The sequence below is a fragment of the Spinacia oleracea genome, chromosome 3 (assembly GCF_020520425.1).
Source record: "Spinacia oleracea cultivar Varoflay chromosome 3, BTI_SOV_V1, whole genome shotgun sequence".
Lineage (NCBI taxonomy): Eukaryota > Viridiplantae > Streptophyta > Magnoliopsida > Caryophyllales > Amaranthaceae > Spinacia > Spinacia oleracea.
This window is the reverse complement of record NC_079489.1, coordinates 134430483-134502571: the sequence shown is the minus strand read 5'-3', so window position 1 is coordinate 134502571 and position 72089 is coordinate 134430483. Positions and strand designations below refer to the sequence as shown.

General features: G+C 38.4%; 5 protein-coding genes across 6 annotated transcripts in view; 2 read left to right on the top strand and 3 right to left on the bottom strand.

Annotated features, from left to right (window-relative positions):
* The window catches only part of LOC130470097 (uncharacterized), a 4285-nt gene extending 147 nt beyond the window's left edge, over positions 1-4138 (top strand). The window contains exons 1-3 of the mRNA XM_056839678.1: positions 1-436; positions 508-1031; positions 4076-4138. The exon at positions 1-436 is cut by the window's left edge and continues 147 nt beyond it. Coding sequence (XP_056695656.1) covers positions 1-436; positions 508-1031; positions 4076-4138 — 1023 coding nt within the window. The remainder of the gene's footprint in view (positions 437-507; positions 1032-4075) is intronic.
* Positions 4139-25243: 21105 nt separating this feature from the next.
* LOC130470096 (uncharacterized) lies at positions 25244-37129 on the bottom strand. Its single transcript, XM_056839677.1, has 2 exons — positions 36472-37129; positions 25244-25680 (listed from the first exon to the last, which is right to left on the bottom strand). The coding sequence occupies exons 1-2, from the start codon at positions 37127-37129 to the stop codon at positions 25244-25246; spliced, it is 1095 nt and encodes a 364-aa protein (XP_056695655.1).
* A 20120-nt stretch (positions 37130-57249) lies between these two features.
* LOC110791051 (uncharacterized) lies at positions 57250-59858 on the top strand. Of its 2 annotated transcripts, XM_056840818.1 has the most exons (6): positions 57250-57458; positions 57554-57592; positions 58129-58377; positions 58476-58572; positions 58827-58935; positions 59626-59858. In XM_056840818.1, the coding sequence occupies exons 2-6, from the start codon at positions 57569-57571 to the stop codon at positions 59702-59704; spliced, it is 558 nt and encodes a 185-aa protein (XP_056696796.1). In that variant the 5' UTR covers positions 57250-57458; positions 57554-57568; the 3' UTR covers positions 59705-59858. The 2 variants fall into 2 exon arrangements, with proteins under 2 accessions (XP_056696796.1, XP_021851505.1); XM_021995813.2 differs by having other exon boundaries at positions 57258-57592.
* An 89-nt stretch (positions 59859-59947) lies between these two features.
* On the bottom strand, positions 59948-63907 carry LOC110791050 (ras-related protein RABH1e). The gene is made up of 6 exons (XM_021995811.2): positions 63627-63907; positions 62191-62261; positions 61863-61951; positions 61402-61513; positions 60825-60915; positions 59948-60514 (listed from the first exon to the last, which is right to left on the bottom strand). Exons 1-6 carry the CDS (start codon positions 63741-63743, stop codon positions 60371-60373), a joined length of 624 nt encoding a protein of 207 aa, XP_021851503.1. The 5' UTR covers positions 63744-63907; the 3' UTR covers positions 59948-60370.
* A 6603-nt stretch (positions 63908-70510) lies between these two features.
* LOC110791047 (uncharacterized protein At4g02000-like) lies at positions 70511-71260 on the bottom strand. Its single transcript, XM_021995809.2, has one exon. It carries the CDS (start codon positions 71258-71260, stop codon positions 70511-70513), a length of 750 nt encoding a protein of 249 aa, XP_021851501.2.
* Positions 71261-72089: the final 829 nt, after the last annotated feature.

Sequence of the window (72089 nt, the reverse complement as noted above, 5' to 3'; positions counted from 1 at the left end):
CAAGCGTCAAACAATGAAGCTGAATATGAAGCCTTGATATGTGGAATCCAAATGAGCAAAGCAGCTGGAGCAATAGAGGTCCTGATCCTATCTGACTCACAGCTAATTGTCAGTCAAGTAAGGGGAGAATATGAAGCCAAGGACGACGCCATGATAAATTACTTGGAAAAAGTCCGCCAAGAAGTACAGCAGCTGACTAGCTTTGAAATACAACGTGTACCACGGTCCGAAAACAGCAAGGCAGACGCCTTATCCAAGTTGGCCAGCTCAGCATCTTGCGACACACCACGTCATGTATTTTGGGAGGTAAAACAGACCAAGAGCATTGATATCTTGAGGATGGCCATCTCAGACCGGACGGCCACCTGGATGGACGATATAGTCAATTTCAAAATGAATGGGGTGCCCCCTGAGGATTACAAAAGAAATGTACCTGGTTCGAGATATGGAATGGGACTTTATACAAAAAATCTTTCTTACGGCCTCTTCTTCGCTGCGTAACCCCAGAGAAAGGGCATGAAGTACTGGAAGATCTCCATCAGGGATTATGCAGCTCTCACATAGGGGGGAGGGCCTTGGCAGAAAAAGCTCTAAGAACTGGATATTATTGGCCCACTCTCAAAGAAGACGCCCTTGACTTGGTTAAGCGGTGTGATAAATGTCAACGGTTTGCTCATCTAATTCAACGATCGGCTCAAAAGCTAACACCCAGCACCAGTCCTATACCATTTGCCAAATGGGGGATGGACCTATTAGGCCCTTATACGATGGCCCCAAGAGGACTGCGCTATATGATAGTTGCTGTCGACTATTTCACCAAATGGGTAGAAGCTGAAGCCATGAAAAACACCAAGGCACATGACGTGAGAGCCTTCATCTGGAAAAACATCATTACAAGATTCGGCGTGCCTCAGTCCATTGTCTTTGATAATGGGCCACAATTAAAGACACCCAAATTGGAAAGCTGGTTGGCTGATCACGGCGTCGCGGCATGTTTTGCATCAGTTGGCCGTCCTCAAGCAAACGGACAGGTAGAAGCATTCAACAAAATCATATCTGAAGGGATGAAAAAGAAGCTTGATGAAGCAAAAGGGTTGTGGGCCGACGAGTTACCCAAAATCTTATGGTCTATACGAACAACGGCAAAATATTTCACAGGAGAAACACCATTTTTATTAGCATATGGAGCTGAAGTCGTCCTACCAATTGAAATGTGTGAACCAACTCTGCGCGTCATGCTATTTGATGAAGAGGCCAATTGGGAAATGATGAAAGCGGCCTTGGATTTTGAAGGAAATAATGCCCTTGGTCCAAGTATGCATTCTATGTTAAGTCTAATAAGTGCGGTTCAGTATTAATTAACAAGTTAATAATTCAGTGAGATCAAGTGAGCTGAATGCCTAGCTAGAGGCCGCTTCAGTTCAAGTGGAATTAATGATATTAATCCACAGCTTACTCTTGACTGAACCCGTAGGTTCACACAAATAGTGTTAGGTTATGATACATATGACAATTCATAAATCATGCGGAAAAACCATAAAGCCAGGAAAACATATTATTTACACATAATCATTTAGCATAGTTTAGATGCATACTCTTTGTTGCGTCCCTTCCCTAGCTGCGCCCGAACCGAACAAGAACAAGTCTTTAGGACTCCAAGTGTCGTCCCTCCGTAGATGGTCCACAGCACGTGCGGATCCGCCTTAAGATTGACCAACTAGAATCGCCCTTAAGGTACTATTATTTTCGGCACTTTATAGGCAATTGTGTAATTGAATTTTGCTCTCAAAAACTCACTTTGAATACTTGAATGCTCGATGTAAATATGTGACCCTAGGCACCTATTTATAGAGTTATGGAAAAGGATTTGGAATCCTATTAGGATACTAATTTATTCAATTATAATCCTACTAGGACTCTAATTAAATAAACTAAATCTTTTAGGATTAGATTTAATCATATGACAAATCCCGGTAGCTTTAGGATTCGAGTAGCACACAAACACACACGCACGCACAGCAGCCCACGAGGGGCGCCAAGCGCGCGCGCGCAGCCCGCGAGCTCGCAGCCCACTGCCGCAAGCCCACACGCTGCCGCAGCCTTGGCGCGCGCTGGGCCTGCCTTGCGGTGGGCCTGACGCAGCCTTGGCTGGTGCGTTTGTGGCACGCTGGCTTGCTGGGCGATGGCCTGGCTTCGTGCTGGGCCTTCGTCCGGCAGGCCTCGTCCGATGCTTATTCGTACGATACGCTTCCGATTAAATTCCCGGTTCCGGAATTCATTTCCGATACGAACAATATTTAATATTTCCGATTCCGGAATTAATTTCCGTTTCGAACAAATATTTAATATTTCCGTTTCCGGAACTATTTTCCGATTCCGATAATATTTCCGATTCTGACAATATTTCCGATTCCGGCAATATTTCCATTTCCGATAATATTTTCCGATACGTACCATGTTTCCGTTTCCGGCAACATCTACGACTTGGATAATATTTATATTTCCGATACGATCCATATTTCCGTTTCCGGCAATATCATCGTTTCCGGAGTATTCATTTCTTGCCTGTGACGATCTCAGCTCCCACTGAAACCAAGATCCGTCGATTCCGAATATCCATAGATGGAGTATTTAATGTCATTAAATACTTGATCCGTTTACGTACTATTTGTGTGACCCTACGGGTTCAGTCAAGAGTAAGCTGTGGATTAATATCATTAATTCCACTTGAACTGAAGCGGCCTCTAGCTAGGCATTCAGCTCACTTGATCTCACTGAATTATTAACTTGTTAATTAATACTGAACCGCATTTATTAGACTTAACATTGAATGCATACTTGGACCAAGGGCATTATTTCCTTCAAATAGTACGTAAACGGATCAAGTATTTAATGGCATTAAATACTCTATCTATGGATATTCGGAATCGACGGATCTTGGTTTCAGTGGGAGCTGAGATCGTCACAAGCAAGAAATGAATACTCCGGAAACGATGATATTGCCGGAAACGGAAATATGGATCGCATCGGAAATATAAATATTATCCAAGTCGTAGATGTTGCCGGAAACGGAAACATGGTACGTATCGGAAAATATTATCGGAAATGGAAATATTGCCGGAATCGGAAATATTGCCGGAAACGGAAATATTGTCAGAATCGGAAATATTATCGGAATCGGAAAATAATTCCGGAAGCGGAAATATTAAATATTTGTTCGAAACGGAAATTAATTCCAGAATCGGAAATATTAAATATTGTTCGTATCGGAAATGAATTCCGAAAACCGGGAATTTTATCGGAAGCGTATCGTACGAATAAGCATCGGACGAGGCCTGCCGGACGAAGGCCCAGCACGAAGCCAGGCCATCGCCCAGCAAGCAATGGCGCGCCACAACACAGCCCAAGGCTGCGGCAGGCCTACCGCAAGGCAGGCCCAGCGCGCAGCTTAGGCCATGGCAGCCTCGTGGGCTGCGGTAGCTCGCATGGGCTTCGTGGGCGTGTGGGCTGTGCGCGGGCATGGCCTGCATGCTTGCGGGTCATGCTCGTGTGTGTGTTTGTGTCCATGCATAATTCCTAAAACTATTAGGATTTGATGTATGATTAAATTCCTATTCCTATTAGGATTATTTAATTAAATAGAGTCCTTGTAGGATTCTAAGTTTAATTAAATCGTATCCTACTAGGATTCCAGTTCCCTTTCCAAACCTCTATAAATAATGGCCTAGGGTCATAATTTATACGTACGATTGAAGTATTCAAAGGGTAAGTTTTTGAAATAAAGTTCAGCCACACTGTTGCACAATAATAACCGAAATTCCTAAGCACCTTAAGGGCGATTCTAGTTGGTCAATCTTGAGGCGGATCCGGACGTACTGTGGACTATCTACGGAGGGACGACACTTGGAGTCCTAAAGACTTGTTCTTGTTCGGTTCAGGCGCAGCTAGGGAAGGCACGCTACAAAGTGTATGCATCTATACTATGCTAAATGATTATGTGTAAATAATATGCTTTCCTGGCTTTATGGTTTTTCCACATGATTTATGTATTGTCATATGTATCATAACCTACCAGATTTCCTACCAGAAACCAGAGGGAACACGGCTCTACGCTAGCAACTATACAAACTCCGGATGACTAGAGAGTACAACAAAAAGGTCTCTAGAAGAATCTTGCCTTAAGTTCCAAATTTAAAAATTGAGTTAAAAGGTGCCATGCCAAAATATACACTTGCTTGGATATCCTTTACATCAATCTAGTAATAGTTTTCGCTCAGCGAGGTGTTACTTATTGGTCCTAAAGGGGCAAGGTACACAAATAATTGTGAGTACATGTTAGTTTTGGTGAAACTCAACGATATAAGTAAGGAGTCCTTTTATGTCGTGGCAAAATCGATAAGTTTACCTAATAAGTTCTTAGACGTACCTATCAACCAAGAATAGTTTCTAGACTATTAGCAAAAGGCTTTTGCTTACCTAAGATGTTTTAGGATTAAGTCGACAAACTGTGCTTAGTTCTTCAATGATTTTAGGGTCTTGGAATCATTTTATTCACACCTGCCGGAACACATAATTCGAATAAAATGCTAATGACTTGTTTAAATTGCATGATTGCTTTCATTTTCAAGTTATTATTCATGATAAATGTTTAGACTTTGCATGCTTCAATGTATGTTTTAATTATTGTTTATAATTAAATATCTTGCACTATAATAAATCCTTTTAGAAAGGTAACAGTAAATTTCCTCGATTGGTAGTGAATTCAAGAACGATTCACGGAAATGAGAGAAAATGAGCGATTTAAAATGTACGTTTCTTTTAGCGACTTTTATGGTTGTTTTCGAGTATCAAAGTCGAATGGCAAACTGATTGGTGCTTGTAAATTCAAAATACAATGTAGTTTTGAGATCATAAAGCATTGAGTTTAAACACTCAGCTTTACCAATGGTTAACAACCTAATATCTTTGTCCATTTAATTCTCGAATGAGTCTAGTCCCTAGACAGTCGAATAAGATTGATGCTTAGAGAACTTTAGAAGCTTCTGGTAAGATCATCTAGTTGAAACAGAATATTCAACATAATAAAATGGTAAGAACTCTGTTGGAATGACATCGGACATGTCTAACAAAGTATAAAAGTCAACACTATAGAATTCAATTCTTAAGACTATAAGAAAGGGTACAAGAAATAGGAAAACAAGGAACAAATGAAAGGAATTTACGATTTCGTTTCTACCTATAAGTTTATGTTTAAAGAGAAGTGACCTAGCAATCAAACTTCCTTGGTATCATATACCGCTTGAGGTTCTTACTTCGGTAATAACTCAAACAATGGAAGCTAGGCTACACTAATTACCTACAAGTGGGAAATGAAGCATGGCAATGCTACATTAGTTGTAGGGTCATCTAGTTTGTTTTAAGTCCTTTCAAAGGCTGGAACTTAATGGATATTTTGTTCCATAATCAGCATACCTAAATTTCTGTTTCAAACACAGAAAGACTCACATTCAGAAGAACAAAAACAATGTTTGTTTGTTTATTTGAGTGAAATGGTCATTTACGGGTTGAGTCAATATGCTTGATTAAAACAAACAACTCTTTAAAAATAAAAACTTTACTAGGTTCAAATCAAACCCTTGATTTGAGTTCCACTAATCTTTGGCATTGTTGCTTAGACAATATCAACAAGTTAACATTCAAAAGCTCTATTTTAATGGACTTTTGAAAGTTCATTGATTTCTAGATCAATTTAAGACGACTAGTCTTACTTGTTGAAAGTAACAAAAGATATGAACTATTGTTAGAACGCCTAGACAATAGAGTTCAAAGCTAAAGAAAGATTTTATGACTTTATTATTTCACATGGATTTGAGTGAATATAGGTTTATTGACTCAAATGTGATATAAGTTGAATCTGTTTGGGTAGTTCCAAGATTCAGAAGTATAAAATCCACTTGGCAAGAAATCATAAAGATCTAGGTTAGATCATGTTGATGATTACTTGAGACCAAATATGATCATCAATGGTTGTGTGTTGTAATTTCACAATCTAGGTCCATACGATATGGCATATCTTAGTTGGAATAATCGAAGTCAATTAGTACTTGATTCGATTAATGATGAATCATAAGGACTTTTCCTATAATTTCTAAAACAAAATGCTCAACTACCACCTAACTAAACCAAATTCGTCAAAGCTATTGAAAAGTAATTTCAGAATAACTTTTTATAAAATATATCTAGAGAGTTGCAAAACTCAGTGGGAGCTTAGTGTTTGTCATTCGACAAACTAAGGCCCAAGTATAGATATATGTTTCATTGTGATTTATTCAAATGAGACACAAGGGTATTGTTTCTACCACGAATTTTTGAGAACATAATGTTTGTTTGCTTGAAATAATGTCCTTTTGGAGATTCGTTTCCAAAATAACAAGTGGGAGAAAATAGACCTCGAAAGTTTTCGAGGCGAACAACAAACATAAACGGACATTCCGGAGGCTTTTCGAAGTGCTTCAGAAAATCCGAACTTATTCTTTAAGGACTTTAGAAGTAGCTTTAAAGAATAGACATCTCTTAGAAGACTTTACAAGTGCTTCAAGGAGAACAGAATATTCAAAGGACTTTCAAGTGGCTATTGATATTCTATTGTTTGATGTTCCATACCCAAGTAGGCATAGAGTTCAAGTCACTGAAACTATGCAATTCTTCTATTAGATAGTGAAGAAACCTACAACTTACAGTCAAACTATTATCATGAAGATTAATGAGTTTGTGACCTGTAAGAAAGCTATGACGAAACCCAGATTCCCTAAAATGGTTAGAGGCCATATATAGACTCAATGTTTTAAATGGATAGAGGCCATAAAACATACTCAATGTTTTGATGACAAAATTGAAATTTTGTTGATTTGCAAGAATAGTTTCACACCTATTGGTTGCAAGTTTGTTTTAAGGATAAAACCATCAAACATGGAATTGTGTTCACACACAAAGATAGATTAGTTGCTAAAGGTTACAAGAAAATTCATGGCATGGATTGTGTTGAAACCTCATGCATAATCGTAATGCTCTAGTCTATAATTCAAGCAATGATTGCATATTGGTACATATAGCAATTGGATGACAAAACGTATTCCTCAATCAAATGTTGGAATAAACTATGTACATGGTATGTCATAGGATTTGTGGATCCAAATAAATGCTTGAAAAAGAAAGCTAGCTTATAGAATCTAAGTACAGATTTAAGCAAGCAATTGGGAATTGGAATTGTATTTTAGTGAAGCTAATAAGTATTTTAGTTTCATAAAATGTACATGATTCTTATAGATATATAAGAATTTAGTGGGAGTACATAAAACTTATTTGGTCCTATGTGTATCACACATATCTCTCTATTGTGAAATAACATTCAAATGCTAATGACTTAGGTTTGAAATTATTCATCAATGATGGACCAAGGCGAAACTTAGTACATACTGGGTATTAAGATCTATTTACAAAGATCTTATGATATTGTTTAGTAATGGCATTTACTAAATCAAACACGAAAGACTCCATTGGAGATATTCGATCCATATGAATAAATCTAAGTAATGAATGTTTGAACTATGTATAAGCATCTAATGAGATTCTTCACCTATATTATATGTCAAAGAATTTAGTTGGATTCAGTATCTACTGTAACTGAATGAGCTAAAGTTACATGAATAGAATTCAATTAGGAATTATTCTGCAAAAGAATTTATCATGTATATGATATAATATGAGTTTTGCCAAAAAGGTATCGTATGACTTTAGGCATGACGAACATATACCAATCTCTATTGATCTAAGTGAAGATCAACTAGATTGAGATCAAGAATACTTATGGTACTTGAAAAGGTACATAGGAATAGTTCTTGATTCAAGGAAATAAAGATATGCTAAATAATTGATGCTACACGCATAAACACTGGCAAAGGATCAAGTAAGACCCTTTGGAGTTAACCATTGATAAGGACGAGCTATAGAGCATCGTGTTTTGAAATGGCAACATGGATTGGAGACCATGAGTTGTTGCGTGGGATATTAAAATATTAATTTCTATGTTCTAAGATACAGCTGGAAAGTATTCCACATATCTTTGAACTGCTTGGATAAGCAAATCCAAACAAAGCATCACTAGCAACCTATACAGTTGAAGTAAAAGTAATTATTGCCTAAGAAGCAATAAAATAGAGTTGTTTATATGAGTTCTTCATTGAACTTGGGAAGATCACATGTCTGTTGACTTAATGGTTCTTCATTGCAAAATGCGTAGAACCACTAATGTAGCAAGAAAGACTAGATCACAAAATAAACATACTCAAAAGTTCTTATCATCATATCTCGAAGAACGTTCGATGAAAAGGATGTTAAGATTGGCAAAGCGTGATAACTAAACCTATGCAACAAGTGAGAAGCAACACTCACGTTGTAGCACTGGAAATCAAGCATAGCTTTGAATTCCATGAACTGTTTTAAAGATGGGTTTGAGGCCCATGGTTGTAAAACAATGGGGTTGAACATTTATCATATATGAAATGTATTTTCATATTCCATTTAATCTTGGTTTAGTATTAAATGATGAGTCCCTTCAATTTGACAATATATTCAAGATAGACTGTCAGGACCAGTCCTGTGACTAAAAAATGTCTATCAAGTGAACTTGAATGTCAAAAGTTGAAAATGGTCCCTAGTCGGAGTTTTCTATAAAATTGGACGCATAGAAAACGTTAGACGACTAGAATGCAAGATGACTAGTAGTTCTGTTTCTTGAACTATGTGGACATGGCAATGTCATAATCATTTGCATAGATACTTACTTTGGGAAGACTAGTATCGGACAAGACCTATGAAACTTTACTGTAAGAGATGAAAATCTGTCATAAGTAAATTTCATTAAAATTATTAGACACTAAATCCTCAATACCTGAGTAATTTGAGATTACTTGTTTGAGAACTGGTTGCTTTGACGTTGACCAACCGTCGCACCGTAAAAGGAGGCTATAAAGGCAACGCTCAGGTAATCACCTATCAAACGAAGTCTAATCTCAAGATCGCAAGATTGGGATTGTCCTCCCATAAATCGGGATGAGATGCTTAAAAGTTGTACAAGGCCACTCGGAGAGCTAGAAACTGTGAAATGCATGGCCGTGCTCGGATGAATCATAGGCTATGATTATCTGTTTATTTGATCAGTTGAACTCTGAAACCGAGGAACACCTCTGGACATAATAAGGATGACAACTCTTACCTTATGTTCAAGAGCAAGCATCGAGTGACAAAGGAATTAGGAAATGCACACTTGTCCCTAAGGACAAGTGGGAGACTGAAGGAAATAATGCCCTTGGTCCAAGTATGCATTCTATGTTAAGTCTAATAAGTGCGGTTCAGTATTAATTAACAAGTTAATAATTCAGTGAGATCAAGTGAGCTGAATGCCTAGCTAGAGGCCGCTTCAGTTCAAGTGGAATTAATGATATTAATCCACAGCTTACTCTTGACTGAACCCGTAGGGTCACACAAATAGTACGTAAACGGATCAAGTATTTAATGGCATTAAAAACTCTATCTATGGATATTCGGAATCGACGGATCTTGGTTTCAGTGGGAGCTGAGATCGTCACAAGCAAGAAATGAATACTCCGGAAACGATGATATTGCCGGAAACGGAAATATGGATCGTATCGGAAATATAAATATTATCCAAGTCGTAGATGTTGCCGGAAACGGAAACATGGTACGTATCGGAAAATATTATCGGAAATGGAAATATTGCCGGAATCGGAAATATTGCCGGAAACGGAAATATTGTCAGAATCGGAAATATTATCGGAATCGGAAAATAATTCCGGAAACGGAAATATTAAATATTTGTTCGAAACGGAAATTAATTCCAGAATCGGAAATATTAAATATTGTTCGTATCGGAAATGAATTCCGAAAACCGGGAATTTTATCGGAAGCGTATCGTACGAATAAGCATCGGACGAGGCCTGCCGGACGAAGGCCCAGCACGAAGCCAGGCCATCGCCCAGCAAGAAATGGCGCGCCACAACACAGCCCAAGGCTGCGGCAGGCCTACCGCAAGGCAGGCCCAGCGCGCAGCTTAGGCCATGGCAGCCTCGTGGGCTGCGGTAGCTCGCATGGGCTTCGTGGGCGTGTGGGCTGTGCGCGGGCATGGCCTGCATGCTTGCGGGTCATGCTCGTGTGTGTGTTTGTGTCCATGCATAATTCCTAAAACTATTAGGATTTGATGTATGATTAAATTCCTATTCCTATTAGGATTATTTAATTAAATAGAGTCCTTGTAGGATTCTAAGTTTAATTAAATCGTATCCTACTAGAATTCCAGTTCCCTTTCCAAACCTCTATAAATAAGGGCCTAGGGTCATAATTTATACGTACGATTGAAGTATTCAAAGGGTAAGTTTTTGAAATAAAGTTCAGCCACACTCTTGCACAATAATAACCGAAATTCCTAAGCACCTTAAGGGGGATTCTAGTTGGTCAATCTTTAGGCGGATCCGGACGTACTGTGGACTATCTACGGAGGGACGACACTTGGAGTCCTAAAGACTTGTTCTTGTTTGGTTCGGGCGCAGCTAGGGAAGGCACGCTACAAAGTGTATGCATCTATACTATGCTAAATGATTATGTGTAAATAATATGCTTTCCTGGCTTTATGGTTTTTCCGCATGATTTATGTATTGTCATATGTATCATAACCTACCAGATTTCCTACCAGAAACCAGAGGGAACACGGCTCTACGCCAGCAACTATACAAACTCCGGATGACTAGAGAGTACAACAAAAAGGTCTCTAGAAGAATCTTAAAAGTTGGAGATTTTGTGCTAAGGAAGATGGAAGCCGTTGGACGTGCTAATGAACAAGGAAAACTCAACCCTACTTGGGAAGGTCCATACGAAATTTATGAAGAAGTTCGAGACGGGACTTACCGAATTCAAGATATGCAGGGGCGCCCAATTTTACGTACCTGGAATGCGGATAACCTGAAGAAATACTTTTTCTAAAAATTGACATCTATATTATCTTGATTAATGAATGAGAACTTTGTAAGAATGAAGACGTCCACATTATAGACGCATCATGTAGCACGGCATAATGAATTTTCAATGAAAAATTTCCCTGCAAGCCGGCCTTGCTGAGGAATCTTTACTTATGTCAAATACGTTATCCAATCCTTTAAAGGGCACAAATAATAACATTCTCTTAAAAATTAAAGACTAGTCGTTTAAAGGCCTAAGAAGTGGCCCAGATTAGCACCCTCACTAGGGTGATCACCTAGAACACAAGGGATACACATTTTTCAATAGCTATATGAAGTAGCTAAAGACCTGGGCAATAAGAACCAAGGCAAATAATCGCCGTACCTATTTAAGGGCATCGGCTATATATATGTTGAGCTAACCAATATCATAAATATTAAACAGAAACGGAAAATAAGATAAAACAATGAACAAAAACGTTCAAAAGACGCCTAGTCATTCCAATAAGTCAGTCATAATTACAAATTATGCACAAAGCGCCATCAAGCAAGGCGTCGCAAAAACAAGAAAAAACCAAAACATAAATCCCCTAGAATGCCTCATTCGTCATCGTCGTCGGGAACAAATTCAGGAGGAGGACGTCCTTCCTTCAAGGCTTTCTCCACCTCCACCTGATAATTGATGAACTTCTCGAACCAACTGAAGGGCCGCAAACTGCCAAACTCTGCATTCCAAGCAAGCTCAATGCCCCCTCGGATCGACCTTTCACCTAGCACGACAGACTGGCTACGCACCTCTTTGGACGTAGCCACTTCTTTATGAGCCGCCTCTAGTTGTGCCTCCAAGTCCTTGAACTTGGCGTCAAGACGAGAAAACTCAGCCTTTTTCTCCTTTATCTTCTCAGATAGATCCTCAATCTGAGAAAAGTTGATCAATATGTTCAAGACGCTGCTTATTTTCAGCACGTTGAGAAGCCAGGGACTTGGTCAGCGCGTCAATCTCCTCCCTCCTGTTGAGCCCAAGCTCCTCTAGTTCAGAAAAATGTTGATCGCCGCACTACATAGCAAGAAGGCGGTGTCTAGCCTCTTCATGCACCAGGGATGTGCGCCACTTCTTCAGCGAATCAAGCAGAATAAACATCTGCAAAATGGCAAGCGTAAATATCGAAACAAAAATGTCCTCCTAAAAATAAAAAAAATAAAAAAAAAACACAAGGACAATAAAACTTACATCCAGCACAGAGGACTGTATGGCAGCAAGCTGAGTCTTGGCCGCCTCGGGAAGAGTCTCAGCGTACTTCGGGGTAATAGCACTGCGCATTTGACTCATTATCTGTCTGCGGTCCTGAGAAGTAAACCGGCCTGAAGAAGGGATCTGATCTAACTCAGCATCAATGGCTTTCTGAGGGTCATGTATTTCTATTAGAAAAACAACAGCCTTAGAATCTCTGGGAGAAACTATAGAACTGCCAGACGAAGAACGGCAAGTGGTTACGATGTTGGAGTAAAACTTACCACCCAAATTCCTAGCCCTCTCCGCCACCTTCAGAGGAATTTTCTGGCAGACGTCTTCTGGTATTCCCTCAAGTGGATCAATCGCCGCCTTAGCTCTTTGGGAACTAGGAGAGGCAAACTCCCCAGCATTGGGAGTGTCTTGGGCAAACACCCTTTGACGCGCCGAGGACGCCTTCGACGCCTTCACAGTTGCTGACTTGAAGGAAGGTTTTCCTGTGTCACCAGCCTTACGCTTGGAGGGTAGTGTCGCGGTCGTGACGGATTTCCTCGAACCTTGGAAAGACCAAACCACGTCAGTTGCAAAAACTGAAGGAAATCACATACTCCGGAAGGCTTGAGCAATACCTTCTTTTCCTCCATGGGAGGGTTAGGTTGTTGAACGACCTGCTCCGGGACGGCCTGCTCAATGGCCTTCTAACGTTGCAAGGCCTGAAAGGTACTTGCATCAAGCACCTCTGCCAGCCAGGTCGGCATATCCACGCGGCCCTTGGCTGCATCATCCAGCTTCTCCATGGTCTCGTCTGAAAAGAAGAGGAAGACGTCAGGAAAACACAAAGCATTAAAGACAACGAAAAACCCAAGTTACAAAGCATTACCTCTCGGCATATACGGACACAAGCCCACAGCCGAGAGGAAGACAGGATCTTCCAACTGATCCAAATGAGGCAACCACCCCTCAGGTATATAAGTCGTCTTGGTTCCAACTGTGAGCGCCTTGGCCTTGAATAGGGACGAAACCCGTTTCCAGAGGGCGGCAGAAACCGGAGGAAAGGAACCACTTTTTCCAACAAAGTTGGGTTGAAGCGTCCATCGCCTCATCCTGCTACACATCTCCAAGTCAGTGGTTCTGATAACCACCCATTTCTTACGCCAGTGATGCCATTTGAACGCCTTGCCCATAACCGTCTTGTATGCTCCCTTATAAGTAAGGGCTAGCCAACCCTCGACAGCTCGAGGAACTTGGGACATTGAGGCTATCCTGAGAAATGCGGGGAAAGAAGGGGTAATACCCTCAAGTTCACATCGGGCAATGTATCCAAAGACACCGGCCCAGGAGTTGGGGGACATTTGGTTCAATCCTATGTTAAAACCTTCCAGCACCTCAACCACAAAAGGGTGGGGAGGAAACCTCATGCCTAGTTTTAAGAAGGAGCTGTACACGGCGAACTCCCCTTCTACCAAACCAAAGCTGGTACAATCTATGTCGGACGGCATGCAAAACTTGTATTCAGAACCCAAGTTCAAAGACGCCCCATAATCAGCTCCCTGGACAGTAAGATAATTCAGCCACGTCTGAAGAGGGAAGATGTCGCAAGGATGAAGGTGGCCTTCTTCACTCTTGGACGGGCCTGCTGGCGCACCCTCAGCACGCTCATTCGTGGGAGCGTCCTCCTCTATGTGGGAAGAAGATTCCCCCTCGAAACATGGTTCGTCCCCTATTTGCACCATAGTATCCTGCACAGGCTGAAAAATTGGCTCAAGACGAGGGGCATAGCTTGAAAAATGAAGACGTAGTTTTGACTAAGATCCCCATATCGTAGACAGGAGAAGAGAACAAAGAATAAACAAAATCAACAAACATGTTTTCTCGAAATAAATGTTACCTGATGGATTGAAGAGAAGACTTCCAAAAAAACTCGATGAAGAACTTCAAGAACAAGACTTTGAAGATTATGGTGGTGCTATAGTGTCTCTTGGTGGTTCTTGGACGCCGAAAATCGCCTTCTCTTGTGGCTCTCAAATGATTTTAGAAATGAGGGGGAAAATCACTCAAAGTTGTCACTTATTTATAGAGGGGTAAGAAATGATTTGTTAGGTTATGATTCATATGACAGTTCATAAATCATGCGGAAAAACCATAAAGCCAGGAAACATATTATTTACACATAATCATTTAGCATAGTTTAGATGCATACTCTTTGTTGCGTGCCTTCCCTAGCTGCGCCCGAACCGAACAAGAACAAGTCTTTAGGACTCCAAGTGTCGTCCCTCCGTAGATAGTCCACAGCACGTCCGGATCCGCCTTAAGATTGACCAACTAGAATCGCCCTTAAGGTTCTAATATTTTCGGTTAGGTAGGCAAGAATATTGGCTGATTTTTCTGCTTAAAAATCTTAGTTTTGAATACTTAAAACTTGTGTATAAATAATGACCCCTAGGCCTTTATTTATAGAGTTATGGAAAAGGAATCGTAATCCTAGTAGGATACGAATTAATTGAAATTAGAATCCTACATGAATTCTATTTAATTAATTTATCCAATTAGGAATAGGAATTTAATCATACACTAACTCTTGTGGATTTAGGAATCACGCATGAGCACAAACTCACACACACACGGCAGCCACAAGGGCTGCCCATGCGCGTGCGAGCAGCAGCCCACGCAGCGCGGCCCACGCATCCGTGGCCTTGGCGCGCGCTGGGCCTGCCTTGCGGTAGGCCTGGGCGCTGCCTTGGCTGGGCTTGTGGCGCGCGTGCTTGCTGGGCGATGGCCCGGCTTCGTGCTGGGCCTTCGTCCGGCAGGCCTCGTCCGATGCTAATTCGTACGATACGCTTCCGATTAAATTTCCAGTTCCGGAATTTATTTCCGATACGAACAATATTTAATATTTCCGATTCCGGAATTAATTTCCGTTTCGAACAAATATTTAATATTTCCGTTTCCGGAATTATTTTCCGATTCCGGTAATATTTCCGATTCTGACAATATTTCCGTTTCCGGCAATATTTCCGATTCTGGTAATATTTCCATTTCCAATAATATTTTCCGATACGTACCATGTTTCCGTTTCCGGCAACATCTACGACTTGGATAATATTCATATTTCCGATACGATCCATATTTCCGTTTCCGGCAATATCATCGTTTCCGGAGTATTCATTTCTTGCCTGTGACGATCTTAGCTCCCACTGAAACCAAGATCCGTCGGTTCCGAATATTCATAGATGGAGTATTTAATGTCATTAAATACTTGATCCGTTTACGTACTATTTGTGTGACCCTACGGGTTCAGTCAAGAGTAAGCTGTGGATTAATATCATTAATTCCACTTGAACTGAAGCGGCCTCTAGCTAGGCATTCAGCTCACTTGATCTCACTGAATTATTAACTTGTTAATTAATACTGAACCGCATTTATTAGACTTAACATAGAATGCATACTTGGACCAAGGGCATTATTTCCTTCAGTCTCCCACTTGTCCTTAGGGACAAGTGTGCATTTCCTAATTCCTTTGTCGCTCGATGCTTGCTCTTGAACATAAGGTAAGAGTTGTCATCCTTATTATTTCCAGAGGTGTTCCTCGGTTTCAGAGTTCAACTGATCAAATAAACAGATAATCATAGCCTATGATTCATCCGAGCACGGCCATGCATTTCACAGTTTCTAGCTCTCCGAGTGGCCTTGTACAACTTTTAAGCATCTCATCCCGATTTATGGGAGGACAATCCCAATCTTGCGATCTTGAGATTAGACTTCGTTTGATAGGTGATTACCTGAGCGTTGCCTTTATAGCCTCCTTTTACGGTGCGACGGTTGGTCAACGTCAAAGCAACCAGTTCTCAAACAAGTAATCTCAAATCACTCAGGTATTGAGGATTTAGTGTCTAATAATTTAATGAAATTTACTTATGACAGACTTTCATCTCTTACAGTAAAGTTTCATAGGTCTTGTCCGATACTAGTCTTCCCAAAGTAAGTATCTATGCAAATGATTATGACATTGCCATGTCCACATAGTTCAAGAAACAGAACTACTAGTCATCTTGCATTCTAGTCGTCTAACGTTTTCTATGCGTCCAATTTTATAGAAAACTCCGACTAGGGACCATTTTCAACTTTTGACATTCAAGTTCACTTGATAGACATTTCTTAGTCACAGGACTGGTCCTGACAGTCTATCTTGAATATATTGTCAAATTGAAGGGACTCATCATTTAATACTAAACCAAGATTAAATGGAATATGAAAATACATTTCATATATGATAAATGTTCAACCCCAATGTTTTATAAGCATGGGCCTCAAACCCATCTTCTAAAACAGTTCATGGAATTCAAAGCTATGCTTGATTTCCAGTGCTACAATGTGAGTGTTGCTTCTCACTTGTTGCATAGGTTTAGTTATCATGCTTTGCCAATCTTAATATCCTTTTCATCGAATGTTCTTCGAGATATGATGATAAGATCTTTTCGAGTTTGTTTATTATGTGATCTAGTCTTTCTTACTTCGATGGTGGTTTTACTCATTTTGCAATGAAGAACCATCAAGTTAGCAGACGTTTTTCTTGCTTCAAGAGTGGTTCTACGCATTTTTCAATGAAGAATCATCAAGCCAGCAGATAGGTGATCTACCCAAGTTCAGTGAAGAACTTTAAACAACCCTGTTTTATTGCTTCTTAGGCAATAATTACTTTTACTTCAACTTTATAGGTTGCTAGTGATGCTTTGTTTGGAATTACTTATCCAAGCAGTTCACAGATATGTGGAATACTCTCAACTATATCTTAGAACATAGAAATCATTATTTTAATTTCCCACGCAACAACTCATGGTCTCCAACCCATGTTGCCATTTCAAAACACGATGCTCTATAACTCGTCCTTGTCAATGGTTAACTCCAAAGGGGTCTTGCTTGATCCTTTGCCAGTGTTTCTGCGTGTAGCATCAATATTTAGCATATCTTTATTTCCTTGAATCAAGAACTATTCCTATGTACCTTTTCAAGTACCATAAGTATTCTTGATCTCAATCTAGTTGATCTTCACTTAGATCAATAGAGATTGGTATATGTTCGTCATGGCTAAAGTCATACGATACGTTTTTGGCGATCCTCATATTATATCATACATGATAAATTCTTTTGCAGAATAATTCCCAATTGAATTCTATTCATGTAACTTTAGCTTATTCAATTTCAGCAGATACTGAATCCAGCTAAATTCTTTGACATATAATATAGGTTAAGAATCTCATTTAGACTCTTTGATGTTTAACTTAGTAAATGCTTATACATAGTTCAAACATCCTTTACTTAGATTTATTCACATGGGTCGAATATCTCCAATGGAGACTTTCGTGTTTGATTTAGTAAATGCCATTACTTAATCCAAAACAATATCATAAGATTTTTGTAAATAGATCTTAATACCCAGTATGTACTAAGTTTCGCCATGGTCCATCATTGATGAATTATTTCAAATCTAAGTCATTAGCATTTGAATGTTATTTCACAATAGAGAGATATGTGTGTAATACACATAGGACCAATTAAGTTTTAAGTACTCCCACTAAACTTCTTATATATCTATAAGAATCATGTACATTTTATGAAACTAAAATACTTATTAGCTTCACTAAAATACATTTCTAATTCCCAATTGCTTGCTTAAATCTGTACTTAGATTTCATAAGCTAGCTTTCCTTTTCAAGCATTTATTTGGATCCACAAATCCTATGACATACCATGTACATAGTTTATTCCAACATTTGATTGAGGAATACGTTTTGTCATCCAATTGCCATATGTACCAATATGCAATCATTGCTTGAATTATAGACTTAAGCATTACGATTTTGCATGAGGTTTCAACACAATCCATGCCATGAATTTGCTTGTAACCTTTAGCAACTAATCTAGCTTTGTGTGTGAACACAATTCCATGTTTGATGGTTTTTATCCTTAAAACAAACTTGCAACCAATAGGTGTGAAACTATTCTTGCAAATCAACAAAATTTCAATTTTGTCATCAAAACATTGAGTATGTTTTATGGCCTCTAACCATTTAAAACATTTGAGTCTATATATGGCCTCTAACCATTTTAGGGAATCTAGGTTTCGTCATAGCTTTCTTACAAGTCATAAACTCATTAATCTACATGATAATAGTTTGACTGCAAGTTGTAGGTTTCTTCACTATCGAATAGAAGAATCTCATAGTTTCATTGACCAGAACTCTATGTTTCCTTACTATCTAATAGAAGAATCTCATAGTTCCAGTGACTTGAACTCTATGCCTACTTGGGTATAGAACATCAAACAATAGAATATCAATAGGCACTTTGAGAGTCCTTTGAATATTCTATTCTCCTTGAAGCACTTGTAAAGTCTTCTAAGAGATGTCTATTCTTTAAAAGCTACTTCTAAAGTCCTTTCAGAATAAGTTCGGATTTTCTGAAGCACTTCGAAAAGCCTCCGGAATGTCCGTTTATGTTTGTTGTTCGCCTCGAAAACTTTCGAGGTCTATTTTCTCCCACTTGTCATTTTGGAAACGAATCTCCAAAAGGACATTATTTCGAGCAAACAAACATTATGTTCTCAAAAATTCGTGGTAGAAACAATACCCTTGTGCCTCATTTGAATAAATCATAATGAAACATATATCTATACTTGGGCCTTAGTTTGTCGAAATGACAAACACTAAGCTCCCACTGAGTTTTGCAACTCTCTAGATATATTTTATGAAAAGTTATTCTGAAATTACTTTTCAATAGTTTTGACGAATTTGGTTTAGTTTGGTGGTAGTTGAGCATTTTGTTTTAGAAATTATAGGAAAAGTTTTATGATCCATCATTGATCGAATCAAGTACTAATTGACTTCGATTATTCCAACTAAGATATGCCATATCTTATGGAGCTAGATTGTGAAATTACAACACACAATCATTGATGATCATATTTGGTCTCAAGTAATCATTAACATGATCTAACCTAGATCTTTATGATTTCTTACCAAGTGGATTTTATACTTCTGAATCTTTGAACTAGCCAAACAGATTCAACTTATATCACTTTTGAGTAAATAAACCTATATTCACTCAAATCCATGTGAAATAATAAAGTCATAAAATTTTTCTTTAGCTTTGAACTCTATTGTCTAGGCGTTCTAACAATAGTTCATATCTTTTGTTACTTTCAACAAGTAAGACTGGTTGTCTTAAAATTATCTAGAAATCAATCAACTTTCAAAAGTCCATTAAAATAGAGCTTTTGAATGTTAACTTGTTGATATGGTCTAAGCAACAATGCCAAAGATTTAGTGGAACTCAAATCAAGGGGTTGATTTGAACCTAGTAAAGCTCTTTAAAGAGTTGTTTGTTTTAATCAAGCATATTGACTCATTCTGTAAATGACCATTTCATTCAAATAAACAAACAAACATTGTTTTTGTTTTTCTTTGAATGTGAGTCTTTCTGTGTTTGAAGTAGAAATTTAGGTATGCTGATTATGGAACAAAATAGCCATTAAGTTCCAGCCTTTGAAAGGACTTAAAACAAACTAGATGACCCTACAACTAATGTAGCATTGCCATGCTTCATTTCCCACTTGTAGGTCATTAGTGTATCCTAGCTTCCATTATTTGAGTTATTACCGAAGTAAGAACCTCAAGCGGTATATGATACCAAGGAAGTTTGATTGCTAGGTCACTTCTCTTTAAACATAAATTTATAGGTAGAAACGGAATCGTAAATTCCTTTCATTTGTTCCTTTGTTTTCCTATTTCTTGTACCCTTTCTTATAGTCTTAAGAATTGAATTCTTTAGTGTTGACTTTTATACTTTGTTAGACATGTCCAATGTCACCCCAACAAGGTTCTTTACCATTTATGTTGAATATTTTGTTTCAACTAGATGATCTTACCAGAAGCTTCTAAAGTTCTCTAAGCATCGATCTATTCGAATGTCTAGGGACTAGACTCATTCGAGAATTAAATGGAAAAAGATATTAGGTTGTTAACCATTGGTAAAGCTGAGCATGTTAAACTCAATGCTTCATGATCTCAAAACTACAGTGTATTTTGAATTCACAAGCACCAATTGGTTTGCCATTCGATTTTGATATTCGAAAACAACCATAAAAGTCGATATAAGAAACGTACATTTTAAATTGCTCACTTTCTCTCATTCCGTGAATCGTTCTTGGATTCACTACCAATCGAGGAAATTTACTGTTACCTTTCTAAAAGGATTTATTGCAGTGCAAGATATTTAATTATAAACAATAATTAAAACATACATTGAAGCATGCAAAGTTTAAACATTTATCATGAATAATAACTTGAAATTAAAGCAACCATGCAATTCAAACAAGTTATTAGCATTTTATTCGATTTTATTGTTCCGGCAGGTGTGAATAAAATGATTCCAAGATCCTAAAATCATTGAAAACTAAGCACAGTTTGTCGACTTAATCCTAGAACATCTTAGGTAAGCAAAAGCCTTTTTGCTAATAGTCTAGAAACTATTCTTGGTTGATAGGTACGTCTAAGAACTTATTAGGTAAACCTATCGATTTTGCCACGACATAAAAGGACTCCTTACTTATATCGTTGAGTTTCACCAAAACTAACATGTACTCACAATTATTTGTGTACCTTGCCCCTTTAGGACCAATAAGTAACACCTCGCTGAGCGAAAACTATTACTAGATTGATGTAAAGGATATCCAAGCAAGTGTATATTTTGGCATGGCACCTTTTAACTCAATTTTTAAGTTTGGAACTTAAGGCTCTTACTATGTTGGTTAGATTTTAAGTGAACTAAAATCCTTAATCATGCAACATAATCAAGCTTTTGATCTCATGCATTTTAAGACATATTTAAAACAATAAATAACTTAAAACATGCATAAGATATTTGTGATCTAGTATGGCCCGACTTCATCTTGAAGCTTTGACTTCAAAGTCCGTCTTGAAAATCTCCGTGGGAGGCACCATTTTCTTCAAATAGGATAAGCTATAACTAATTACAACTATTTGATGGTTCGTAGACCATATTTGAATTGAAAAATAACTTTGGTACTTTAGACCAATTACATTCAAATTAATGGTACGCAGACCATATTTTCTATCCTATTTGGGCCATACTAGTCACTTCATAACCTGCAAAACAGTACATATACAATATATACCATTCACCCATTCATTATCATGAATGGCCCACATAGCTGGTTAGTAAAACACATTATGCATCACGTAAACATTTGCAGCAATTAATCAAGGGCACCAATAATCTACCAATTATTCAGTCCTTATTAATTCTAATCAAGTTGTTTTAACCTTAAGGATTTGTAGACCTAATCAAGAGTTTATGACTAAAAAGCGCTCCCACTTAAACCAATAAATTCATATGCTTTACCAATTTTAAACATAAAAATGTATTTCTAGTCTAACCGGAAACATACAAATTTAATTAAAATTTAAAGCTCATATAAATTTATAATTGAATCCAAAAATTTAATTTAATTTCAGTCGTATTTAAATTAATTCATGATTTTAATTTTAGTAAAATAATTAGAATAAATAACATTTATTATAATTATAATATTCAAAATTAAAATCCAAGAAAATAATTCAAATTATTAATTTTAAAATTAATTAAAATTACGTGAACTGAAATTTTCAAATTAAACATTCAAAACGATCTAATCGTAACGCAAACACCCTACGCGTTGCACGCCCATGGGCCGTACGCACACAGCCATTGCTGGCCATGTGCGCGCAGCCCATGCGCTCGTCGCATAGCTGCTGCTTCCCTATCGCAAGCCTCCGCACGCATTGGTGCTCGCTGCGCGCGCCAGCGCTCATCGCACGCGAGCTATCGCTCGCAGTGCGCGCGCGCGACATCGCTCGCTGGGCGCGCGAGCCATCGCTCGCTGGGCGCGCGACATCGCTCGCTGGGCGCGCGACATCGCTCGCTGTGCGCGCGAGCCATCGCTCGCTGGGCGCGCGACATCGCTCGCTGTGCGCGCGAGCCATCGCTCGCTGGGGCGCGACATCGCTCGCTGGGCGGGCGACATCGCGCGCTGTGCGCGCGAGTAATGCTGGGCGCAGCGCTCGTGGCACGCGAGCTTGCGCTCGCTGCGCGCGAGGCTGCGCGCTCTTGTGCGAGGCAGCGCGCATTGTGGCGCAGCTCGCTTGCTGCCCACACGCGACTGCCTTGGCTCGCCCTTCGCCCATGCCCATTCGTTCATTGCTCGTGGCACACGACACAAGGCAGGGCTGCTGCCTTGTGCTCGTGCACTACGCCCTTGCTCATTGCATTCGTGCCGCACGGGCGACGAGCTCCCTTGCTCGTCGTCGCATGCCCGCATTATACAACACCCCTTAAGGGTAACACGAAGCGTCCATTGCTTCGTGCGTGCAAGTTATATGAACGAATCGCATAAAAATTTAAAATTTATATTTAAAATTAATGACAAATTAATAAATATTATTAATTTCATAATTTTAGGGCGAAAAATCGAAAATTTATTATCCAATTTTGTCAAAATTTTAGAATGCCTTTTACATGCGGAATTGACACAAAAATCACTCGATTTGGATGAGTAACGAAGAAACTGCCGAAAAACTGCGTACGTATAATTAAATAAACGCAATTTGCAATTAATTAACAATTACGAAAATTAATCACCCCTTTTAATTCTTGCAAATTTGTAATATTTAACCATGTTCATGCAATTTAGATTATGAAAATAATAAGGGGCTCGTGATACCACTGTTAGGTTATGATTCATATGACAGTTCATAAATCATGCGGAAAAACCATAAAGCCAGGAAACATATTATTTACACATAATCATTTAGCATAGTTTAGATGCATACTCTTTGTTGCGTGCCTTCCCTAGCTGCGCCCGAACCGAACAAGAACAAGTCTTTAGGACTCCAAGTGTCGTCCCTCCGTAGATAGTCCACAGCACGTCCGGATCCGCCTTAAGATTGACCAACTAGAATCGCCCTTAAGGTTCTAATATTTTCGGTTAGGTAGGCAAGAATATTGGCTGATTTTTCTGCTTAAAAATCTTAGTTTTGAATACTTAAAACTTGTGTATAAATAATGACCCCTAGGCCTTTATTTATAGAGTTATGGAAAAGTAATCGTAATCCTAGTAGGATACGAATTAATTGAAATTAGAATCCTACATGAATTCTATTTAATTAATTTATCCAATTAGGAATAGGAATTTAATCATACACTAACTCTTGTGGATTTAGGAATCACGCATGAGCACAAACTCACACACACACGGCAGCCACAAGGGCTGCCCATGCGCGTGCGAGCAGCAGCCCACGCAGCGCGGCCCACGCATCCGTGGCCTTGGCGCGCGCTGGGCCTGCCTTGCGGTAGGCCTGGGCGCTGCCTTGGCTGGGCTTGTGGCGCGCGTGCTTGCTGGGCGATGGCCCGGCTTCGTGCTGGGCCTTCGTCCGGCAGGCCTCGTCCGATGCTAATTCGTACGATACGCTTCCGATTAAATTTCCAGTTCCGGAATTTATTTCCGATACGAACAATATTTAATATTTCCGATTCCGGAATTAATTTCCGTTTCGAACAAATATTTAATATTTCCGTTTCCGGAATTATTTTCCGATTCCGGTAATATTTCCGATTCTGACAATATTTCCGTTTCCGGCAATATTTCCGATTCTGGTAATATTTCCATTTCCAATAATATTTTCCGATACGTACCATGTTTCCGTTTCCGGCAACATCTACGACTTGGATAATATTCATATTTCCGATACGATCCATATTTCCGTTTCCGGCAATATCATCGTTTCCGGAGTATTCATTTCTTGCCTGTGACGATCTTAGCTCCCACTGAAACCAAGATCCGTCGGTTCCGAATATTCATAGATGGAGTATTTAATGTCATTAAATACTTGATCCGTTTACGTACTATTTGTGTGACCCTACGGGTTCAGTCAAGAGTAAGCTGTGGATTAATATCATTAATTCCACTTGAACTGAAGCGGCCTCTAGCTAGGCATTCAGCTCACTTGATCTCACTGAATTATTAACTTGTTAATTAATACTGAACCGCATTTATTAGACTTAACATAGAATGCATACTTGGACCAAGGGCATTATTTCCTTCATGATTACCCCTGCCACGCGTCATCACCCTACTGGATAACCCAAGAGCAGTAAAAACTAACGTCCGTTTTCACTCCTCATGAGGGGCAAATGATGTGGGCTTAAATATCTCCACCAAAAGGCCCAATATGCTAAACGACTAGTACAGGACACTCCAGGCCACCCATGGGTCCAAGGCCTGGAAGTTGGCTCAGACCTTGGTACCTAAACGAAACTAGAGCAAAGTCTTATTTCAGAGGCCCACCTTCGTTGACAACCAGGCCCGAATTGTTAAAGGCCCATCCATGTTTGTCCAAGGACACGTGTCCTAAATCCCCAGTGGGAAACTCATCCCACAGCTACGGTTGGGGGATCAATTCCAAAGAAACCCTATCCCTATAAATAGCTCAGATCCCAAGGTAAGGGGCAATCAATTCATTCCCACCTACCTTAAAACTATCTTTGCTCTGCCTTATCTCTTAAATTACTTCTCTCTCTAGCCTATACTTACTTAGGCATCGGAGGGAATATTCCTACGGGAATATTCTTGTTTTGCAGGTTGCCAGAGGTTCGTGCCAGCTCATACTTGATACCTCCGAGGAACGCGTGACACGTTATCACCGTAAAAGATCCCACAACAATTGGGGTATGTATTTTAATTACAGAGTTTTTTGTTTCACTGAATTTTTGTCTAAAAAGTTTAAATTAAAAAATATTTTTTTTTGACAGTATGAAAATATGGCATAATAAATACTTGAAAGGAAAAAATAAAGTACTTTTTTTTTTTTTGATGCAAGCTAGGAACGTTAGATTAAAAATTCAACAACATAATACAAAGAGTGGAGGTTCATGGAGGTCTATCCTCCATCAAAACATCCGAAACAGATTCCGGAGCCTGCTCAATAATACATATATTAAAGTTTGACAAAACGTCGGTTCTACACAACTTTGCTAATCTATCAGCAACTCTATTAGTTTTCCTTGCCTCGAATTCCAGCCTGATATCCGTCATCCTCGTACAAAGATCCCTGCATTTTTTAACAATCCAAAAATTAGCATCCTTGATCTCGTCCCCCTGTAGGATTCTATTTATAGCTTGCTGAGAGTCTGAATTGATAATGACACGACTCCATCTCCTTTCCTCTATGATCTGTAGGGTTGTACAGATAGCTTGAAGCTCCCCCATAAGGACCGAATGGATGTAGCATTTTTGTTGGTAGCCCAAAACCCAGTTTCCCATGTGATCTCTGACAATACCTGCAATACCCGCAACTCTATCCACAGCTACAAAAGCAGTGTCACAATTAATCTTTAGCCAGCTAGTGGGGGGTGGTTTCCAAAGGGGTGAAGGAAATAATGCCCTTGGTCCAAGTATGCATTCTATGTTAAGTCTAATAAATGCGGTTCAGTATTAATTAACAAGTTAATAATTCAGTGAGATCAAGTGAGCTGAATGCCTAGCTAGAGGCCGCTTCAGTTCAAGTGGAATTAATGATATTAATCCACAGCTTACTCTTGACTGAACCCGTAGGGTCACACAAATAGTACGTAAACGGATCAAGTATTTAATGGCATTAAATACTCCATCTATGAATATTCGGAACCGACGGATCTTGGTTTCAGTGGGAGCTAAGATCGTCACAGGCAAGAAATGAATACTCCGGAAACGATGATATTGCCGGAAACGGAAATATGGATCGTATCGGAAATATGAATATTATCCAAGTCGTAGATGTTGCCGGAAACGGAAACATGGTACGTATCGGAAAATATTGTTGGAAATGGAAATATTACCAGAATCGGAAATATTGCCGGAAACGGAAATATTGTCAGAATCGGAAATATTACCGGAATCGGAAAATAATTCCGGAAACGGAAATATTAAATATTTGTTCGAAACGGAAATTAATTCCGGAATCGGAAATATTGAATATTGTTCGTATCGGAAATAGATTCCGGAAATGGAATTTTAATCGGAAGCGTATCGTACGAATTAGCATCGGACGAGGCCTGCCGGACGAAGGCCCAGCACGAAGCCAGGCCATCGCCCAGCAAGCACGCACGCCACAGCCCAGCGCGCACAAGGCCACGCATGCGTGGGCCGCGCTGCGTGGGCTGCTGCTCGCATGCGTGGGCAGCCCTTGTGGCTGCCGTGTGTGTGTGAGTTTGAGCTCATGCGAGATTCCTGAATCTGCAAGAGTCAGTGTATGATTAAATGTCTATTCCTATTGGATAAATTGATTAAGTAGAATTCATGTAGAATTCTAATTCCAATTAATTCGCATCCTACTAGGATTACGATTCCTTTTCCATAACTCTATAAATAAAGGCCTAGGGGTCATAATTTATACACAAGTTTCAAAGTATTCAAAAGTGAGTTTTTTGAGAGAAAATTCAAACACCCATCTTGCCCCAAAAGTGCCGAATTTTCTGAGTACCTTAAGGGCGATTCTAGTTGGTCAATCTTAAGGCGGATCCGGACGTGCTGTGGACTTTCTACGGAGGGACGACACTTGGAGTCCTAAAAGACTTGTTCTTGTTCGGTTCGGGCGCAGCTAGGGAAGGCACGCAACAAAGAGTATGCATCTAAACTATGCTAAATGATTATGTGTAAATAATATGTTTCCTGGGTTAATGGTTGTTTCCGCATGATCTATGTAATGTCATATGTATCATAACCTAACAGTGGTATCACGAGCCCCTTATTATTTTCATAATCTAAATTGCATGAACATGGTTAAATATTACAAATTTGCAAGAATTAAAAGGGGTGATTAATTTTCGTAATTGTTAATTAGTTGCAAATTGCGTTTATTTAATTATACGTACGCAGTTTTTCGGCAGTTTCTTCATTACTCATCCGAATTGAGTGATTTTTGTGTCAATTCCGCATGTAAAAGGCATTCTAAAATTTTGACAAAAATAGTTTTTTTCTGCCGAACCCAGAATTCTCAAATTCGAAGCCTAACTATGACTTTTTGAAGGTTTTAGTTTTTCGAATGCAAAATTTCGTAAATTTAAGATGTTAAATTAAATATTTGCGATTCTTGTTGATAAATCTTGAATTTTTGATTGACCTATTGCATATGTTTAACAAGTTTGAATGCCTAGTCTTGTTAATTATGCAATCTAATTTGTAATTATGATTAATTTGTTGAAAATTAGAATAATTTAGAATTAATTTGATTTTCATAATTAATTGTAATTTAATTAGAAACCTATGATTAAAAACCACCATAAAAATTGTAAATTTACGATAAATTTTAAATTTTTATGACCTAGACTTGAATCCATATCAATCGGAAATCAATTGGATAATAAATTTTCGATTTTTCGCCCTAAAATTATGAAATTAATATTATTTATTAATTTGTCATTAATTTTAAATATAAATTTTAAATTTTATGCGATTCGTTCAAATAACTTGCACGCGCGAAGCAATGGACGCTTCGTGTTACCCTTAAGGGGTGTTGTATAATGCGGGCATGCGACGACGAGCAAGGGAGCTCGTCGCCCGTGCGGCACGAATGCAATGAGCAAGGCCGTAGTGCACGAGCACAAGGCAGCAGCCCTGCCTTGTGTCGTGTGCCACGAGCAATGAACGTATGGGCATGGGCGAGGGGCGAGCCAAGGCAGTCGCGTGTGGGCAGCAAGCGAGCTGCGCCACAGCGCGCGCTGCCTCGCACAACAGCGCGCAGCCTCGTGCGCAGCGAGCGCAAGCTCGCGTGCCACGAGCGCTGCGCCCAGCATCACTCGCGCGCACCAGCGAGCGATCTCGCGCGCCAGCGCGCGATCTCGCGCGCCAGCGAGCGATGCAGCGCCCCAGCGAGCGATGGCTCGCGCGCACCAGCGAGCGATCTCGCGCGCCAGCGCGCGATCTCGCGCGCCAGCGAGCGATGCAGCGCCCCAGCGAGCGATGGCTCGCGCGCACCAGCGAGCGATCTCGCGCACCAGCGAGCGCGGTAACGCGCGCGCGCTGCGAGCGATAGCTCGCGTGCGGTGGGCGCTGTGCGGAGGCTTGCGTATGGGACAGCAGCAGCTATGCAACGAGCGCATGGGCTGCGCGCACATGGCCAGCAATGGCTGTGTGCGTACAGCCCATGGGCGTGCAACGCGTAGGTGTTTGCGTTACGATTAGATCATTTTGAATGTTTAATTTGAAAATTTCAGTTCACGTAATTTTTAATTGATTTTAAAATTAATAATTTAAATTAATTTCTTGGATTTTAATTTTGAATATTATAATTATAATAAATGGCATTTATTCTAATTATTTTACTAAAATTAAAATCATAAATTAATTTAAATGTGACTGAAATTAAAATTAAATTTTTGGATTCAATTATAAATTTATATGAGCTTTAAATTTTAATTAAATTTGTATGTTTCCGGTTAGACTAGAAATACAATTTTATGTTTAAAATTAGTAAAGCATATGAATTTATTGGTTTGAGTGGGAGTGCTTTTAGTCATAAAACTCTTGATTAGGTCTACAAATCCTTAAGGTTAAAACAACTCGATTAGAATTAATAAGGACTGAATAATTGGTAGATTATTGGTGCCCTTGATTAATTGCTGCAAATGTTTACGTGATGCATAATGTGTTTAACTAACCAGCTATGTGGGCCATTCATGATAATGAATGGGTGAATGGTATATATTGTATATGTACTGTTTTGCAGGTTATGAAGTGACTAGTATGGCCCAAATAGGATAGAAAATATGGTCTGCGTACCATTAATTTGAATGTAATTGGTCTAAAGTACCAAAGTTGTTTTTCAATTCAAATATGGTCTGCGTACCATCAAATAGTTGTAATTAGTTATAACTTATCCTATTTGAAGAAAATGGTGCCTCCCACGGAGATTTTCAAGACGGACTTTGAAGTCAAAGCTTCAAGATGAAGTCGGGCCATACTAGATCACAAATATCTTATGCATGTTTTAAGTTATTTATTGCTTTAAATATGTCTTAAAATGCATGAGATCAAAAGCTTGATTATGTTGCATGATTAAGGATTTTAGTTCACTTAAAATCTAACCAACATAGTAAGAGCCTTAAGTTCCAAACTTAAAAATTGAGTTAAAAGGTGCCATGCCAAAATATACACTTGCTTGGATATCCTTTACATCAATCTAGTAATAGTTTTCGCTCAGCGAGGTGTTACTTATTGGTCCTAAAGGGGCAAGGTACACAAATAATTGTGAGTACATGTTAGTTTTGGTGAAACTCAACGATATAAGTAAGGAGTCCTTTTATGTCGTGGCAAATTCGATAGGTTTACCTAATAAGTTCTTAGACGTACCTATCAACCAAGAATAGTTTCTAGACTATTAGCAAAAGGCTTTTGCTTACCTAAGATGTTCTAGGATTAAGTCGACAAACTGTGCTTAGTTCTTCAATGATTTTAGGATCTTGGAATCATTTTATTCACACCTGCCGGAACACATAACTTGAATAAAATGCTTAATAAACATTGAATTATGCATGTATACTAGAATTTAAGTTTATTAAGAGAAACTGTGAATGGTTATTTATTTGTTTATTCTTTTCAATTGTAGTTTTAATATGGCAAACAACAATCAAAACATCATCATGGGTTCTGAGCTTATGGTCAAGCTGAACCTGACAAATTTTCTTGAATGGGAAGCTAAGCTAGTTGAAATAGTCAAACTCAATGGACTTGAGTATGTACTATCACATCCCATGCCAAGCTACTATGCCAGAGACATGACCCCTGAGAGATTTTACGCCTGGGATGCGGATCTCAAAAAGGTTATGAGTCTCATGCTGAACAATATCCCTGATGATTGGGCTAGAAGGTTTGTAGCCTATGAACCTTTTACGCTCATCAAGAATCTGAGGGATATCTGTCGTGGAAGTACGGAGGACAGGGACCTGAACGTCCATGAGTTGATTGAATCAATGTCTGGACTAAAGGTTAGTTCTCCCAACAGGTGTTATAGGATGGAGGTCCAAGAAACACATGTTCAGCTCCTTCGCACTAAACAGAGGGTAGGCGTCCCACTGAGGTTCCATGTGGATCTTATGTGTTCATATTTTGATCGCCTAAGTCTACTAGGAACACCAATAAGCGAAAGGATGGCAGTCTCTGTCTTGCTCAATTCACTACACAGTGGGTTTGGTCGCTTCAAGCAACAATACCTAAGTGAACCAAGAGAAGAAACAGTTGCAGAATTTATTCACCTTGTCAGAAAGGCTGAAATAGTACTGGACTGTGAAGCCAAGGATTTACTCAAGGCTAGAAAGAGACCATTCAAGAAAGGTGGAAAGTCCAAGGGCAATGCTAAATCAAAGCAGGACAAGTCCACATCAAGCTGTCTTTATTGTGATGGAATAGGCCATTACAAAAAAGAATGTCCAAAGCTAAAGGAAGATCAGAAGAACGGAACAGTCGTTCCATCTTCAGGTATTTTCGTTATAGACTGTATACTTGCTAATTCAACTTCTTGGGTATTAGATACAGGTTGTGGCTCACACTTATGTTCCAATCCACAGGGACTAAGAAGAAGTAGAAAGTTAAGCAAGGGTGAAGTCGACCTACGAGTGGGAAATGGAGCACGGATTGCTGCATTAGCTGTAGGAACATACTATTTGTCGTTGCCCTCCGGGCTAGTTTTGGAACTGGAAGAATGTTTCCATGTTCCAAGTCTTACTAAAAACATCATTTCAGTTTCTTGCTTAGATGCTAAGGGATTTTCCTTTATAATAAAAGACAATAGTTGTTCGTTTTATTTTAAAGAGATGTTTTATGGATCTGCTAGATTAGTCAATGGACTTTATTTATTAGATCACGACAAACAAGTATATAACATAAATACCAAAAAGGCCAAAAAGGATGATTCAGATCTCACCTATCTGTGGCATTGTCGATTAGGCCATATAAACTTGAAACGCTTAGAAAGACTTCAAAGAGAAGGAATTCTAGAACCATTTGACTTAGAGGATTATGGTAAATGCGAATCATGTTTACTTGGCAAAATGACAAAGCAACCTTTCTCTAAAGTTGGAGAAAGAGCAAATGAACTATTGGGTTTAATCCATACAGATGTATGTGGACCAATGAGTACAAATGCTAGAGGTGGTTTCAGCTACTTTATCACTTTCACTGATGACTTCAGTAGGTATGGTTATGTCTACCTAATGAAGCATAAGTCTGAATCCTTTGACAAATTCAAGGAATTTCATAGTGAAGTAGAGAATCAATTAGGCAAGAAGATCAAGGCACTGCGGTCTGATAGAGGCGGTGAATATCTGAGCTATGAATTTGATGACCATCTGAAAGAATGTGGAATTCTATCAGAATTGACTCCTCCTGGAACACCATAATGGAACGGTGTGTCAGAACGGAGGAACAGAACCTTGCTAGACATGGTCAGGTCAATGATGGGTCAGGCCGAACTTCCATTAGAATTTTGGGGACATGCACTAAATACAGCTGCACTCACTATAAATAGAGCTCCGTCTAAAGCTGTCGAAAAGACTCCATACGAATTATGGTTTGGAAAGCCTCCAAATGTGTCTTTTCTTAAGATTTGGGGATGTGAAGTTTACGTCAAACGATTAATTTCAGACAAACTTCATCCAAAATCTGACAAATGTATCCTTGTGGGCTATCCAAAGGAAACAAAGGGGTATTACTTCTACAATACATCTGAGAACAAAGTGTTTGTTGCTCGAGATGGTGTCTTTTTGGAGAAGGATCACATTTCCAAAATGACAAGTGGGAGAAAAGTAGACCTCGAAGAAATTCGAGTCGAACAACAAACTCTAGAGAATGCTCAAGATGACATTCAGGATGAAACTCAGAGACCTTTAGAAGAATCTGGTGAGAATCATGGTCAATCTAGAAATGTTACCCCGCGTAGATCGCAAAGATATAGATCTCAACCGGAAAGGTACTTAGGTATTTTGACGAACGAGAGCTATGACGTTCTATTACTTGAAAGTGATGAACCTGCGACCTACAAGCAAGCTATGACGAGCCCTAGCTCCAAGCAATGGCAAGAAGCCATGCAATCTGAATTAGACTCCATGTCTGAAAACCAAGTATGGGATTTGGTCGATTTGCCAGATGGCTACCAAGCCATTGGAAGCAAATGGGTTTTCAAACTGAAAAAGGACAAGGATGGGAAACTTGAAGTTTTCAAAGCTAGATTGGTTGCGAAAGGTTACAGGCAAGTCCACGGTGTGGATTACGATGAAACCTTTTCACCAGTTGCAATGCTAAAGTCTATTCGAATAATGTTAGCAATCGCTGCATATTACGATTACGAAATATGGCAGATGGATGTCAAAACTGCTTTCTTAAACGGCGTTTTAACAGAAACTGTGTTTATGACACAGCCTGAAGGTTTTGAGGATCCAAAGAATGCTAAAAAGGTATGCAAGCTAAAGAAGTCAATCTACGGATTGAAGCAGGCATCCAGGAGCTGGAATATACGTTTTGATGAAGCAGTCAGTGACTTTGGTTTCATCAAGAACGCGGACGAATCTTGTGTATACAAGAAGGTCAGTGGGAGCAAAATTGCTTTCCTAGTATTATATGTCGACGACATATTGCTTATCGGAAATGACATTCCTATGTTGAACTCTGTCAAGATTTGGCTTGGGAAATGTTTTTCGATGAAGGATCTAGGAGAAGCACAGTACATATTGGGCATCAAGATTTACAGAGATAGATCTAAAAAGATGATTGGACTTAGTCAAAGCACTTATATCAATAAGGTGCTTGATAGGTTCAAGATGGCGGACTCCAAGCGAGGCTACCTACCCATGTCTCATGGAATGACTCTAAGCAAGACTCAGTGCCCAAAAACACTTGATGAGCGTAGACGAATGAATGGGATTCCATATGCATCATTGATTGGTTCAATAATGTATGCTATGATATGTACACGCCCGGATGTTGCGTACGCACTCAGTGCTACGAGCAGATACCAGTCAGACCCAGGAGAGGCGCATTGGACTGCTGCCAAGAATATTCTGAAGTACCTGAAAAGGCACAAAGATGACTTCCTGGTCTATGGTGGAGATGATGAATTAATTGTTAAAGGCTATACGGACGCAAGTTTCCAAACCGACAAAGATGATTTCAGATCACAGTCTGGGTTTGTCTTCTGCCTCAACGGAGGAGCAGTAAGCTGGAAAAGTGCTAAGCAAAGCACCATTGCGGATTCTACAACTGAAGCGGAGTACATTGCTGCACATGAAGCAGCAAAGGAAGCTATATGGCTAAGGAAGTTCATAGGAGAACTTGGTGTAGTCCCCTCCATTAAAGGACCAATAGCCCTGTATTGTGATAATAACGGAGCTATTGCACAGGCAAAAGAGCCTAGACACCACCAGAGAGTCAAGCATGTACTTCGTAGATTTCACCTTCTACGAGAGTTCGTTGAAAGAAAAGAAGTCGAGATAAGCAAAATTGGAACTGATGACAACATATCAGATCCATTAACTAAACCTCTGCCGCAAGCGAAGCACAACTCGCACACTGCAGCTATGGGAATCAAGCATATTGGAGAATGGCTTTGATGTCTCTGTTTAATGTTTTAAAGTTTTAGAGTTTAAATCTTTGTAAAACATTATTGGTTAATCATTCACAATAAATGAAAGGAATTCATTTTTCCATTTAATTTGTGGTTTATTAAATGATGAGTCCCTTCAACTTGACGATATATTCAAGATAGACTGTCAGGACCAGTCCTGTGACTAAGAAATGTCTATCAAGTGAACTTGAATGTCAAAGGTTGAAAATGGTCCCTAGTCGGAGTTTTCTATAAAATTGGACGCATAGAAAACGTTAGACGATTAGAATGCAAGATGACTAGTAGTTCTGTTTCTTGAACTATGTGGACATGGCAATGTCATAATCATTTGCATAGATACTTACTTTGGGAAGACTAGTATCGGACAAGACCTATGAAACTTTACTGTAAGAGATGAAAGTCTGTCATAAGTAAATTTCATTAAATTATTAGACACTAAATCCTCAATACCTGAGTGATTTGAGATTACTTGTTTGAGAACTGGTTGCTTTGACGTTGACCAACCGTCGCACCGTAAAAGGAGGCTATAAAGGCAACGCTCAGGTAATCACCTATCAAACGAAGTCTAATCTCAAGATCGCAAGATTGGGATTGTCCTCCCATAAATCGGGATGAGATGCTTAAAAGTTGTACAAGGCCACTCGGAGAGCTAGAAAATGTGAAATGCATGGCCGTGCTCGGATGAATCATAGGCTATGATTATCTGTTTATTTGATCAGTTGAACTCTGAAACCGAGGAACACCTCTGGACATAATAAGGATGACAACTCTTACCTTATGTTCAAGAGCAAGCATCGAGCGACAAAGGAATTAGGAAATGCACACTTGTCCCTAAGGACAAGTGGGAGACTGAAGGAAATAATGCCCTTGGTCCAAGTATGCATTCTATGTTAAGTCTAATAAATGCGGTTCAGTATTAATTAACAAGTTAATAATTCAGTGAGATCAAGTGAGCTGAATGCCTAGCTAGAGGCCGCTTCAGTTCAAGTGGAATTAATGATATTAATCCACAGCTTACTCTTGACTGAACCCGTAGGGTCACACAAATAGTACGTAAACGGATCAAGTATTTAATGGCATTAAATACTCCATCTATGAATATTCGGAACCGACGGATCTTGGTTTCAGTGGGAGCTAAGATCGTCACAGGCAAGAAATGAATACTCCGGAAACGATGATATTGCCGGAAACGGAAATATGGATCGTATCGGAAATATGAATATTATCCAAGTCGTAGATGTTGCCGGAAACGGAAACATGGTACGTATCGGAAAATATTGTTGGAAATGGAAATATTACCAGAATCGGAAATATTGCCGGAAACGGAAATATTGTCAGAATCGGAAATATTACCGGAATCGGAAAATAATTCCGGAAACGGAAATATTAAATATTTGTTCGAAACGGAAATTAATTCCGGAATCGGAAATATTGAATATTGTTCGTATCGGAAATAGATTCCGGAAATGGAATTTTAATCGGAAGCGTATCGTACGAATTAGCATCGGACGAGGCCTGCCGGACGAAGGCCCAGCACGAAGCCAGGCCATCGCCCAGCAAGCACGCACGCCACAGCCCAGCGCGCACAAGGCCACGCATGCGTGGGCCGCGCTGCGTGGGCTGCTGCTCGCATGCGTGGGCAGCCCTTGTGGCTGCCGTGTGTGTGTGAGTTTGAGCTCATGCGAGATTCCTGAATCTGCAAGAGTCAGTGTATGATTAAATGTCTATTCCTATTGGATAAATTGATTAAGTAGAATTCATGTAGAATTCTAATTCCAATTAATTCGCATCCTACTAGGATTACGATTCCTTTTCCATAACTCTATAAATAAAGGCCTAGGGGTCATAATTTATACACAAGTTTCAAAGTATTCAAAAGTGAGTTTTTTGAGAGAAAATTCAAACACCCATCTTGCCCCAAAAGTGCCGAATTTTCTGAGTACCTTAAGGGCGATTCTAGTTGGTCAATCTTAAGGCGGATCCGGACGTGCTGTGGACTTTCTACGGAGGGACGACACTTGGAGTCCTAAAAGACTTGTTCTTGTTCGGTTCGGGCGCAGCTAGGGAAGGCACGCAACAAAGAGTATGCATCTAAACTATGCTAAATGATTATGTGTAAATAATATGTTTCCTGGGTTAATGGTTGTTTCCGCATGATCTATGTAATGTCATATGTATCATAACCTAACAAGGGGGTGGTTGTTTGTATGATGCTCAGAGGGGAATAGGTTGCAGGCCTTGGAGGTATGGAATTCCCAAGCGAGAGCTTGGGCTTCCAAGATGCACCTATCCGTTGAGATTTGTGTTTGGTTGAAAACAAAGGTATTTCTCCGTTTCCAGATGGACCATAGGACTGCTGGAAACAGAGTCTTCCAGGGGAGGGATATTTGTGTGGATGCTGGCGGGGGTTTGTGTGATATGTTTGAGTGCAGCCACTGTTTTGGTTGGGGGGTAAAAAACGAGTCATCGACTCCAAGTTGGTACCAAACTTCTTTAGCTTGTTTACAATCCCTAAGGACATGGATTGAGTCCTCAGGAGCATTGTCATTGTAACAGCAAGCACAAGTGTTAGATGGGCATAGATGCCTCACAAATAATGCACATTTATGAGGTAGTCTATCGTGGAAAGCAAGCCATAAGAAAAACTTTATTTTTGGTATTGTGTCCGATTTCCAAATCCAATTCCAAGAGTGCTCCAAAGAAGGTTTTACATTTCGCAATACAGCCATAACTTTTTTAAAACAAAATTTTCCATTTATAGCAAAATCTGAAAACACGAAATCCTCTTGATGGGCCACCTGATCCTGGAGGGGGACAGCTCTACACATTTGAATCACAGACTGAGGAAGGTGGAAAGAAAGCGAGGAAAAATCCCACCCCCCATTATTCATACAATGGCTCACCAAAAAATCACTCTCCCCTTCTAACAAAGGACCATGGATGAGGCTACGGAGAGAAGTCCCCCCAATCCACTTATCCTCCCACAAGTTCACACAATCCCCATTGCCAATACCCCACGACACATTTGACCTGAAAAGAGACCACATCTTTCCCATGGCCTTCCATAGGTGAGACCCATACTGGAACGCTCTAAACATGTTATTTGACTTTGAGTATTTATCTTTCAAAACCCGGACAGCAAGGTTCTCATCTTGGTGTAGCATTCTCCACCACAATTTCAGGATATACGCTCTATTGAGGGTTTTGACACATCTAATCCCCAAACCCCCCTCCTCTTTTGGAATAGCAATCTTTTCCCAGCTAAGAAGATGAACCCCCCCTTTTATCTTTCTCTTTTCCCCATAGAAATCTTGCTAAGCAACTGTTTATGGACTTTAGGATAGATTCAGGTAGAAGAAGGCATTGCATATAATAGTTAGGAATTGTATTTAGGGTGGAGGAAATGAGACACAATCTACCAGCTTTCGAGAGGAACTTGGATTTCCAGGAAACAAGTTTACCCGTGATTTTGTGCATAATAACCTGGATGGTGGTCTTGGTTGGCCTCTTGCCCGAGATTGGGAACCCCAAATAAGGATTGATCTCACTGGCTTCCTGGATTCCTATAGCCTCACAGAACAAGGATCTATCACTATGGCTCGTATTTTTCGAAAAAAGGACTCTACTCTTACTCATGCTAATGGTTTGGCCTGATATATCACAAAAAGAGTCCAAAATTTCCTTGAGAATCGAGATGTTCCCAGTTGAGGTTTCCCCAAACAACAAAATGTCATCCGCAAATAAGAGGTGAGAAATAGGGACATTTTTCCTACCCATGCTAAACGGGGACCAAAGGTTTTTCTCCACCGCTTCATGAATCATTAAAGAAAGCACCTCCATACAAATAATGAAAATATAAGGGGAAAGGGGATCCCCTTGACGGATACCCCTAGAAGGAGAGAATGACTCTGTCGGGACTCCATTCACCAAGACCGAGGAAGAGACGGATGAGATACAACTCATAATCAAATTGACAGACGGGTGATCTAAGCCATATCTCAACAAGCAACTCCTAATAAAACTCCACTCTAGTTTATCGTACGCCTTCTCAAGATCAAGCTTAAGCACAAACCACCCCCTTTTCCCTTTCCTAGCTCTCATGGAGTGGAGGATCTCATTAAAAATGATGACATTTGTCTCCGTCCCCCGCCCCGGAAGGAAGCTATTCTGGTTCGGAGAAATTCTTTTGGGGAGGGAAATTCTCATTCTATTTGCAATGACTTTAGTGATAATTTTATAAACTGTATTACAGAGACTAATAGGGCGGAACTGAGATATGGAAGCAGGATCCTCCTTTTTTGGGATAAGGGCTATGATAGACTCGTTAATCACCTGAGGAACTCTTTGATTTTGAAAGACAGATTTGATGAATGGAATCAATTCGACCTTAATGGTATCCCAGAATTTCTTGTAAAAGAAAGGGTGATAACCATCCGGGCCCGGGGCTTTGAAAGAGCCCATATTTGAAAGCGCATTCCAAATTTCACACTCAGGGGGGATAGCACAAATGGAGATGGACTGCCCCACAGGCAAGAGATTGAACGGAAAATTTTTCCAGTTAACAGGGGAAAGAAGTCGTGAAGAGCTGTTGGAAATACCCCTTAATATGGTCTGACAAGAGCTTAGGTTCTGAGATTTCCTCACCAACATCAGAATTCAGAGATAGAATGTTGTTTTTCTTTCTTCTAACCACCACCGACTTATGGAAGTAAGTAGTATTCCTATCCCCCTCTAACAACCAGTTGTCCCTGGCTTTCATCATCCAAAGGAGCTCTTCTTGATGGAGAATCGAGAGAAGCTCCTGTTGGAGAGAAAGCTCAAGGTCAAATAAAAAAGAGGAAAAACCATTTTCACCTTGAGTTTTTTGAATGCCCTCGATCCTCGAAAGGATCCTGGCTTTTTTTTTGAAAACATTTCCAAAGATGTTTTTGTTCCAATTTTCTAAAACAGGCGAGAGATCTTTGAGTTTTTCTACAAATTGCTTTCCCGTACTAGACCATTCACTAACCAACATATTTTCAAAAGCGAAGTCTAGACACCACATTGGTTCAAAGCGAAAGGGTTTCTTTTTTTGAGCATTATTCTGGTTGCAGAAGTTAAGCAAAATCGGACAATGATCAGAGGTTAAGCGGGGCAGAACTCTAAGATATGCAGAGGGGAACATTTCCATCCAATCAACTGTTGACCAAGCTCTATCCAACCTTTCCCAAATAGGCCCAATTTTTCTTTTGTTTGTCCAAGTAAATTTTTGACCCGAAAAACCCATATCAATCAGACCACAATCAAACATACATGACAAGAATGCATTTGCCCGATTTAACTTAATCGGGCGACCACAAAATTTTTCGTGAGGAAAACAGACTTCATTGAAATCTCCTAGGCTAACCCAGGGCATGTTCATAATGCCCGCCAGATTCTGAAAATCCGACCACAAAGACTTCCTAAAAAGAAATTTTGTACTAGCATAAACATGAGAAATAAAAAATAATTTTTGAGAGGAACGAACCTGAATTATCCCATGAATGCCCTGTGTAGAGGTGCGGATGGGTTCAAAACTCACAAATCTTGAACGCCAAAGCACTACTATCCCACCAGAGAGCCCGATTGGGTCAACCATCATCCACTCATCATACGGTAATTTGCAAACAATCACCTCAGTATTTGCACGACTCACCCGGAGCTCCGAAATTACAATCATATACGGCTGATGTTGCTGAATTAGGAGGCTGATATTCCTGGAAAAGGAAGAACGGGCTATGCCCCTGGCATTCCAGTATAACACTGACATATTAAACGGTGTCGGTGGTCGACCAAAAGGTTCCAGGCCCCCTCCCTCCATCATGTAGTCTCTGTCCCTTCCTTGAACTGGGTCGAACAGAAAACAATGCCTCGGCTCCAGGCACATTTTTATTGGCCTTCCTAACTCGAGTGCTCCTTCGTACTCCCACCTGACATGGAGCTGAATTTGGGTTTGACGGCGTTGCACACGAACCATTTTGACCACATTCGACCAACTGATTGTCTGGATTGTGATGTCTGAGTACTCCATTAGAATAACCTCCAAATTGCGGGGAAGAACAGGAGGTGGGTCCATAAAAACGGAAAAAGCTTCTGGGACAACATTCCTGGAGTTCTTCTCCGCCAACTTGGCCATTTCCCAGTAGAAGAGTGCCCGAACGTGTTCTGGGAGAAAATGAAGGAAATAATGCCCTTGGTCCAAGTATGCATTCTATGTTAAGTCTAATAAATGCGGTTCAGTATTAATTGACAAGTTAATAATTCAGTGAGATCAAGTGAGCTGAATGCCTAGCTAGAGGCCGCTTCAGTTCAAGTGGAATTAATGATATTAATCCACAGCTTACTCTTGACTGAACCCGTAGGGTCACACAAATAGTACGTAAACGGATCAAGTATCTAATGGCATTAGATACTCTATCTATGAATATTCGGAACCGACGGATCTTGGTTTCAGTGGGAGCTAAGATCGTCACAGGCAAGAAATGAATACTCCGGAAACGATGATATTGCCGGAAACGGAAATATGGATCGTATCGGAAATATAAATATTATCCAAGTCGTAGATGTTGCCGGAAACGGAAACATGGTACGTATCGGAAAATATTATCGGAAATGGAAATATTGCCAGAATCGGAAATATTGCCGGAAACGGAAATATTGTCAGAATCGGAAATATTACCGGAATCGGAAAATAATTCCGGAAACGGAAATATTAAATATTTGTTCGAAACGGAAATTAATTCCGGAATCGGAAATATTAAATATTGTTCGTATCGGAAATAAATTCCGGAATCGGAAAATTTAATCGGAAGCGCATCGTACGAATAAGCATCGGACGAGGCCTGCCGGACGAGGCCCAGCACGAAGCCAGGCCATCGCCCAGCAAGCCAAGCGCGCCGCACAAACAGCAACGCCAGGCCCAGCGCAAGGCCAGGCCCAGCAGGCTGCGCACAGCGCGCACAGCACGCGCAGCGCGCAGCGCGCACAGCGCGCACAGCACGCGCAGCGCGCAGCGCGCGCGGGCGCTGAGTGGGCTGCTGCTCGCGCGCACGCATGAGGCCCATCGTGGCTGCCGTGCGTGTGTGTGCAAGTGTTTGTGTTCGTGCACGTTTCCTAAAACATGCAGAGTTCGGTTAATGATTAAATTCCTAATTCTATTTGATAAATTAATTAAATTAGAGTTCTTGTAGGATTCTAGGTTTGATTAATTTGTATCTGAATAGGATTTCGATTCCCTTTCCATACCGCTATAAATATGAGGCTAGGGCTCACAATTTATAACACAAGTTTAAAAGTATTCAAAGTGAGTTTTTGAGAGAAAATTCAAACACACATCTTGCTCAAATTGCCGAAATTTTCTAGTACCTTAAGGGCGATTCTAGTTGGTCAATCTTAAGGCGGATCCGGACGTGCTGTGGACTATCTACGGAGGGACGACACTTGGAGTCCTAAAGACTTGTTCTTGTTCGGTTCGGGCGCAGCTAGGGAAGGCACGCAACAAAGAGTATGCATCTAATCTATGCTAAATGATTATGTGTAAATAATATGTATTCCTGGGTTTATGGTTTTTCCGCATGATTTATGAATTGTCATATGTATCATAACCTAACAGTGGTATCACGAGCCCCTTATTATTTTCATAATCTAAATTGCATGAACATGGTTAAATATTACAAATTTGCAAGAATTAAAAGGGGTGATTAATTTTCGTAATTGTTAATTAATTGCAAATTGCGTTTATTTAATTATACGTACGCAGTTTTTCGGCAGTTTCTTCGTTACTCATCCGAATTGAGTTATTTTTGTGTCAATTCCGCATGTAAAAGGCATTCTAAAATTTTGACAAAAATAGTATTTTTCTGCCGAACCCAGAATTCTCAAATTCGAAGCCTAACTATGACTTTTCGAAGGTTTTAGTTTTTCGAATGCAAAATTTCGTAAATTTAAGATGTTAAATTAAATATTTGCGATTCTTGTTGATAAATCTTGAATTTTTGATTGACCTACTGCATATGTTTAACAAGTTTGAATGCCTAGTCTTGTTAATTATGCAATCTAATTTGTAATTATGATTAATTTGTTGAAAATTAGAATAATTTAGAATTAATTTGATTTTCATAATTAATTGTAATTTAATTAGAAACCTATGATTAAAAACCACCATAAAAATTGTAAATTTACGATAAATTTTAAATTTTTATGACCTAGACTTGAATCCATATCAATCGGAAATCAATTGGATAATAAATCTTCGATTTTTCGCCCTAAAATTATGAAATTAATATTATTTATTAATTTGTCATTAATTTTAAATATAAATTTTAAATTTTATGCGATTCGTTCATAAAACTTGCACGCACGAAGCAATGGACGCTTCGTGTTACCCTTAAGGGGTGTTGTATAATGCGGGCATGCGACGACGAGCAAGGGAGCTCGTCGCCCGTGCGGCACGAATGCAATGAGCAAGGGCGTAGTGCACGAGCACAAGGCAGCAGCCCTGCCTTGTGTCGTGTGCCACGAGCAATGAACGAATGGGCATGGGCGAAGAGCGAGCCAAGGCAGTCGCGTGTGGGCAGCAAGCGAGCTGCGCCACAACGCGCGCTGCCTCGCACAAGAGCGCGCAGCCTCGCGCGCAGCGAGCGCAAGCTCGCGTGCCACGAGCGCTGCGCCCAGCATTACTCGCGCGCACAGCGAGCGATGTCGCCCGCCCAGCGAGCGATGTCGCGCCCCAGCGAGCGATGGCTCGCGCGCACAGCGAGCGATGTCGCGCGCCCAGCGAGCGATGTCGCGCGCCCAGCGAGCGATGTCGCGCGCCCAGCGAGCGATGGCTCGCGGACCAAGCGAGCGATGCCGCGCGCCCAGCGAGCGATGTCGCGCGCGCGCACTGCGAGCGATAGCTCGCGTGCGATGAGCGCTGGCGCGCGCAGCGAGCACCAATGCGTGCGGAGGCTTGCGATAGGGAAGCAGCAGCTATGCGACGAGCGCATGGGCTGCGCGCACATGGCCAGCAATGGCTGTGTGCGTACGGCCCATGGGCGTGCAACGCGTAGGGTGTTTGCGTTACGATTAGATCGTTTTGAATGTTTAATTTGAAAATTTCAGTTCACGTAATTTTAATTAATTTTAAAATTAATAATTTGAATTATTTTCTTGGATTTTAATTTTGAATATTATAATTATAATAAATGTTATTTATTCTAATTATTTTACTAAAATTAAAATCATGAATTAATTTAAATACGACTGAAATTAAATTAAATTTTTGGATTCAATTATAAATTGATATGAGCTTTAAATTTTAATTAAATTTGTATGTTTCCGGTTGGACTAGAAATACATTTTTATGTTTAAAATTGGTAAAGCATATGAATTTATTGGTTTAAGTGGGAGCGCTTTTTAGTCATAAACTCTTGATTAGGTCTACAAATCCTTAAGGTTAAAACAACTTGATTAGAATTAATAAGGACTGAATAATTGGTAGATTATTGGTGCCCTTGATTAATTGCTGCAAATGTTTACGTGATGCATAATGTGTTTTACTAACCAGCTATGTGGGCCATTCATGATAATGAATGGGTGAATGGTATATATTGTATATGTACTGTTTTGCAGGTTATGAAGTGACTAGTATGGCCCAAATAGGATAGAAAATATGGTCTGCGTACCATTAATTTGAATGTAATTGGTCTAAAGTACCAAAGTTATTTTTCAATTCAAATATGGTCTGCGAACCATCAAATAGTTGTAATTAGTTATAGCTTATCCTATTTGAAGAAAATGGTGCCTCCCACGGAGATTTTCAAGACGGACTTTGAAGTCAAAGCTTCAAGATGAAGTCGGGCCATACTAGATCACAAATATCTTATGCATGTTTTAAGTTATTTATTGTTTTAAATATGTCTTAAAATGCATGAGATCAAAAGCTTGATTATGTTGCATGATTAAGGATTTTAGTTCACTTAAAATCTAACCAACATAGTAAGAGCCTTAAGTTCCAAACTTAAAAATTGAGTTAAAAGGTGCCATGCCAAAATATACACTTGCTTGGATATCCTTTACATCAATCTAGTAATAGTTTTCGCTCAGCGAGGTGTTACTTATTGGTCCTAAAGGGGCAAGGTACACAAATAATTGTGAGTACATGTTAGTTTTGGTGAAACTCAACGATATAAGTAAGGAGTCCTTTTATGTCGTGGCAAAATCGATAGGTTTACCTAATAAGTTCTTAGACGTACCTATCAACCAAGAGTAGTTTCTAGACTATTAGCAAAAGGCTTTTGCTTACCTAAAATGTTTTAGGATTAAGTCGACAAACTGTGCTTAGTTCTTCAATGATTTTAGGGTCTTGGAATCATTTTATTCACACCTGCCGGAACACATAATTCGAATAAAATGCTAATAACTTGTTTGAATTGCATGGTTGCTTTAATTTCAAGTTATTATTCATGATAAATGTTTAGACTTTGCATGCTTCAATGTATGTTTTAATTATTGTTTATAATTAAATATCTTGCACTGCAATAAATCCTTTTAGAAAGGTAACAGTAAATTTCCTCGATTGGTAGTGAATCCAAGAACGATTCACGGAAAAGAGAGAAAATGAGCAATTTAAAATGTACGTTTCTTATATCGACTTTTATGGTTGTTTTCGAATATCAAAATCGAATGGCAAACCAATTGGTGCTTGTGAATTCAAAATACACTGTAGTTTTGAGATCATAAAGCATTGAGCTTAAACGCTCAGCTTTACCAATGGTTAACAACCTAATATCTTTGTCCATTTAATTCTCGAATGAGTCTAGTTCCTAGACATTCGAATAGATCGATGCTTAGAGAACTTTAGAAGCTTCTGGTAAGATCATCCAGTTGAAATATAATGTTCAACATAAATTAAAATGGTAAGAACTTTGTTGTAGTGACATTGGACATGTCTAAACAAAGTATAAAAGTCAACACTAAAGATTCAATTCTTAAGACTATAAGAAAGGGTACAAGAAATAGGAAAACAGAGGAACAAATGAAAGGAATTTACGATTCCGTTTCTACCTATAAATTTATATTTAAAGAGAAGTGACCTAGCAATCAAACTTCCTTGGTATCATATACCGCTTGAGGTTCTTACTTCGGTAATAACTCAAACAATGGAAGCTAGGATACACTAATGACCTACAAGTGGGAAATGAAGCATGGAAATGCTACATTAGTTGTAGGGTCATCTAGTTTGTTTTAAGTCCTTTCAAAGGCTGGAACTTAATGGCTATTTTGTTCCATAATCAGCATACCTAAATTTCTGTTTTTCAAACACAGAAAGACTCACATTCAAGAAAAACAAAATAATGTTTGTTTGTTTATTTGAGTGAAATGGTCAATTACGGGTTGAGTCAAATATGCTTGATTAAAACAAACAACTCTTTAACAATAAAAACTTTACTAGGTTCAAATCAACCCCTTGATTTGAGTTCCACTAATCTTTGGCATTGTTGCTTAGACCATGTCAACAAGTTAACATTCACAAGCTCTATTTTAATGGACTTTTGAAAGTTGGTTGATTTCTAGATCAACTTAAGACAAGCTAGTCTTACTTGTTGAAAGTAACAAAGAATATGAACTATTGTTAGAACGCCTAGACAATAGAGTTCAAAGCTAAAGAAAGGTTTTATGACTTTATTATTTCACACAGATTTGAGTGAATATAGGTTTATTTACTCAATGTGATATAAGTTTGAATCTGTTTGGCTAGTTCAAAGATTCAGAAGTATAAATCCCACTTGGTAAGAAATCATAAAGATCTAGGTTAGATCATGTTGATGATTACTTAAATCAAGAATGATCATCAATGATTGTGTAGTAAAATTCACAATCTAGCTCCATAAGATATGGCATATCTAAGTTGGAATGATCGAAGTCGTTTCGTACTTGATTCGATCAATGATGGATCATAAAGACTTTTCCTTTAAATTCTAAAACAAAATGCTCAACTACCACCAAACTAAACTAAATTCGTCAAAGCTATAGAAAAGAAATTTCAGAATATCTTTTCGATAATATATATCTAGAGAGTTGCTAAACTCAGTGGGAGCTTAGTGTTTGTTATTCAACAAACTAAGGCCCAAGTATAGATATATGTTTCATTGTGATTTATTCAAATGAGACACAAGGGTATTGTTTCTACCACGAATTTTTGAGAACATAATGTTTGTTTGCTCGAAATGATGTCCTTTTGGAGATTCGTTTCCAAAATGACAAGTGGGAGAAAATAGACCTCGAAAGTCTTCGAGGCGAACAACAAACATAAACGGACATTCCGGAGGCTTTTCGAAGTGCTTCAGAAACATTCCGGAGGCTTTTCGAAGTGCTTCAGAAAATCCGAACTTATTCTTGAAGCACTTTAAAAGTGGCTTTAAAGAATAGACATCTCTTAAAAGACTTTACAAGTGCTTCAAAGAGAACAGAATATTCAAAGGACTTTCAAGTGGCTATTGATATTCTATCGTTTGATGTTCTATACCCAAGTAGGCATAGAGTTCAAATCACTGGAACTATGAGATTCTTCTATTAGATAGTAAAGAAACATAGAGTTCTGGTCAATGAAACTATGAGATTCTTCTATTAAATAGTGAAGAAACCTACAACTTGCAGTCAAACTATTATCATGTAGAGTTTGTGACTTGTAAGAAAGCTATGACGAAACCCAGATTCCCTAAAATGGTTAGAGGCCATATATAGACTCAAATGTTTTTAATGGTTAGAGGCCATAAAACATACTCAATGTTTTGATGACAAAATTGAAATTGTTAATTTGCAAGAATAGTTTCACACCTATTGGTTGCAAGTTTGTTTTAAGGATAAAAACCATCAAACATGGAATTGTGTTCACACACAAAGCTAGATTAGTTGCTAAAGGTTCAAGCAAATTCATGGCATGGATTGTGTTGAAACCTCATGCATAATCGTAATGCTCAAGTCTATAACTCAAGCAATGATTGCATATTGGTACATATGACAATTGGATGACAAAACGTATTCCTCAATCAAATGTTGGAAGAAAACTATGTACATGGTATGTCATAGGTTTTGTGGATCCAAATAAATGCTTGAAAAGGAATGCTAACTTATGAAATCTAAGTACAGATTTAAGCAAGCAATTGGGAGTTGGAACTGTATTTTAGTGAAGCTAATAAGTATTTTAGTTTCATAAAATGTACATGATTCTTATAGATATATAAGAAGTTTAGTGGGAGTACATAAAACTTAATTGGTCCTATGTGTATCACACACATATCTCTCTATTGTGAAATAACATTCAAATGCTAATAACTTAGGTTTGAAATTATTCATCAATGTTGGACCAAGGCGAAACTTAGTGCATACTGGGTATTAAGATCTATTTACAAAGATCTTATACCAATGTTTTGGATTAAGTAATGGCATTTACTGAATCAAACACGAAAGTCTCCATTGGAGATATTCGACCCATGTGAATAAATCTAAGTAAAAGAATGTTTGAACTATGTATAAGCATTTACTAAGTTAACATCAAAGAATCTAATGAGATTCTTCACCTATATTATATGTCAAAGAATTTAGCTGGATTCAGTATCTACTGAAATTGAATGAGCTAAAGTTACATGAATAGAATTCAAATTGGGAATTATTCTGCAAAAGAATTTATCATGTATGATATAATATGAGGATCGCCAAAAACGTATCGTATGACTTTAGGCATGACGAACATATACCAATCTCTATTGATCTAAGTGAAGACCAATTAGATTGAGATCAAGAAAAACTTATGGTACTTGAAAAGGTACATAGGATTACTTCTTGATTCAAGGAAATAAAGATATGCTAAATATTGATGCTACACGCATAAACACTGGCAAAGGATCAAACAAGACCCTTTGGAGTTAACCATTGATAAGGACGAGCTATAGAGCATCGTGTTTTGAAATGGCAACATGGATTGGAGACCATGAGTTGTTGCGTGGGAAATTAAAAATAGTAATTTCTATGTTCTAAGATATTATTGGAGAGTCTTCCACATATCTATGAACTGCTTGGATAGGTAAATCCAAACAAAGCATCACTAGCAACCTATACAGTTGAAGTAAAAGTACTTATTGCCTAAGAAGCAATAAAACAGGGTTGTTTGTTTATGTTAAAGAGTTCTTCACTGAACTTGGGTAGATCATATGTCTTCTGACTTGATGGTTCTTCATTGCAAAATGCGTAGAACTACTCTTGTATCTAGAAGGAATAGATCACAAAATAAACACACTCAAAAGATCTTATCATCATATCTCGAAGAACATTCGATGAAAAGGATATTAAGATTGGCAAAGCATGATAACTAAACCTATGCAACAAGTGAGAAGCAACACTTACATTGTAGCACTGGAAATCAAGCATAGCTTTGAAATTCCATGAACTGTTTTAAAAGATGGGTTTGAGGCCCGTGGTTGTAAAACATTGGGGTTGAACATTTATCATATATGAAATGTGTTTTCATATTCCATTTAATCTTGGTTTAGTATTAAATGATGAGTCCCTGCAATTTGACAATATATTCAAGATAGACTGTCAGGACCAGTCCTGTGACTAAGAAATGTCTATCAAGTGAACTTGAATGTCAAAAGTTAAAAATGGTCCCTAGTCGGAGTTTTCTATAAAATTGGACGCATAGAAAACGTTAGACGATTAGAATGCAAGATGACTAGTAGTTCTGTTTCTTGAACTATGTGGACATGGCAATGTCATAATCATTTGCATAGATACTTACTTTGGGCAGACTAGTATCGGACAAGACCTATGAAACTTTACTGTAAGAGATGAAAGTCTGTCATAAGTAAATTTCATTAAATTATTAGACACTAAATCCTCAATACCTGAGTGATTTGAGATTACTTGTTTGAGAACTGGTTGCTTTGACGTTGACCAACCGTCGCACCGTAAAAGGAGGCTATAAAGGCAACGCTCAGGTAATCACCTATCAAACGAAGTCTAATCTCAAGATCGCAAGATTGGGATTGTCCTCCCATAAATCGGGATGAGATGCTTAAAAGTTGTACAAGGCCACTCGGAGAGCTAGAAACTGTGAAATGCATGGCCGTGCTCGGATGAATCATAGGCTATGATTATCTGTTTATTTGATCAGTTGAACTCTGAAACCGAGGAACACCTCTGGACATAATAAGGATGACAACTCTTACCTTATGTTCAAGAGCAAGCATCGAGCGACAAAGGAATTAGGAAATGCACACTTGTCCCTAAGGACAAGTGGGAGACTGAAGGAAATAATGCCCTTGGTCCAAGTATGCATTCTATGTTAAGTCTAATAAATGCGGTTCAGTATTAATTGACAAGTTAATAATTCAGTGAGATCAAGTGAGCTGAATGCCTAGCTAGAGGCCGCTTCAGTTCAAGTGGAATTAATGATATTAATCCACAGCTTACTCTTGACTGAACCCGTAGGGTCACACAAATAGTACGTAAACGGATCAAGTATCTAATGGCATTAGATACTCTATCTATGAATATTCGGAACCGACGGATCTTGGTTTCAGTGGGAGCTAAGATCGTCACAGGCAAGAAATGAATACTCCGGAAACGATGATATTGCCGGAAACGGAAATATGGATCGTATCGGAAATATAAATATTATCCAAGTCGTAGATGTTGCCGGAAACGGAAACATGGTACGTATCGGAAAATATTATCGGAAATGGAAATATTGCCAGAATCGGAAATATTGCCGGAAACGGAAATATTGTCAGAATCGGAAATATTACCGGAATCGGAAAATAATTCCGGAAACGGAAATATTAAATATTTGTTTGAAACGGAAATTAATTCCGGAATCGGAAATATTAAATATTGTTCGTATCGGAAATAAATTCCGGAATCGGAAAATTTAATCGGAAGCGCATCGTACGAATAAGCATCGGACGAGGCCTGCCGGACGAGGCCCAGCACGAAGCCAGGCCATCGCCCAGCAAGCCAAGCGCGCCGCACAAACAGCAACGCCAGGCCCAGCGCAAGGCCAGGCCCAGCAGGCTGCGCACAGCGCGCACAGCACGCGCAGCGCGCAGCGCGCACAGCGCGCACAGCGCGCACAGCACGCGCAGTGCGCAGCGCGCACAGCGCGCACAGCACGCGCAGCGCGCAGCGCGCGCGGGCGCTGAGTGGGCTGCTGCTCGCGCGCACGCATGAGGCCCATCGTGGCTGCCGTGCGTGTGTGTGCAAGTGTTTGTGTTCGTGCACGTTTCCTAAAACATGCAGAGTTCGGTTAATGATTAAATTCCTAATTCTATTTGATAAATTAATTAAATTAGAGTTCTTGTAGGATTCTAGGTTTGATTAATTTGTATCTGAATAGGATTTCGATTCCCTTTCCATACCGCTATAAATATGAGGCTAGGGCTCACAATTTATAACACAAGTTTAAAAGTATTCAAAGTGAGTTTTTGAGAGAAAATTCAAACACACATCTTGCTCAAATTGCCGAAATTTTCTAGTACCTTAAGGGCGATTCTAGTTGGTCAATCTTAAGGCGGATCCGGACGTGCTGTGGACTATCTACGGAGGGACGACACTTGGAGTCCTAAAGACTTGTTCTTGTTCGGTTCGGGCGCAGCTAGGGAAGGCACGCAACAAAGAGTATGCATCTAATCTATGCTAAATGATTATGTGTAAATAATATGTATTCCTGGGTTTATGGTTTTTCCGCATGATTTATGAATTGTCATATGTATCATAACCTAACAGAAAAGCCATGTCCGCTATATCCGGGAGGTGGGCAGGATGCAGATCTCCCTGATTTGAGAGCATCATCAGGTTTATCCACGAATTTGAGACATTCTTCGGGTCTAGAACAAAGGCCCTGACAACACTCGCCGGAGCAATCACAACGTCTTCTATGGGTCCGGTTTCGAGCATGAATTGGACTTTGTTGGGGTTCAGATCCGAAATCCCGGCCGTCGGAGGATGGAGATCGACAATCTGGGTCGCTCTGGTAAAAACTAGGTGTTGGGGAGATGGCGGCGTCCAAGGTGGAGATGGGGTGGGGCTGGGAATGGGATGAGGGGATGAAGAATGAGAGCGGCTTGGGGTTGGCGATTGGAGAAAAAAGTCGGATGGTGGATCTGGGTTGTATGTGTACTTTAAATGTGTTTAATAAAGATAATATTTGGATGTCATTAATATTATTATTTTTTTACTTTTTGTTGGTTGTGATTAAAGCTAATTTACTAACTAATTTTTTTATGCCTTTTTGTTTTATTTTACAATTAATTTTAATATAATTGGTAAGTAGTATTAATTTGATTGACTAATTTCATTTTATGTCTTTTTTAGAGATTACATGAATCAATCCATGATTTGCATTAGAATTTCTTAATAGGTGATTTGCATTAAATAATCGATTTTTAAATTAATTAAATTCAATGTTATAAAACAATCAGCTTTTTTAACTCATTCAATTTGATGATGAAGTTATGGAGGTCATTTTAGACTACTACATAAGGGACACCAAATATTTACGAAAATGAGTTTAGGAGTTCCCTTATAAAATAGAGATAGTTTGACTTTGACTTGAACAACATTACTTTGAAGTTTGAACTATTTTCTCTACTTAAAAGTTACCATTTAGTATCAAAATTAAAATGTCTTGCTATCAATACCTAGTGAAATATAAAGCAACAAATATTTATATGAAAGTAAAAATCATATCAAATACAATTCCACTTGCATGGACCCGGTCCACCATAAGATTACCATGGACCAGGGTAATTAGGTAATTTTAACAGTGAGTAAATTATAGAAACTGTAGGTTCTGTAAAGTAACTATATCTCCAGAATAATAACTATGAACATAATAATGATAAGAATAACTATTCTATCCAAAGAGTAACTATATCATATAGAAAAGTAATTTTAACTGTAAAACAATTACTACTATATATTCATTCTTGTAGACAAAAGAGTAAATTATAGAAACTATAGGTTCTGTAAAGTAACTATATTTTCAGAATAGTAACTATGAAATAAATAATAATAATACAGTAATTTCGATGAGAACAATTATTCTATCAAAAGATTAACTATATTATATAGAAAAATAACTTTAGCTGTAAAACAATTACTATATTATAAAAATAAACAATATGATATAGATGGTTTAGAGGTCATATAGTAATTTTTTCTATTATATATCACATAATTACTGAAATATAAAAGAGTAACTATATCAAAAGTAACAGTAATTATAACTCTTGAACAATAATAAAGAAAACATTAACTACTTGGTTAGTTGTTTTAGCTACGACATTCTAATTCTTTGCATCTATTAAATAAACCATGTTAAACTCAAGTGTTTTTTGAACTACAAAATACTAATCGACACGTCCACGTGGACCACGTCTCTTTTTTCCACCAACACATCATGTCCTTCCTCTACCACGTTCTTGGTTTCCATTGTTGTCAGGATTTTCTTCTTCTCCTCCTGCTTTTGTTTTCCTTGCAGAATTTATTCTTTGCACGATTTCAATTATGGGTGCATCATCTTTGTATTTCTAAATCAATAATATTTAAACTAAGTTAATAATTTAACATTTAAATATGAAAAAATAACATAGTAACTATGTAAAACGTGTAGTTTCTATTATGCATCATATAGTAACTCTTACAATTAACGATGGTAAAATACTTGCAGAATTGCATATATAGTTATTGTTATTGTTATAGTCATAGAGTTACTGTCAAAATAATATAGGCACTTTTATTAATAATAACATGGAGTACAAAGAAAGATCATAAAAAGAACATAATGATAAGATAATAACTATTAAAAATATATAGTTACTATTATACATGATATAGTAACTCTTAATATTAATGATAGTCATATACGAGCAAGGTTGTAGATATAGTTATTGTTATGATCATATAGTTGTTGTGATCATAACATAGTAACTCTTATTATTAATAACATAGAAGACAACAAAGAACATAAAAAGAACATTATAATATACATAAAAAAACTATACCAAACATATAGTTACTATAATACAAGATATAATACCTATAAATATTATTGATGGTCATTTAGTCACAGAATTGCAGACATAGTTGATGTGATAATAATATAGTAACTCTATCCATAATACAGTAACTATATCATTAAAAATATAGAATAACATAAAAACATGCACATAACATAATAAACTAACATAGTACCTATTTCAAAAATATAGTAACTATATAAAACGTACAATAACTATTAAAGAAAATAAACATATGGTAACAAGTCATGATAAAATAAACAGAATATCTATTTCAAACATATAGTAACTATATAAATAATATAGTAACTATATAAATAATATAGTAACTATTGAAGAAAATAAACATATGGTAACAAATCATGATAAAATAATCATAGTACCTATTTCAAACATATAGTAACTATATAAGACAAAGTAACTAATATAATAATATAGTAACTATTGTACACATATAGTAACCATTATAATCACACAACAACTAGCTTAACATATAGTGACTATTATTATAATATAGTAACTATTGTACAAATATAGTAACCATTATAATCATATAGTCACTATCTAAGAATCAGACAAAAATATACTCGAAATAACATAGTACATAATGTAATCGTATAGTAACTATTATTTATCAAAAAGTCACTATAAACTGTTCTTAACATAGTAACTATCTTAAACACATAGTTATTGTTTTAAATTTATAATAACTTTCTAAAAAATATAGTAACTATTTTAAACACATAGTTACTGTTTTAAAGTTATAGTAACTTTTTAAAAAATATAGTTACTCTAAAAACTGCTACTAACATAAACACAACGAATATTCCAAAAACTATTAAAAACATTATTTTCGCAACATAAATTAAAGGTAACTATATCATTTATATACTAACTATATGAAACACTAACCCTAATTTCACCCAAACAACAAACACTATTTCTACCTCTTGTGCTTTGCTGCATCAATTCTTAAAGTTCATAGCCTTTGTCTCTTTTTTCTAAATTTAAGGCATTATTTCTTCTTATACAAATGATATTGTAAAGTATTTTTGGAGATTCGTCACTAGATAGTGCAACTTTAGGACCTGGAATAACATGTGATTGATACTTCGTATTATTTTCTTATACAAATATCAAATATATAGTAACTATATAAACCATATAGTAACTATATAAAACATATAGTGACTATTATTAAAATACAGTAACTATTGAACACATATAGTAACCGTTATAATCATATCGTCACTATCTAAGAAGCGGATAAATACATACTCTAAATAACATAGTACATAATGTAATTGTATAGTAACTATTATTTATCAAAAAGTCACTATAAACTGTTCATAACATAATAACTATCTTAAACACATAGTTACTGTTTTAAACTTATAATAACTTTCTAAAAAAATATACTGACTATTTTAAACACATAGTTACTATTTTAAAGTTATAGTAACTTTTTAAAAAAATATAGTTACTCTAAAAACTACTACTAACATAAACACAACGAACATTCCAGTGACTATTAAAAATAATATTTCGCAACATAAATTAAAGGTGACTATATCATTTACATACGAACTATATGTGAAACACTAACCCTAATTTCAACAAAACAACAAACATTTCGAATCACTCAACAAAATAATAACTATTGTACACATATAGTAACTGTTGTACACACATAGTAACCATTAAAATAATATAGTAACTGCTGTACACATATAGTAACCATTAAAATTACATAGTACCTCTTTAAACCATATAGTTACTGTATTACTCATATAGTTACTATTTAAAATCGTGAAGTCACTGATCGAATTTGCGAAATGAAAACGATACTTCGGTAAAACACAAACATTAATTTCTTCAAAACAACAAATATTTTCAATTTTAAATAAAACTAGACTTAAAATTCTTTATAAAACAACAAACCGAGATGTGATCTCTAAAAATTCTTGCGAAGATTTGTAGGCGAGCGCAAATTCTTCGATTCGATTTCGGCAACGACGAACCTCCTTCTTGATCTACTACTTCCTCCAATTTTTCCTCATCTAATAGATCCAATCATAAGAATTATAAGATAGTTACGAAGAAAATCGAACAAAACCTAGAAATTTGGGCTAAATTTTGAAAAGCATAGAGAGAAAATGAAGAGAGAGAAAATGAAAGAGAATGAACAGAATGTAGATCTGAAATTTTGAAAAATAAAAAAGTTTAAAACGTATATAAAGTGGGCTAGACACAAATCGCATTAAAACTCTTCAAAACACATAGTAACTCTTTAAAACACATAGTTACTGTAATACGCATATAGTTACTATTTAAAATTACAAAATAACTGTCACGTGACAGTTACATATGTTACCCATACAAATTACTCTGTTGCCCTGGTCCACGCTAAGTTAGCATGGACCAGGTTTATATTAGTGTAAATATATCAAATACTCCGTAATTAGTTAAGGTGGTAACACAATTCTACTTTATTTTTTTGTATGCTTAGTCCCAAAAGCTTTACCTACTAAACTCGAGATAAGTTGATTCTTCAATTATCTGGCATGATAGAGCGTACATTCTCTTTATTTACCGAAAGAAAGGAAGTAAAATCATGAGCGACACTTCTCTAATTTTTATAACGGTTAAAATTGATATCAAAAGTTCAAACTTTGGTTAAACTCAAACTTTAATCAAGTTTAAACTCATGACTTATCGTACACGATTCTTAGTTAATGTCACATATCAACCGATGGATTGGCAAGGACATTTCCTTAATTAGTCGTGGCACAAGTCTAGTAAGTTGACAAAAGAAAGAAAATACAAATTACTCAATCGAATAGAAACAATCCACGGAAAAGAGCAAACATTAGACACCACACTAGGGCTATTTTGTTGGGAGGAAGGTAGTAGACAAAAACAGTAGGCAACCCGTGAGTCTTACTACTAATTTTCATACTTTTAACCTTGTAATTAAGCTCTATTTTCGATTATTGTTGTTCCATTCTAGTAGTATTCTACCACTAGCATTCACATGCACTCTAGTTTGAATGCAACTATACAAATATCACAATCATCTTAATTGTACCAATGAGATTTTAATTGGTCTAATGGTTAAGATGGGGGTTGTGTACAATAGGTCTCAACTTAAGTTCGAATGCTTATTCCCTCGTTTGTAATTTTTATTGTTAGTAATTTGTATTGCCGGTGTGGCTCATTCAGACCAACAAAATAATATCTTAAGTGCACATTAGATTCTTATCTAAGTAGTATAAGATCAGTAGCACCCTACAACAAGCTTTCTTTCCGTTTTTGTTTAAGCGTTAGTTGTCGAGCCTAACTGCGAAAAGCAAATAGAACCGTTAGTGTTTAAGGTGGTTAGGGTTTGTTTGTTTCAACTTAATTGGACTTAATCAACAAAAACAAGCAAAACTAAGTTTTTTTTTTTCCAGACAGTTTACGCTCACAAATAAGTACTCCTTCCATATTTTCTTTAAGGAGTCATATGCTGACCGCCACAAGTATTAAGGAAGCATAGTTGAATTTGATATAATATTGATGCAAGTGGTATAGTTGATAATAAAGAAATATAGTAGTATAAAACAAGTGGGGTGTTATAGTTAACAAAACTTGAATTATTTATGATTTAAGTGGAGCGTAGAAAAGTAAAAATAATAAACAATTGAAATTGTGACTAAAAAATTACGACCGATAGCAGTAATTGCGACTCTTTAAAAAAATAGGGAAGGAGTAAAAAAATTTAGCAAAAATAAGTCCAGACAAGGTCAGTGAAGTTCATATACTTCCTTCGTTTTGGAAATATCGCACTATGGTTGATTTTTACTCCTCTAACCATTACTTTGACTCTTAATATCTAAAATCGTGTGTGAGTAAAAATTATAAAAATAAATACTCCGTAATATTGAGAAAATATATATCAATACAAATCTAACATGACCCCACATGATTGAAATTTCCTTACATACGAATCACAAAAAATGACCAAAATCATAATTTAAATAGTATAAAAAACCAATGGTGCGATATTTTCGTAGCGAAGAAGTACGGAAAGTAACGATCAAATTTAGTTGAATCAAAGAGAGATCTTATCAAAATTTATTTTTAATGAGATGCTCAACAGTGAACACACACTAGTGCTGTTGTGCACACCCACTTGATTAAAATATATTAAAAAAATGAAATAAAAGAGAACGGTCAGAGATAAATGTTTGTCGTGATGATCAACGTCGTGATCAGGAGCTCTTTCTTCTTTATATTTTTTTTTCTGGTAGTCTCCTCCTCCTTGTTTAAGTTGCAGACTGCAAAACTGCAACTTCATTTAGCAACTGAGTGAGTGAGTGTAAGATGCAGACGGCTGCAGACTAGGTGACCTCGCCGTTTGTTTCAGCATCCCAATGTAACCGTTAACCATCTTCCTTTTTTCTCTCTCTCTCTCCTCACATCACATTTATCCTCTTCCTTCAATCTCTTGTCAATTCAATCATTCCTCAGGTTTATTTTCCTGCAATGGCGACTGATTCCAGCGACCAGGTCAGATTTCTGCGTTTTAAATCTGGAATTGTACTTTTTTCTGATTTTAAGCAATTTCAATTTTCTCATTCATTTCAATGTAATGTACCTAACACAGTAACACTAAACATATTTCTGAGTACTCCTTATGTAATTTGCTCATTTGAGAGAGTTTTAGATGATCATACAGTGACTTAATGAGTGTCAATGCATGATACATGCCAATGTATACTAGACACCGTACTGTCAGCTGTAAATAGGCTGTCATGAATTTTCGGTTCTTCTTAACAATTCCCGAGTTTACGGCGGCGGAGTGGTCGATGATTGTGACCTTTTGAGTTCAACTTGGTAAAACAGCTCTTGCTGAACTGGACCTGTAATTTTCCTAACAACTCCGTAGTACTAGCAATTAGAATAGTATACCTAATTCTTTTGATAGGTTAATTTGAACAAATCTTTCAGTTATATGAGTTTATTTTATTTGATTTGGTTGTTTATTGGATTAAATAAGAGGAATGTATGGTTCTGAATTATGGCATGATATGAAAATGATGCAGGGCAACCAGGATTTCTGTCGCATTTTGGTGATGAGTGATGAAGGGGTAGGCAATGTAAACGGAGAATGTGGATCAGTAAGTCAGGAATGTGTGGATGGTTCAGTGATTTGCCACAAACCTGCTGTTCTTGAGAGCTCTGACCCGTTTCCTCCTTGCTTGGTTACGGTTGATATCGAGAAGGGTGCTACCGATGTATCGAAAATCGACCAAGAAACTTGTGGGAGTATCAAAACTGAGATTTCATTAACTGTAAGTAGGCAACACTTGAATCATTTCATTCGTGTGCACTGTGCAGGTGTTGGTAATATTTTCTGCGAACTAATCCAGTATTTTGTCTTCTGTTGCAGAAACCATTACGGAGACAGAATAGCTTACAGACAGCAGGAGAATCCATACCCCCTCTAATGAATCACATCCTCATGTTGCTCAAGTTTGATGCTAAAGGTAGTAACCACATTTTAGCTTTTTTCATGTAAGATCTGTTTGTCTTTCAGCAAGTTTTTTTTTTTTTTTTTTTGATAGGATGTCTTTCAGTTAGTTGTTTACAGTAGAATTCTGTATTTTTCACTTACGCTCGATTTGGTATGGTGTAAAACGTTTTTCATGAAAAACAATTTTCCTGTTAGTAGTCTTATGACTTACGAGCTTAAATGGTCAAGTACTTGAGCTAACTCTTGTTCTTGCTTTTTTTCTGACAGAGAAGCAAGCACCGGAGAAGGCGCATGATCCAACTTACAACAGATGGAGAAAGTATAAACGTCCAGGTTTATTTGATTCACGACAGATTGTTCTCCTATTCTCCATTCTGTAAGCACTAAGCTTCTACTCTTAAGGCTTTGTTTGGTAGAAAGGAATCGGAAGGAAAAGTAGAGAAAAGAAAAGAAAAATATGTGTTCCCATATTTGGTTCCAAAAATAAAATTGGATTTGATGGGAAAGGAAAGAAAATGTAAGGAAAACATCATTAATAAATTTTCCATTTCCTTTCCTCCCAAAGTGGGGGAATTCGAAAGGAAAGAGAAAATTAAAAACTGTCAAATGATTTTCCTTCCATTTCCCCTCGCTTCCTTCCACCAAACCAAACAACAGAAAATAAATTAAGTTTACTTTTCCTTCTTTTCCTTTCCCTTCCCTTCCTTTACTAATGTTGTACAACTATCTCACCTCTATACCAATTTGCACAAGTAGAGTGCGGTTAGTTAGTTCACATGATTCTGATGGCCGCCAACATAGGAAGCCTTAAACATTATGCTCTGTTGATATACACCTCCCACTAAAATACTGAGAATAAAGAAAGAATATGAAATAGATAACGAGCATCTTGATCTACCTTTTTCTCTTTTTGAACCATTAGCCTGCAGGAATGGAATAATATCTACTATTTGATCTGATCTAACTAATAGATACTTCGTACTACATATCTTGTCCAAAACCTAAAATTATTTAGTCATGATTTATACCTAATCATTCACTGAAGTCAGTTTCCATGTTTTTTCAGGTCGAGTTTAGGGACGATAGTGTTGATTTTTCTGACACTCAGAGTTAGACAAGTCAGTGACGGCTATATTCATGGCTAAGAGAAGGCTGTTTTTTGTTTTTAAATAATCTTTATTCATTTTAAATTATAGTCTTCTACTCTTCTGTTCCTAAATGTATTTGGAGATAACTGCTCTGTGGCATTTGTATCTCAATTTTTGTGTGTAAATATACCCAGTTTAGTGTTTGATGCAAGTTCGCTCTCATAAATGTCGCTCTACCAAAATCCATAAGTTGGTGTCCTGTAAATGCAGTTTACAGGAATACAATCACGCATACAAATATTGTTCAAATGCAGTTTCTTTCAACAAAACATTTCTCGTACGATTTTTGTTTCGCCGGGAGTGACTTAACTCAGAAATTGCAAAAAAAAAAAACAGCAAAATACATACTATTACAGTAGGTAGGACATGAACCTGTGTAATGAAAAGGCAAGGAGAGAAACACATGAAAGAAATGGAACTCTAATCACTACAAAAGGTGATCGAAATGGTTAATTGTAAACCTCGAAAAGTGAAAGCCAAACCTTTTACAAAATGTACCTTCGAAGAACAGCAACAAGTTGATAGATATACGTAGGACAGGAATGGGGTCTGTGCAACAAACTTAGACCCTTAATTGTCGAGTTTGGCCATTTATGTTCACCTCCTCTTTTCCCTTTTTATTAACAGCTTCTTGTACTTCAGGCAATCTCGATTCATTACAAATTAACACGCACAACCACCTCCCTGTTGTTCTGACTGGGATGAATTATTGTGAGGTTTCAAATTCACATCAACCATGTCCTCTTGCCTGGCGGATGAGAGAGTTTCCATCCCTGGTAAGGATGAGGCGATCTTGCGAAATAAAGGCTGTGACATGTTCAGTCAATTAATTAGTTTCCTTCAGATTTAAATAGACTCATCGTTGATGCAGATTTCTGCTGTAATACATATAAATGAAACAATTTACTATTTACTTCTGAGTTTTAGGGTTTAGGGTTTAGGATTTACAAACAAATCCTTTGTGAAGTTGAGCCATTTCCGAGTTCCAATCACTGAAGTATAAGTAAAGCATATTTGCACATTCAATCAAAAATCATTATTTTTAGTCGGTGTTAAGATTACCACTTTTACGGACGTATTAAAATAGTACATGTGACAAGTTCACTATGACTCTTACCTTTATATTGAATCCTGCTTTGGCACTGGTCTCCAGGAATATTACCCCAGCATCACGAGCCTTGCTATCTCCTTCCTCTATAGAGACTTGCCTGTTCAATGTCAACACAGGAAAGCATAAACACTTTGAAATGCTATGCAACTGAAACATGGCCTTATCTTGTAGTTAGTTGACATTGATCCTATGATTCATGAAACTCAAACAAATATTAATTTGCAGTTTGTTTGGCTGCATATTTATCATAAGACAGGAATTGACATCAGGGTTCACTTCAGAGACCATAGTTTATCAATATTGATAAAGCAACAGAATCTCTCACTAATTCATAAGCCAAATAAATTAATTATATCATGCAACCCCGTTCCCCCAGGCCCCGACACACAGGGGCAGATGATAGGCCAGGGCTCTCAGCTCAATTCAGAAATTTATTCTGGCTCTGCCCCTGCCGACAATTGTGACATTTTCTAGGTAACATTTCTTAAGTTGTTTTACAGTGGATTAACATTTAAAAAAGAGAACATATATCGTATTGCACGGAGAAATAAAGAATATACACATAAATGAACAATATCCCTACCTTTTATCAACTAAATCAGTTTTATTTCCAACAAGGACAATAATCACATCACCACCACGTTCTGTCCGTACTTCCTCGATCCACTTTGAAGTGCTTAGAAATGATTGCCGATCTGCATGAAGAAATTAGCAATAGATTTATTACCAACAAATCATCATCATTATCATTACCCCATTGCCTCAAAGAGGCTCCCGCAAGAAGCGGGGTAAGGGGGGGTCGGGTGTACGCAACCTTACCCCTGCAAATAATGATTTATTACCAACAAATAACCAAAAGAATTCATCTGGTCCAAGAGCAACCAGAAACTTATGATACACATACATCATATGACTATATTGCTAATATTTTGTATATAGTTTCATCCTCAACTTGTGCATGAAGGAAAAGTAGTTAGGTGACATTCAAATCTATTACGCATTAACATATAAAAGATAATCAAATATGAAGTTAGTAGCACTTACTAGACACGTCATAAACGATTACAGCAACTGAAGAGTCTCTGATGTAGCTAGGAATGAGACTTCGAAATCTTTCCTGTCCTGCAGTATCCCTGAAGTACGTCAAGACAATCAGCATGTCTATATGGAATAGAATTCTATAAATCATGTCTACAAGAGTAACCATAGATATGCTATATTTTGTAAACCACCATATCATCATGAAATGAAAAATCTACAACAAGTACTCCATATGTAGTAATGAACCTTTGGGTGCATAACATTTATTTTCCTATTTCATAACTTAAATATTAACATAGATTATTTGACAAGGGAAAGAACATCGTCCTACCAGAGTTGCAAGCGTACTGTTCGGTCTTCAAGATACATAGTTTTCGACAAGAAGTCAATCCCAATGGTTGCCTGGAATTACGTTGACAATAGTAAAAGATTATTAACTTATCAAGCTATTGTTGCCTAAATTTAATTATGCACCCAACACACAATAAACAGACCAAGAAGACTAAGAAAAGAGAAGTTTATATACCATCATGATGATGAAGCCTGAAGGGCTAAATAGCGCCTCGAAAAAGATATGGTTATAATTCTTTTTAATTAATGGAAAGTTGGAAACCCACTAGTTACTAATTTTAAACTGTCTGTTTCAATTTGAGATACTTGCTTAATAAAGTCTACACATTTGAAAGGTCCAACTCAAAGATGAGCAAAATATACTAGAAAAATAACCAAAGTTGATTAAAGGAAAAAAAAAAAAGGTAAGTAACACTACAAGAATCTGAATTCATATCCTATGCCGATATAATAGATATAAATCATGCCATGAAACTGCAGCCCATGATGTGTGAGTTAACTAACATTTTAGCAAAATAAGCATCTTGGGTTCGCAAAAAAGTCCTCATTTGACTTTAGACCTTGTTTATAATTCTATGACCAACCAACACAATTGCACGGACACAAATTCATCCAGAATTGGCTTATTTTATTTTTGCTGTTAGCACCCGGTTCACCCTTAGGGCTAATCCGGATTCGGTGCGAGTTCCGGGGAGTTAGGTTACAATCCCCTTCGAATTGTTTTTGTTGTTGCGGGGGATCAAACACGACTCTCCCTACCAAGTTCAGCCTCAATCAGCACTGAACCAACAAGCAATTGGTAGAGTTGGCTTATATAATAGAGATACACCCGAGGTTGGTAAGAAATTGTAACAACAAAAGTGCACCCTATAGGGAAATGATGTTTTATAAGATTGTATCATTATTCATCATTACCGATTTGCGGGTGAATACAACGACTTCGAAACATTAATATTTTAAAAATAAAGTAGTAACTAAATCACAATTGTACTCTGTATATGAACTTAGACGAATTTAATTTCAATTAACGCCATTAACATTTGACAAGAGAACGACTTGAGATTTGACACGAAATGCTAAATGCAACGTTAAATTCATAGTGTGAAACAGGGGAAGTTAGGCCAATTTCCGAATTCAATCAAGAAAAGCTGTGCTAAATTAGGCATATCATCACAAAACCAATAGAAAATCCAAAATTTTAGAAAGAAGATGACTAAAATGGAAAGTAAACATAGAATTCAGCTACGGTTCCAACATGCATCGGTCACGAATTCTGAAAAAGGAAACGATAGACCTAAAAGTACAAATTGCGTTTCAAAAATCAAATATAAGTTATAGCCAAAATGCAATTACAATTTCAACAAAATTGAATTATTGACAACGACGATGATGAAAAGGGGAAGATAGAAAGGAGACCTGGTAAGTGGTATCGAATTTATCGTACATGAAGCGAGTGATGATGCTGGTTTTACCGACGGATTGATCGCCTAAGAAGACGAGCTTGTATTTGGCTAATGGTGACACAACCGCCATTGATTCGTGTTTCTCTCTCTCTTCTTCTTCTCCCTCTCTCTGAGATAGATCTGAATCTGTGTTGCCACAAATGTTATGCGTTTGCAGAGAGAGGAGAGAGAGAAATGAAAGGAATGTTGTATCAACGAAGCCTTACTTTATATACCAGCGATCAGCGAGGGAGAAGAAACCGCCAACGGACGGCTACAAGTCAAACGTTCATTTCTTTGACCCCTTTTTATCCCAACTTATAAGTGACTAACTTTTTTACATAATCTTAATTCAAAAAAAAAATAACGTTTTTACATAATCTAGTTGTTTTTTTTGGTGCAAATGTGGGACGTGCCCGACTAAATTAAATTACAAAACGAGGTGTCGTAACACTCATAATGTCCTCAAAGAGTAGGCTGGATATTTCATACGGGGTATGAAAGTATCTGACCTTTTTTTCTTGGACAACTCCTAGATTAGCTAATCGATCCGCTACTTTATTTCCTTCTCTAAATCTATGGATAATGATTACTTCCCAACCTGACATTTCAATTAAGCTCCTGCAATGATTGATTAAATGGTGGCATTCCCCTCCTGGGAATTCTTTGCTTTTGATCACTTGGACACAAGCTTCATTATCCATCTGAATTACTAGCTTCTGTATACCCATCTTTCTTGCCATATCCAGTCCCAAAGAAACCGCCATCATTTCATCTCAATAAGCAGTACAAATCCCAAAGTTGGCTGCGAAAGCTCTTAGAAAATTGCCTTTATTGTCTCTTAGAACTCCTGCTCCTCCTGCGGGTCCAGGGGTCCCTTTTGATGCACCATCAGTGTTCAATGCCAACCAATCAGAGGGTGGGGCTAGCCATTTGATCTGTATCTCTTGGTGTATTCTAGGTGCTGAGTTTCCACCTTCCTCTTGAGAGTTGAAGCTTCTCCAGGTTTCTTCTATTTTGGCTTGTAGGAAAGTGGCTGCCTCTATTGGTACTTCACTGTCACGACCAAAAGCTATGCAATTCCTCCAACACCACATCCACCATAGTGTAACTGCGAAGACTGTGGCCATTTTTTTGAGTGAATGAGGTCTGCAGCCTTCAAGTTACGAGTGAGCCATGAAGTCAGGTCTTCTGTTAGGAAGGAAGGGTAATTGGCGGTACCCCCCATACTACGCCAGATGTGTCTTGTTGTTGGGCAATCACGAAATATGTGGAGCAAAGTCTCTTCCCTACCATTGCATCTTCGACATCTAGGGTCATCAGCCAGCTTACGTACCACTCTGTTGGCATTGCAGAGTAAACGATTGTGGAGTGCGAGCCATAAGAAGGTCCTAGTTCGCTGTTGGACCCTGGTTTTCCATGGTAACTCCCACTTTGGGTCAGTAGCATCTTCATTCTCACTACGAATTATTCTGAGTGCATGCTTTATAGAGAAGGCTCCATTCTTTGTCCCCCTCCAGTAGTGAAGATCGCCAACTGAGGGGTCCTCAACTACCTTGTGTGCAACAATTGTTTTCAGTACATTTTCAGGTAGGAGATTAGCAAATCTGTCCCAGCTCCATTCCCCTCCTGCTTCCCACATTTCGCTCACAATAGCTCCATCAATATCTGAGGGTATTGGCTGCGTAACAAGACTTCGAAGTGGAACGTCAGTTGCCCATAAATGGTCTCAGAACAAAGTTGATCTTCCATTACCTATAGCTGTTGATGCACCTTTCCTTACCCAATGCGCATTCTCTGTAATGCCACGCCAGGCATTTGACATATTTGACGTTGGGGTGAACATATCAATGTCACACCGACCCTTACAATATTTATGCCTGAGAACCCTTGACCAAAGTGCATTGGGTTCGTTTAAGACCCTCCAACCTAGCTTTGTTAAGAAGGCCGAGTTGGCTTGCCTAGCAGACCTGACCCCTAATCCACCTTGGTTCCTTGGCAGTTGCAGAGTTTCCCATGATAAGAGATGGATCTTCCTCTTTTCTTCGTCTCCACCCCAGATGAACTGTCTAGTCTTCCTATCAATGTTATCACACATGGTTCAGGGGATCTTGGCGGTTTGCATCGGGTAGGTAGCTAGTGAGGTGATTGTGGATTTTGCAAGAGTGATTCTTCCAGCTAGGGACAAGTATTTTGTCTTCCGCCGCGAAAGGCGCCGATCAAATTTTTCACACAAGTGCTTGAATGTTTCACAGGTTACATGACTCGTTAGTGTCAGCATCCCCAAATAAGAGCCCATATCTTCTGTCATACTCATGTTTAACGCATTGCATATAGAAGACCTGGTATCCATGGGTACATTGTTTGAGAAATAAACACTAGATTTGTTGTGACTAACCTTTTGACCAAAGGCCTCACAGAACCTTCTAAGACAACCAGATATGACAAGGGATTGGTCCAAAGAGGCTTCTGCAAAGAGCATAATATCATCAGCAAAAAAGAGGTTTGACAGTGATGGGCCTCCCCTGCTTACTTGGATCGGTTTCCAGCGTTTTCCAATGATAGCTTCCTCTATTACTTGGTTAAGGCGTTCCATGCATAGGACGAAGATATACGGAGATAGCGGGTCGCCTTGCCGTATGCCTCGGGTCGGATTGAAGGAAGCAATCTGTTCACCATTCCATAGTATGCGCATTGAAGGTGAGGAGATGCATTCCATGATAACTTCATTCATGAGTAAGGGGAAGTTCATTTCGTTGAGGGTATCCCGAATAAAGGACCATCGAACCCTATCGTAGGCCTTTTCGAAATCAATTTTTATAGTCATATACCCTTTCGCTCCCTGCTTTCTCTTCATTGTGTGGAGGACCTCTTGGACAATGACAATATTGTCGGTTATTTGACGACTCGGAACAAAGCTTGTCTGCGTATTCGAAGTGATGTGAGGGAGGACCATTTTAATACGGTTCACAATGGCTTTGGTGATTATTTTATACGTGACGTTGCACAGACCTATTGGGCGGAACTGAGAAGGCAACTCCGGGTTATCTGTCTTTGGTATAAGCATTAGAAAGGTTTCATTGATTGATGGGGACAGTCCTTTACCTTCGAGTGTTGAGAGCACCATATCGTAGACATTTGGGGCTACAATATCCCAATTCTTCTGGTAGAAAAGGGCTTGGTAACCATCTGGGCCCGGGGCTTTCAAGGAGCCCATATTTTTTTATAACACAGTCAATATCACTTTATCCAACTTGGCCCAATCATCTGACGAGAGCTGCGGGCTTACCCCAGAAGGGATGTCATACATGAAGGAAATAATGCCCTTGGTCCAAGTATGCATTCTATGTTAAGTCTAATAAATGCGGTTCAGTATTAATTAACAAGTTAATAATTCAGTGAGATCAAGTGAGCTGAATGCCTAGCTAGAGGCCGCTTCAGTTCAAGTGGAATTAATGATATTAATCCACAGCTTACTCTTGAATGAACCCGTAGGGTCACACAAATAGTACGTAAACGGATCAAGTATTTAATGGCATTAAATACTCCATCTATGAATATTCGGAACCGACGGATCTTGGTTTCAGTGGGAGCTAAGATCGTCACAGGCAAGAAATGAATACTCCGGAAACGATGATATTGCCGGAAACGGAAATATGGATCGTATCGGAAAAATGAATATTATCCAAGTCGTAGATGTTGCCGGAAACGGAAACATGGTACGTATCGGAAAATATTATTGGAAATGGAAATATTACCAGAATCGGAAATATTGCCGGAAACGGAAATATTGTCAGAATCGGAAATATTGCAAGAATCGGAAAATAATTCCGGAAACGGAAATATTAAATATTTGTTCGAAACGGAAATTAATTCCGGAATCGGAAATATTAAATATTGTTCGTATCGGAAATAGATTCCGGAAATGGAAATTTAATCGGAAGCGTATCGTACGAATTAGCATCGGACGAGGCTTGCCGGACGAAGGCCCAGCACGAAGCCGGGGCCATCGCCCAGCAAGCGTGCGCGTCACAAGCCCAGCCAAGGCAGCGCCCAGGCCTACCGCAAGGCAGGCCCAGCGCGCGCCAAGGGCCACGGCTGCGTGGGCCGTGCTGCGCGGGCTGCTGCTCGCACGCATGGGCAGCCCTTGTGGCTGCCGTGTGTGTGTGAGTTTGTGCTCATGCATGATTCCTGAATCTGCAAGAGTCAGTGTATGATTAAATGTCTATTCCTAATTGGATAAATTAATTAAATAGAATTCATGTAGGATTCTAATTCCAATTAATTCGCATCCTACTAGGATTACGATTCCTTTTCCATAACTCTATAAATAAAGGCCTAGGGGTCATAATTTATACACAAGTTTCAAAGTATTCAAAAGTGAGTTTTTTGAGAGAAAATTAAAACACATCTTGCTCATAAAAGTGCCGAATTTTCTAGTACCTTAAGGGCGGTTCTAGTTGGTCAATCTTAAGGCGGATCCGGACGTGCTGTGGACTATCTACGGAGGGACGACATTTGGAGTCCTAAAAGACTTGTTCTTGTTCGGTTCGGGCGCAGCTAGGGAAGGCACGCAACAAAGAGTATGCATCTAATTATGCTATATGATTATGTGTAAATAATATGTTTCCTGGGTTAATGGTTGTTTCCGCATGATCTATGTAAATGTCATATGTATCATAACCTAACAATACATTGCTTCCATCTTCAGTAAACAAGGTAGCAAAATAATTAACTACGAGATCTTTCACTTGATCTTTGTCAAAAATCCATTGGTCGTCTCCATTCTTTATGGCTGTTATTTTATTCTTCCATCTTCTAATGATTGTGCTCAGGTGAAAGAAAGTTTTATTACGATCGCCATTAGTGATCCACTCCACCCGTGCCTTTTAAAACCATAGAATTTCCTCTTGGCTTAGCACCAAATCAAGTTCTCGACGCAGAGTACCTTCAAGTTTTAGGAGGGTTGAGTTACGACCTTTAGCTAAGCTCTTTTGGATACCACCAATTCTTGCTATTAAGGTCTTCTTTTGCCGGAAGATGTTGTAAAAAGTGTCATTGTTCCATTGTTGTAGGTTCTTTGAGAAGTCCTTCAATAGTGGATCCTAGGGTGCAGTAGTCCTCCATTTATCATGAAGTAGGTCTCGGAATTTCTCATGAGATAACCAAGCTGCTTGAAACCGGAAAGGCCTATTAATTGCCACAAGGGGAGCAAATCCATTTGAGGAAATTAGGAGGGGACAGTGATCAGATTGGATGGCGGGAAGATGTTTCATTCGGGCTTGGTTAAACTGTAGTCCCCATTCAGTGTTGAATAAGGACCTATCCAGCCGTGCACTTCTTCTAGTATCAGTAGAGTTTCCCCTGGCCCAAGTATGGGAAGGTCCAGAGAATTCTACCTCAAGTAACTGGTTGCTCTCAATCCAGTTGTTGAATTTGGCTATTCTTCTCCTCGTCTCCGAACAACTCGAACTCCTTTCCCAATCAGCCCGTGTTTCATTAAAATCACCGGCTAACATCCAGGGTTTGTTGTTGTTATGGGCAAACTCCTCAAGGTTATTCCATAGTTCATGTCTTTTCACAGGGTCTAGACTGGCATAAATGGTTGTAAAGTACCAGGGAACTTCACCGTTTTGAGTTATGTCCATTGTGATGTACTGATTGTGTTGGTCAATTGGATCAATTTTGACTAATTCAGGTTTCTAGTACACCCAAATTCCCCCACTAAAGCCTTGGGCATCCATACAAGTGTGTCCATTATAGTTCAACATGGTCGCTATCTTTGAGGCATGGTCTCCTCCCATATGTGTTTCAACTAGGGCCATGACCATTGGTTTGTGAGTTCGGACAACTTCCCTTAAAGCAGCCAAAAATTCACGACTTCCTGCTCCGTGAACGTTCCATACCATACACGTGATGGGAGGAAGGTTATTGTGAATATTATGTGTGTTATTCATATGGTTAGCGGTGTTTGGAAAAGTGCATTTGTAGGCAGCAGACAAGGCTCTCATTTCTTGTTGGATTTCATATGGTAACTTGAGTGTTACCATCATCTCTGTCTTCTCTTGGTTCGGCGCTTGCCATGAGTGTATCTCCATCACAAGCTTGTGGGTCAGGGGGTCTGCAACACCCATATATGGATTGGTCATCGGCTAATTCGCACATATTACCTTCTCCGGGGGTATATGGAGGACAGTAGGGTTGAGAGGTAGGAGAGACATGAGTGATTGCTATGTCAAGGCTTGACGTTTGAGGGTGGGATGTGTTAGAAAGCACTGGAATTTGTGTCTTGGTTGGTGCTGGTGAGGTCTTTTGTGTATCAGTTAAGGGCATAGGGATGTGGGCTTCTTTGGTGGCTTGAAACTGGATTATGGTGTTTTCCTTGCCATTGCTTGTGATTGACTAATTTGAGGAATCATACGATTAGTAGCATCCTGGAGAAATTTTTTTGGGATTGTGCTATTGGGTTTCCTCCTAATTTGCCAAGTCTTATTTTTGGAGTAATTTTGATTGCTCGAGATCCCTAGATTAAAGGGATTTCCATTGCCACCTTCCTTATCTTATTGAGAGTCTTTGCCAAGGTCTACTGTTTCTAGAGAGTCAACAACAAAATCAATTCTGGAAATATTGTTCTTTGACTTATTTCCGGAATTTTCTTGATTTCCTTCCACATTCTGTGCACCTAGGACCGCAAATCTCAAACCCCTAGAGCTGCTTTGGCTCGGCCTGATGGGACCTTGGGCTAGTTGTTTTGTGGTGGTTTTACCGCCCTCTTGCTGGTGTTCCTCTGGTCTCGGTGGGCGCTTACGTGGGGGTGGTTTTTTTACCAACATCCATGAGCCAAAGTCTTGATCATTATTATCCATGGTGGGGGGGGACAATTTGTTCTTGTTCCAAGTTCTTTGTTGGCTCTATCATATGTTCTGCATCAGTAATGTTGGCAGTACAACTCTCTCCTGTATGACCGATCTTTCCGCAAGAAAAGCAGATCATACGAAGGCCTTCGTATTGTATTTTCCATATTTTGCCTTTTAACCAGAATTTGGAAAGCAAGGGTTTAGTGAGATCCAATTCAATACTCAAACGAGTGAACTGACCACGATCAGTCGATGCTGTGTTCCGGTCTATACGCATCACCTTCCCAATTTTTCCTCCCACTTTATGGAGGAATTCCTGATCAAAATATTCAACCGATAGATAAGGTATTCGTACCCAGGCGGTTAAATAGCGCATAGGAGCATTATCCTGGATGAAATTTGGTATCCAATTCCGAATAGTGAGATAGTTGTCATCCAACATCCATGGGCCCTGTGTTACAACATGATTATAATCTCCCATTGTAGAAAAGAGGGCAATGAAGTAGTCATTCCCCACATCAGTGAGTATTAGACCCCCATCGAGGTTCCATTTTTTCTTTAAGCGTTTCATGAGGGACATGTAACCTATCTTGCTGTTAAACATTTTTATAATCAGAGCAAATTTCCATGGTTTTCTTAGGCGTTTCTTTTCCTCCTTTGTTAGTAGGATGACAGGGCATTTCGGATCGTCCATGACTTCATCTGGCGCAATATCGTCGTCCGATAAATCTTCATCATCTTCTAACCACATTTGTGAGTTAGATGAGTTCTCGAATTGGTCAGCATCAACCAGGTCGCGGAAGGTAATCCCTACTTTATTGGTAGGGTTTGCATTCCTAGGTTCGATTCAGGGGGGAATTGGTGGATCAGTTCGTGGAGGTGGCTCCTCTATTGCATGTTCATTTGAATTTTTGAAAATTAAATGGGTTATTTTGCGTATGGTCTTTTTGGTGGAGCGAGCTGTAGGATCAGGTTCCTCATTTGAGGTTCCATGGTTGAGAGCGTTTTCCATAGAGAGAGAAAATTTTTGGGAGAAAATTTAATACATTAGGAAAAAAAAATAATAAAATAAAATAATAAATAAATAAAATAAAATAAAAAATATTACATAATCTAGTTGTAAATAGAGCTAGTTGTTTGTAATCTGATCCAACTAAATCTGAAATAACTCGATATCTTGTACAGAGCAAATTTTATTATACTCCATTTGTCCCTATTTTATTATACTTCATTTATCATTTTCGTCCGTCTATAAAAGATTGCTCATTTAATATATATGATCATGAGACCACAACTTTACTCACATATAATATATTTGGTTCAGCACTTTTGACTTGTCCCAATTTCACTCAACCAATATTTATAAAGCACATTTACTATATGAGGTAAACAATAAGGGACAGAGGGAGTACTTAGGTAGTTAGGTGTTAATGGGTAGAGACATAACAATCTTTATAGTTATCGGTGCAACTGAACCACTTATTAAAGATATAACCACTTTTGGGAAGTAAATTTTTTTCTTAAAATGCTTCAATAAGTATTTGAAACGACTTAATAATATCATTAGCAAAGTTTGAACC

Bases quoted from the DNA above. Each gene is read 5' to 3' on its own strand.
- LOC130470096 (XM_056839677.1), bottom strand. From the start codon at position 37,129: ATGCTACACCAAGATGAGAACCTTGCTGTCCGGGTTTTGAAAGATAAA. The intron at 25,681-36,471 runs GTAAACAAGCTA...CTGCTTTTGTAG, and splicing joins AATCCATGTCCTTAGGGATT to CTGTGGATAGAGTTGCGGGT.
- LOC110791051 (XM_056840818.1), top strand. From the start codon at position 57,569: ATGGCGACTGATTCCAGCGACCAG. The intron at 57,593-58,128 runs GTCAGATTTCTG...AAAATGATGCAG, and splicing joins CGACTGATTCCAGCGACCAG to GGCAACCAGGATTTCTGTCG. The intron at 58,573-58,826 runs GTAGTAACCACA...TTTTTCTGACAG, and splicing joins GCTCAAGTTTGATGCTAAAG to AGAAGCAAGCACCGGAGAAG.
- LOC110791050 (XM_021995811.2), bottom strand. From the start codon at position 63,743: ATGGCGGTTGTGTCACCATTAGCCAAATACAAGCTCGTCTTCTTAGGC. The intron at 60,916-61,401 runs GTAGGGATATTG...GACATTGAACAG, and splicing joins ACTGATTTAGTTGATAAAAG to GCAAGTCTCTATAGAGGAAG. The intron at 60,515-60,824 runs GTAAGAGTCATA...AACATGTCACAG, and splicing joins AAGCAGGATTCAATATAAAG to CCTTTATTTCGCAAGATCGC.
- LOC110791047 (XM_021995809.2), bottom strand. From the start codon at position 71,260: ATGTGGTTAGAAGATGATGAAGATTTATCGGACGACGATATTGCGCCA.